General features: G+C 45.2%; 1 protein-coding gene and 1 long non-coding RNA gene across 2 annotated transcripts; both read right to left on the minus strand.

Annotated features, from left to right (window-relative positions):
* Positions 1-3,196: 3,196 nt before the first annotated feature.
* Positions 3,197-20,429, minus strand: LOC128342825 (uncharacterized). Its single transcript, XM_053290809.1, has 7 exons — positions 20,324-20,429; positions 19,911-20,174; positions 15,186-15,488; positions 9,556-9,789; positions 8,861-8,988; positions 8,672-8,739; positions 3,197-5,698 (listed from the first exon to the last, which is right to left on the minus strand). Exons 1-7 carry the CDS (start codon positions 20,415-20,417, stop codon positions 5,668-5,670), a joined length of 1,122 nt encoding a protein of 373 aa, XP_053146784.1. The 5' UTR covers positions 20,418-20,429; the 3' UTR covers positions 3,197-5,667.
* Positions 20,430-20,588: 159 nt separating this feature from the next.
* Positions 20,589-53,574, minus strand: LOC128342847 (uncharacterized). Its single transcript, XR_008315193.1, has 3 exons — positions 53,499-53,574; positions 24,900-25,003; positions 20,589-20,761 (listed from the first exon to the last, which is right to left on the minus strand). It is a non-coding gene; the product is annotated as an uncharacterized LOC128342847 (long non-coding RNA).
* Positions 53,575-72,089: the final 18,515 nt, after the last annotated feature.

Raw genomic sequence — 72,089 nt, forward strand, 5'->3', positions numbered from 1 at the left:
TGGTGGTTTGGGACTGCTTTGCTGCATCAGGAGGACCTGGACAGCTTGCCATCATGAACGGAACCATGACCTCATGTTGGGGCACATGTACCCCAACCTTAGACTCAGAGGTACCAACCCAGAAGTATATGGAATGCAGGCCTGTGTCTGATTTCATTTTATATTAAGAGTTCAATTAAATGCCTGAACTTGAGGTGAACATGATGCCCAGATCTCATGACTGCCCGGTAAATGATTTGTAAAGGCAGGGGTAATCTAGCATTGGTTATCAGTGTTTGTGGAACTCACAAGAGACACAATGGGTCAGGCTTAATTACCAGTCTCACACTGCTGAAATTAACCTGCTGTCCAGTAATCCCCTTACCTCACTGACAGGATGCTTCTGCCTTAGTCAAATGTGTTGATTAACTTACCTCACACATGTACCCCCTTTTTAATGTTACTTTGAATATTCTCTTGTTATAATTACACACTAGATAGAGGTACACAAGAAATAATGTAATTGCTGTCTCACACAAATAGAACTAACTCTTTCACTAACTCCTGACTTTTAACATTCTTGGGACAAGGCAGGAGAAGATGTAGATTTGCTTTGGGCAATGTCCCCTCCTCAAGATAGCAGCTAACAGAAGATGAGATTGGACTGGCTGAATAATTAAAAGATGATATCCAGAAGGTAACAGCAAGTTGTCACCTTTTTGGGGACCCAGGAAAAGATGAGGGATTTGAATAGACTCTATGAGAGATCAAAGGAAAATACAACTATAAAGAATGAGGCTACTGGACAGAGAGCTAGCGGTCTTGTGCCTACAGGCAGTCTTATGCCTACACGAAATCGTCTGCCTACAAGCAAGACTTGCTCATGAGTAATCCAAGAGTTTGCTACCCAAGCCGTGGGGCTAGAGGCAGGAACTCTGTCCATGGACAGGAACTGTCTGTGACTTCCACTGCGCAGTGAGAAGTCAAGACTTCCCCAGCCATGGTGCTCTGACTCTCAGCCGTGCTCTGAGCAAACTGCATGCTTGATCCAAAAGCTCCTGTCTCCAGCCAAAAGCTTCTCTCCTTCAGCTGAAAGATCCACCGTTCTCAAGCCTCTGATCCTGGTAATATGCTGCCTCTACAAGCCTTGGATCCTTTCATCCCTTCCCCTTCTTCTCCCTTTCCCTCGTCCCTCTACTAATTCCTGATCTCCCCAAACCATGCCAGCCCTCAGCCTTCCTTACCCCACCCCTTTTTCCATCTATATCTGAATTGTATTAGGCTCTAGGAAGATTTAATACACACACATATGTTAGTTAGGAACACTGGGTGAATAATGGTGCTGGCTAGGGTTGAAATACTGTTAGTAATATTGATAGAATGTTCTGCTTTCTGCTCATCTAGATTGATGTTGTTATTCTTTTATACTCAATAAAGCCCATTGAATCATTTAGGATTGGTTTGATCTCCTTTCTTCCTTGCGCCCAGATCCTACATGGTCACTGTATAAAAGAACTTGGTCACTTGGTGACACTATGAGACAGGCCTAATTTTGTATGCTAGCTAATGAGCATATTTAGTATATAAATCAGGCCTGGATCACAACACTCAGCTGCATATCAGAAAATTCTAGAGGACAATGACAAGCCATCTCTCTATGAGCTGAAGCTGAGACAAAAGTGGGTAATGCAGCAAGACAATGATGACTCTAAACACTCAAGTAAGTCTACCACAGAATGGCTGGAGAAGAAGAGATTTCATGTTTTGAAGTGGCCAAGTCAAAGTCCCAACTTAAACCCTATTGAAATGTTGTGGAAAGACCTGAAGAGAGCTGTTCATGCAAGGAAGCCCTCAAATGTCATAGAGTTGAAAGTTTTGTATGGAAGAATGGGTCAAGATTCTTCCAAGACAATGAGGCTCTTCTCACATTTAGTGAGAAGAGCCTGGGGAGGGTTTGTGGAGAGAGTGGGCTTAGCCCACTCTCTCCGCACATGAGCAGCAGTCTGCTCTGGGTGGCTGAAGCGGCCGCCCACACAACTGCTGGCTCCGTTACGGAGCCGGCGGGGGCTGGGAGGATCAGGGGGTGCGCGGCCCCCGGAAGCTCCAGCATGCCCTGTGTGAGCACCCTGTGCGAGTGCGCAGGGCATGCTGGAGAGACCTCCGAGCCGGGATGCTGCTTTTCAGCCTCCCGGTCGGGGGTCTCCCCATGAGGAGTCGCGGTGCAGAGCTTCGGCGTGACAACTCACGAACAGAAAAACCAGGTTTGCGGAGGTTAAGCCAGGTTAACCTGGTTAAAAACCAGGTTAAGCAGGTGATCCACTTAAGAACCACTGGGCTCACAGCCGAGCCCGGTGGTTCTCACAATGGGAGGAAATTGGGCTAGCCCGATTTCCTCCCATCGTGTGAATAGCCTCAGTGTGAGAGACTGATCACCAGTTACAGACAGGACACAGATAGTTGCAGTTATTGCTGCTCAGGGAGGTGCCAGCAGTCACTGAATGAAGGGTTCACAAACTGTTTCACACAAAGACGTTTGTTGTTGACTCTTTTGCCTGAGTTACTTATTCATTGGGGGTGCCTTTCTTTCTTATCAGAGTTTAGCTTAGGATGTAATCATGTTTTGAATAAAAATTGTGCTAACACACAAACCATCCTAGGGGATTCACAAACTTTCCCTCAGCACAGTCTTTCAGCTGGAGCCCCCTTTCATACAAGTATATGGTAGACTGGTGAATGTCTTTCTAGACGAAGCACCAACATGACCCTTGATTTTTCTCTCCCAGAATGTTACCTTATCTCAAGATTGGTTCTGAGAAGCATGAAGGCTTTATTAGAGTGGCGGCCCCATGTCAGAACTCCATGAAATGCAGACAGAACTAGCAATATGGCCATGTTCAGTTCAACAGTAATTCTATTCTCTCAGCTCTTATTGCTTTGCACAGACTTGAAATGTGAGCCGTCTCTGGGTCGAATTTATTTATTTATTATTGAGAGCTATTGATTGTTTTTATTTCTTAAAGACAAATCAACATAGTAACAAGGCACTCCCCCAGTACCTGTTAATTCCCTCCTCTCATTCCCATGATCCAGCAAACCTAAAACATTATATGAAACACATGCTTCTGATACACAAGGCAAGACCGTTCAAATCGATTTATACTGCTCGAGAATTGCCTTTGCCTTAGAACATCTACAAACCAAGGCACTAAATCTTAGCTACATGTAACATTTTTATTATGTGTAAACAGCAGTGCCAAGAGAAGAACTGCAGGGTGGCACAAATAAGACGGGTCTGGCTCTTCATCGTTGTGCAGCTGTAGCCAGGTCCATCTTAGTTGTGTTGCCTTGTATTTGTGGCTTGTAAGCATACATATTAAACAAAGGTAGATTTTAGTCCCAGATTTACTGCTTCTCTGTTCATGTGAACCTGGCAGTGCAGGAACCACAAGGTAGTATAGGTTACATTTCCCACAGCTGTTATCACACCGCTTGCATTTGGAAAATGAATACAGGGAAATGGTTTACAACATGGCTACAGAGATGCATCTTTGTAATATGGGGCAAGCCTGAGACAAGGATCTCCAGCATTCCTAGGGCTTTATTTGTAGTCTAGCCCTGGTGAGGACTGGCTGTCTCAAGGTTATGCCAGTCCCTGCCTGGATTCTCAACTCTGACAAGAAGAAAAAGAAGAAACACGCCACAACCTGTAGCCTTCTTTCAAAGGTATATACAGAAATGATGCTGGCAGCATTCTGTCCAATTGCTCTGTAAGACCACCCTGCTTCGCCCTTCCAGGACTTTGGCCAGTCCTGGCTACTGGAGTAACTGATTATTTGTTTATTTCATTTTTAAAACAATATTTATATCCTGTCCTTCCAGCACGATCCTAATCAGGGCGGCTCAAAAAGGCAATAAAACAATAAAACAGATAAAACAATACAAAATTAATAAAATTCAGTTAAAAACTAGACCCAGTTAAAATCAGATCTACAGATTAAAAGCTTCCTGGAAATGACAAAGAATAAAAAAACTTAAAAGCCTCTCTAAAAAGATGGATTTTCAATTGTTTCTTAAAAATGAGGAGAGGGAGGGAGCATGGCAAAACTCAGCTGGGAGGGCATGCCGAAACTGACCAGCCACAGCCAAGAAGTCCCCGTCCCTAGTCTCTGTCAACCAGATCTTGACACCTATTAGAGTTTTTATTAACTTTACATTTTATTAACATTACATCGGGGCTCAGCTGATGGGCCTGCTATCTTTACTTACACACACACACACAAGCAAACCATCCACATGGGGACTGGCATGTAGGGAGGGGTGACCCTTTCTCCTTGTGCAGCAGTCCTCAAACAGCCTCTGCAGCTGCTCTTTGCTCTGGAAGGGAAGTTGCCACTGGCACCAATAGCACCTTCCCTTCCAGGGAAAGGACCATGGCCAAGCAGACAGGGTTAACACACCATCCCACCACCACCATGGGCCAGTGCTGTGTAGCTGCTTAAAAAAAAATGCATAAAAGAGAATACAGGGAAATTTCCCAGAAGAGCCCCTGGTGGCACAGTGGTAAAACTGCCGCCCTGTAACCAGAAGGTTACAAGTTCGATCCTGACCAGGGGCTCAAGGTTGACTCAGCCTTCCATCCTTCCGAGGTCAGTACCCAGAATGTTGGAGGGCAATATGCTAAATCATTGTAAACCGCTTAGAGAGCTTCCAGCTATAGAGCGGTATATAAATGTAAGTGCTATTGCTACTGCTATTGCTAAAAGATGGAAAGGCACGCATCATGTTCAGTTTGGCCCTTCTAGATTTCTTCTACTCAGGATTTTGCCGTATTGCATTAAGTTATTTCATCTGCACCCCACTGTGTACCCTTGGGCTTCACTACCACAATATTTCTAATTAGGAGCCTCTGGACAAATCTCATATTCACAACTGACTCTTCCCCACATTAAAAAGCCACGAGTCCACGGTCATTTATTGGCCCTCACGCATTGCAATATTCCAAAATATGGCAAGATTTCAAATATGGGTAGGGAAACGATGTCAGAAGTCACTGGAAGCAGATGATTAATATAGTAGGGAAACTATGTCAACTTTCCCAATTACAGATGGATGTGCTTGTTTAAACTGAGTAAATGTAATATAAATATATACGGTTGGCATATTCATAACCGACAGGTGTGGTTGATCTGCTCTGATATCACAATAAGCCCAAGTGGACAGAGCCCTTCCAGCTGCTGTGGCCTCAGCTGCTGGCAACATTACAGAGGGGCTGGGCTGTTTAGGGTCAGGCAGCTCTGAGTATTACAAGGAAACAAGGATTCCAAGAGCCATGACTCCTGCTTATTAAAATTAAGACATTAATGACTGCCTGCACTCCGTGGAATTTTGAATCACACCATTGGTGAGGATCAGTTGAACAGATCTGGAGCGTTTGGGTGAAATCTGCTGTGCAAAATTATATGTGCAAGTGATTAATTATTTAGGAGAAACTTAGATCATGCATTTAAGCAAGAGGCTTTTGCATTCACTCTGACACTCACTATGTCTATCTTGGTCGCAGAGTACTTGTGAACATAGTGGATGTTAAGTGCATACTAATGTACAGAGTACATCTTAAGATATGGAGGAAAAGTAGAAAATAATCAAGCCCCACGAATGGCTGTCAATTGACACATTTGCCTTTCTGTCTCAGGCATGATAATAATCATTTGTCAGTGACCTGCAAGCAAAGGAAAAAAGAGTTTATGTTTCTGAGATCTCAGCGTAGAGGCAGCTGTAAACACACAGTATGCTTTTACACCGGAAACAGGGGTCATCTCAATTGTTTGGGATTTCATGTGGACTAGTGCACTTTGGCTCACAACTCAAGGCTGTTAAACATGTAAAAGTGAACTGGGCACTTTCCAGATTAACAAGCTGTTCAGCAGTAAAATGCTTCGGCTTGGCAGGATCATTTTGAAAACATAAATAGCCTGCACAACCCTCCTACAATGGGAAAATACAGCGATTTATTTGCAACACACATGCAGCGTTGTAGGACTAAAACGCAAGGATAAAATCCGTACAAAGGCATCAGAAATGTGAACAGCACCTTGCTGACAGCGCAGGGACTGTGATGTCGAAACACAGGCAGTACGCAACCACACTTAATGGACACGTAGTGACACTGTTGTAGCATGTAATCTGGAAAGTGCCCTGCTGAAGAGGGGTTGCTCATCTGGCCTCTATGAGAGATGCAGTGTTTTGTGTGCTTATCTATGCTTATTAGCTATAAGCATAACTAATCAGTGATACTTACTCTCACATTCCTATAACCTAGTCCTGCATGCTTTATTTAGTTGGTTAATGGGTAGAGGGCAAATTTTAATAGGTGAGGCTGAATTGAGAGCTAAAGGCAACGGTGTAACAAGGGGAGAGTGGGTCTGTGTTCACTACACAGTTGTCCTTCCCTCTCCCCACAGCCCTTCCCCATGGTGGTACATGTGTTCATTAGGAATGTGCATGAAATGGATTTAGCTTTCCGCTCTGAGCTCAGAACGGAACGCTAAATCCACAGAACGGTCCATCGGAACAACCAGCTGAGCTGCTCCAACTTGGAATGTTCCAAGTGCTATTTTGGATTCCAAAATGGCACTCTTCTGGCCTCTGTGCATATGTGGCAGCCATTTGCATAGTGGTGCCTACCACGCAAATGGCTGCTGTGCATGTGCAGAGGCCAGAAGAGTGCCATTTTGGAGTCCAAAATGGCGCTCGGAACTCTTGGAACGTTCCCCCTCAAAATGGCGTTCTGTTCTGAGCTCGGAACAGGCCCTTCATTTGAAGGGTGTTCTGTACCAAGCTTGGAACACTCAAAACGGCCCATTTCGAGTTGGAATGTTTTGAGCGTGGAACATTCTGCACATCTCTAGTGCTCATGTGTGCGCACCCCACTCACACAACTCCACCCATCCTCCTTCCATCAGCCAGGTTCGCGGCCAATGCGAGAAGGATGGGCAGAGTTGGGCCAGCCACTGAAAAAGGTGGCTGGCAGCAGCAATGGGCCACATGTGCACCCTCCTTCCATATGCCAGGAGCCCAGCTGATAGAGGGAGGATGAGCAGAGCCAGGTCAGTTGCTGAAGGAGGCATCTGGCAGCAGCGGGAGGCCCAGCTTGGAGGATCTCAGCGGCTCCTCCAGACTCTCCGCAGCCCCCTGACTAAAGGCATGCATTTATTGCTTTGAAGCTGTTTTGGTTCTGGTGTGTTAAGTGTATTTGGTTCTGGGATAGAATGAAAAAGAAATGATTGAATATGCACTTTTCTTCCAACAAAGCATTACCGGTACTCTTTGACCCAGCCCTGCCACTAGATAGAGAAGCGTTTGTTCACACTCTTACCCCGGGACTTCTGGGCCAAAGTCCAGGGCCTCCATAGCCCCTGGGGGCCCCCCAAATCCTCTTTAGTTTGCCCCAGGTGGTGTGGTCACCCAGACGAGCATGATGATGCTTAATATACTAGGGGCGGGGCTCCAAAGGCCTTTAGGTCCAGGCTCCAAAACGACCTAGGTGCACCTGTGTTCACACAACCATTTGGGGGTGGGTGGGCTGAAGGGCAGGGGGCTCCTACCACATTAGCCGCACACACAAGTAGAACATCTTTTTGGGTCCACAATCCCAGGAAACAGAAAGCAAGGCAGCCACAGCATCTATTGTTGAAATTGGCAGCTGTAAGCCTTGTGCCTCTGTGCAAAGCCTTCTAAAGGCCCCTCTGCAGGCAGCAGACCCAATCCTGCCAAAGGCGCTGCACTTCAGGATCATAGAGTGTGCTTTGCAGACCAGTATGTCCAAGAATAACAGCCACTAGCCACAGCGCTCTATCATTCCCGTGCAGGGGGAAGGCATGCTCCATGTGATGGTTGGACAGAAAAGCCATGTGAGTTGACATGACCACAGAAGCAAGGTATGGGGGCTGTCTTCTTTTCCATCCTCAATTAAAAACAGGGAGAAAAGCTGGGTTACCCTGCTTGGAAATACCTGGACTAGAACAATTTGCATGAGTTCTCACGATTACGCAAAACAGGGTAGCCCAGCTTCTATCCTAATCTTAACTGTTGTGTGAACCAACCTAGGAAATACCACCAGTTGGACTCAGGGGCGTAACTATAATAGGGCAAGGGGAGACAGTTGTCTGGGGGCCCACTGCCTTGCCCCCGCCCCAGAGGCAAGTCACATGACTGACTCCCCCAGCCGCATAACCACCTGGGCTTCCTTCAGTTGTATTCATCCTCTGAAACTGATGTGAGTGTTAAGACCTGGAGCTACCAGAACAGCATGTCTTTCTCTAGTACCATTAAATGGCTTGCATCGTCCACAATGTACAAAACCTTTAAAAAAAAAAAACAATTAGGATGATGTTCTGTTGTGGCACATAGGGGTGTGTGTGTGTGTGTGTGTGTGTGTATACTCTGCTTTTTGTTACCACTATTCAGCCTCATTTAAGATTTCTTTTACTTCATGAACTGAGCTTCGGGGGGGGGGCATTTTAAAATCTTGTCTCTGGGCCCACTACAACCTTGCTATGCCCCTGGTTGGACTGTTAGCTCTGCTGGGTAGCTGGCCCACTTCACCTGGAAAACTTGGGGAAATGCATGACAGAGAACCCTGGGTTGCCCTACGGAGTGTGTCGTCCATTTTGCAGGATGCTTTAATACGTACTTCTGACATTGACAAGTCCTCTTTGCAAGCAAGTGCTGTTTAGCCAGGACCATCCTCCTTGCCCGCTGCTGCCGAAAGAGAAAGAATTTATTCTATGATTCTGTGATCTTTCAAGTTCTCTTCCATGGACTGCTGAGTCTGGAAGAAAACTGCCCCATCCACTTTCCATTTACGGACATGCAAACTCACCCTTTTCTGTTTAATAATTTTGCAAAAGGCCACAAACACGCTGGTGAGAATCAGCAGTAGCAGTGGCACACCAGCTCCAAGGACCACTTGGAGTAGTGGGAATTCCTTCTCTGTAGATGGGGGCTTCTCTGTAGAAAGAAAAAGAAGAGGCAGAGTTGAGATGGGGAAAATACAGAGAGACATAGGTCAAGGAAGAAGATAAATTAGGCTGATGATCCCCAAACCTACATGCATCTGATGACGTGGGCTCTGGTCCATGACCAGAGGAGAGCTGGTCTTGTGGTAGCAAGCATGACTTGTCCCCTTAGCTAAGCAGGGTCCACCCTGGTTGTATATGAATGGGAGACTTGCTAGCACTTACATTTAGCACTTACATTGATATGTGAGCGCTGTAAGATATTCCCCTCAGGGGATGGAGCCGTTCTGGGAAGAGCAGAAGTTTCCAAGCTCCCTCCCTGGCTTCTCCAAGATAGGGCTGAGAGAGATTCCTGCCTGCACCCTTGAAGAAGCCGCTGCCAGTCTGTGTAGACAATACTCAGCTAGATGGACTTATGGTCTGACTTAGTATATGGCAGCTTCCTATGTTCCTATGTTCCATGAACCTTTATACCACACTACATTTATTAGTTTTTAAGAAGCTACAAGGCTATTGTTTCTGCTGACAGACTAACATGGCCACCATCTCTAGAACATACCCACAGTGTAGTTAAGACTAATCTTCAGTTCATTTTTCACAAGGAGTCTGCAATTCCACAGTCCTACAGTTCTGGTTTGGAAACAAAATTTGTTCTCTGCAGGGTTAGGAGCCTCTTTGGTGTCATTCATGTGCTCCCAGCGCAGGAGAGCCATGGGAGGGAAAGGAGCAGAGACCTGACAGCACAGGGTCACATCCCCTTCTTCTGTGAGAGGCCTGATTGGCTGGGCAGAGACTGTAGGCAAGACAAGGAACATTCATGAGGACATCGTTTCCACAAGGCTCAGGACAGAATGTCAAGCATCTATACTGGGGATTCTGTGAAGGAATTCCCACCATGTCACAAAACGCATGTCCACTTATTGTCCAAGGTGCTAAGTTGCCCAATTCATAGGCTGGGGAGGGACACCTCCTTATGCGCAGACACTGACAGAGACCTTATTTGCTACAGACAAAGCCTGGTCACTTTATCCAGAGCGCTGTACTGTCCTACTTTGCAATGCACATTTCCCCAAGTTTCTGGCACCAGTTCATCTGTTGGTTTGGCCTATGGGTTAGCTTTTGGATTTCATATTGCGTTCCTATACTTGAGTGTGCAGGAAACAAGCAACTAACTCAAAGAACCCAATTTCTCACGAACAATTAACATTGTCTTGAACCAGAAACTTAACCAACCCATGTTGATCAAATAAGGACACTCATTCCCCTAACATTGCTGTTCCAATCAAAATCACAGTCCCCTCCCCGATGATGTCGGGTTTTTAAAAAGGTGTTAGGAGATCCCGATCACAGATCTCTACCTCAAATCTGTTTTGCCCCTAAGCTTAATGGTTTCACAGGAAAAATCTCAGTTTCTTGATCTGTAATTGTAATGCCTCTAAACAGAATAGCGGCGATTACAACAACAGTTAGAATGCTCTTTCTTCAGTAGGCAGCATGGTCTTGTCTACTTCCTGGAATTTCTAACTTAAAGTAAATTCTGCTTAGAACAATAGAATTGCCCAGCATCTTGTCAGCCTTTCAGCAAGCAACATTAAAAAATATCTGGTTTTCAGTCAGAGTGTAGTAAAGAGGTCACTGTCTCCAGGGCTTTTAAAATTGAATGTCATATGAACATATGGCAAAGCAATATGAATCCACATCTGCACTGTTGTGCTCCTTTGATATATCCCCACCCCTACTCCCCACCCCCCACCCCACCACCATGATGAGAGGTCCAGGAGAATCAGCAGGGTTTTGCATTCCCTCCTTCCATCTCCTGGTGCAGGTCATCCACCAGGAGGAAGGTGGTTTCTGTCCCACAGTCGGGCCCGCAACCCAACTGAAATGGCTCTAGAGATCATCAGCTCCATCCAGGCCCAGGCTGCTTGGAGTTGGGAGGCCACCGGCCACTTTATTCCCTTGTTAAAAAAAAGGGGGGGGGGAATTCAACACCAGCCAACAGTTGTTAAGCTCAGCTGGATCAGTGGTGGCCTTTCTGGGTGGGGCAGAAGGGGCAGGAATGAGCAGAGGTGTGGCTCATGACCACTCGTCTTGCCCTGCCTCAGCTGCCTCACTCTCCCTCACCTTGCCCCACCACGGTATGCAGATGCTGGTCTTTCAGCCAGTTCCCCAACCTGGTGAATGACCAGCCTGAGTGCTGGGGGTTACTGCCGTGGAGCAGTGGCACCACTGCCTCCTTTAAAGCGGAGGAGAGCATCCCTTGCCTTAAGCAGGCATTGATCACCTTTGAGGCCTATGTGCCTAATTCCACTCTGGCAGCTTTAATGAGCTAGGATAGGCAAAGGTCCAGAGCAGTGGTTCCCAACCTGGGGGCCTCCAGATGTTGCTGAACTACAACTCTCATCAGTCCCAGCTACAACTTACTGTGGCTGGGGATGTTGGGAGTTGTAGTTCAACAACAGCTGGAGACCCCCCAGGTTGGGAACCACTGGTTCAGAGCATATCTGGTAGGCCACACACCTCCAAGCAGCCTGCCCCCACACCCTCAGGTTACACAGTCTGGAAAGGAACCAACAAAATAGGACCAGACAGTGCATCAGTGATATTCAGTTCAAAGTCCGCCTCAATGGTCGCATCTAGATTGGAGCAGATTGGAGAGATTTTGTCCTCAACATTGGTCAAAGCAGACTGCTGATTATTGCCCTTGATCCTTGGGGCTCATGTGCAACAAACTCTTTACTACCTCAGACTGTTCTGCTGGACAATATTATGTTGATGCAATGGTGGCAGAGAAGAATTTATTTATTTATTTATTTATTAACATATTTCTATACTGCCCCAAACTTATGTATCTGGGCGGTTTACAACAAAATAAAACAAAAATGAAAAGTTTAAAACATTACAACAATTTAAAACATTTAAAAGAATATTTTAAAACAGCATTAAAACCATTAAAACAATATTAATTTGGTTTTGCTGTAAATATTAATGGTTTTGCTGCCATGATCACCACAGAGCAGTTATGACAGGGGTTCTAGTCTCTGTTTGGTCAGATTCATTGCAAGATTTCTGTCATTTCTACTTTAGCTGTCAGCCTAATCACCATTGCTCTTAGCACTTTAGTATGCCAAGGGGCAACACGAGCTCTGTGAGTTGGCCAATGACAACTTAGAGCAGCTGTATCAATTGCCTGTTACATGCATCAATTGCCTGATACAATGGCTAGGGCACTGATAGGATCTCTGGCTCTCACTGCAGGGAAATCCTCCAAATATATCAGGTTTGCACCATGATCCAACTGAATGTGTCTCCCACCTTTCTAGGTTCTGTGTTTCACTCTCTGCTTCCCTTTGGAATACAAAAACATGGCTGGTTTTTTGCTCACAGACTATCATTTCTCTAACACTGGCGCTCTTTGGAGTGGACTTTCGGGTGGAAGTCCGGTCCTCCACCATGGGGGAGCCTCCAAAATGTACCCCCAGGGGGCCTCAGTGGTGGCCTCTGCACTGCTGGCATTGGCTCGTGCTGTGCTGCTGCCAGCAGCCAAGTGTGCAACTCATGAGACCCCAGCAGCCTGGTGGACCCACTAACAGCCTGATCTCTCATGTGCATAGTGAGGGCTGGCACTGAGTGTGGGTTGCGGCATCCCACCCGCCCGCCTGTCTCTGTGGCGCCTGGTCAAATTGCTCCTGGCTTCCTTGCCCATGCAGCGCATCTGCAAGAGAAAGAGGGAGCAGAGGCTGCTGCGAGTGTGAGCCACCTGCCTGCCTCTGCGGGTGGCTAGCCAAAGTATTCCTGGCTTCCCTGCCCATGCAGCAAACCTGCGAGCAAGGGGAAGCAGAGGTGGCAGCCAAATGCAGGTCCAAGTGTGGGCCACCTGCCTGCCTCCAGTGGTGGCTGGCTGGATCTCTCCCTGCTTCCCCGCCCATGCAGCGTGCCTGTAGGAGTTAGAGGGGGCGGAGGCTGCTGCGAGGTGATGGAAGGACAAAGAGAGGCAAACTTCCCCTCAGCAGCAGAGCAAAATGATGCTATCCACTCCTCGGTCTCCATCACAGCTTTTAGAAAGCATGGTAAACCATGGCTTTTTACCCAGGCTTTTATTTGATGGTCTCTGCTGCTGCTCTTTGTACTCTGTATTGCTTTTATGCTTTTGTTTTAAATTTTTAATCAGATTTGTTTTATATTTTTAGCTTAATATTTTAATTGTGTGTTTTTTACAATCTTGTTTTTAGATTTTGCTGTAATCCACCTTGGGATTGTTTTTAACGAAAGGCAGTATATAAATTTAACAACCAACCAACCAACCAATCAATAAAATGTTTGCATGCTGTGCCCCAAAGAAGCTTCCTCCTCTCTGGTAGAAGAGCTGAGATGGCTGCATGGTTGTTGAGTTCTGTCCTGCTCGAGCTTGGAGGAGGAGCAAGAGGGGGAGGAGGAGCCTTTCTATCTGCCTCCTGTTGCCCTGAGGCCCCACCAAGAGGTAGAAGGGGTTGGGACACACCACACGGAGGTCAAGAAAATGTAAGTCCCGTCTCCCCCAGACTCAATAAACTTCTGGGGTTTTTATTTGTTTTTTTGGCAAACTGTGGAGAGCTTGGAGACCGAAAGCACTTGTCAGAGTTTGGATTGCAATTTGCAAACTGTATCTCTCTCTTGGAGGCAAAGGGGGAAGAGGAAGAGTTTCCTGTGAGTGTGGGTGTGGAGAACGGAGCACCCTCGTGGAGATCGGGTCTGTCTGTGCAGGGGTGTAGCCAGCCCGCCAGCGGCCCGTTTGTGGCCACGGCGGGTGCCTCAATAGCCCCGCCCCTCTGCATCTGACGTCAGACGCAGGGGATAGCCCCGCCCCCCACATCTGACGTCAAATGCGGGGGACGTGGTCTGGCCTTGAGGCTCCGTTCGGGAGTTGAATCTTAACTGCTGAAGGGGCCGCGTGGCCCCTTTGGCAGTTAGAAGAAGGCTGGTGCTGCTTTCGCAGCACAGCCCAGGAGCGGCTCTTCCCTGCAGAGAAGAGCCATCCTGGGCTGCGTTGTGAACGCAGCACCAGTCTTAGCTCCTGAAGGGGCCGCGTGGCCCCTTCGGGAGCTAGTTAGGCTGGCCCTGCGTTTGCAGTGGGCAGCCAGGAGTGACTCTTCCCTGCCTTTGCAAGGAAGAGCTGCTCCTGGCTGGCATTGCAAACGCAGCACCAGCCTTAGTTTAGTTCCTGAAGGGGCCGCGCGGCCCCCACTCGGGAGCTAAACTACCGCCCCCACGTCTGACGTCAGATGCAGGAGCGGCCCCTGATTGGTCAGCAGCCCAGGTTCTTTGAACCCGTTGGCCCAGTGGTGGCTCCGCCCCTGTGTCTGTGTTTTGTTTTCTATACCAGTATCTGCTCTCCATGCTTGCAAAACTCCTGAACTCTGAAAAAGTATTGGAAAAGCAAAGGCAGGAGGGAAGATGGAGGTGTGTGTGTGTGTGTGTGTGTGTGTGATGCCTTCCTTCAGCACTCAGCTGCTGAAGGAAAGAGTGCAAGGGAGAGGGAGATAGAAAGGAGCAAGGGGGCAGTAGAGCAGCTCCAACTTCTTGCCTGATTTTTTGATTCTCTCCCCCCCGCCAGCTGCATTAAAAAACAAAAATCCCAAGGGTCCCCCCACCCCCCGAATACTTTAGAAACAGAGGGGGGGATGGGGAAAGAAAGAAATATGTGGGATGGGAATATGTTAGGTTGTGTGTTGAAATGTTTCTGCTAATGCATATTTGCATGAATATACTTGTTTTATATTATTACTTTCTTGTGAGTTCCATTGCTGTTTGTGCCCTCAAGAATGTGTGCACATGCTTGTCTGTGTTGCTTAACTTGCGGCAGGAGAGACTATCGCAGGGGACGGGGGGCCTCCAAAGGCCTTTAGGTCCAGGCTCCAAAATTAGCTAGGTGCACCATTGCTGACTAATGTAGGTATAAAGTTGTGCCATCGAGTCAGTGTCACTCCTGGCGCCCACAGAGCCCTGTGGTTGTCTTTGGTAGAATACAGGAGGTGTTTACCATTGCCATCTCCCGCGCAGTATAAGATAATGCCTTTCAGCACCTTCCTATATCGCTGCTGCCTGATATAGGTGTTTATACAATGATAATATAAGGACATGCAGAAAAAATATTTGCTTAAGACATGCTAATGCTACCATATCATGACATTCAATAAGATTGATCCTTACCCTTCATTACAACCAAGTGGATGGTCTTATTCAGATACCCATGTCTAAATTTCAGCTGACACTGATACCATCCAGCATTCTCAAAGTGGACATTGGATATATTTTTGACAACATAGGAGCTGTTGGCAATGACTGGGATCTTCGTCCCTGGAGCCATTGTATCCTCCGTTGGTTTCCAAATCAATACAGAGCTTTCTGGCAGCCTCTTTGCCTGTTGGAGGTTAGCATTCAGCTCGTATGAGAGGATCACACTGCTATTAACAGCGGCAAACATCATCTCTACATCCAGTGCTTTGAGAAAGCCTAGTTTCACAACAGAGAAGAGGGAAATAACATAATCAGCCATCTGTCAATCTCCATTTTCCTCAATATGGAGCAGAAAGAAGACTTTCCCTTTCCTCTCTAGAACTCTAGAGAGGTATCACTCATATTCTGTCCATTTCTGTGCTCCGTCCTTTAACCAGGAAAGATGAAAATTAGACTGTACAAAGAAAAGGCATGGAATGAGAAAGGGACTGCATCATCAAAGACCTCATCTCTAAAGTGTGGCAAAGCCACAGTTTGAAGGTGAGGAGGGTTAGAAGAATGCCTTTCCAGAAATACAAGAAGGCCCCTGCTGGATCCGGCCCAAGGTCTAGCATCCTGTTTCTTGCCATGGCCAATTAGAAGCCTCCAGGAAGTCCACAAGAAGCAGGGCTTAAAAGCAATAGTCCTTTTCTTCAGCTTCAGCACTGGTATGTAGCTTCTGAACAGAGGCGTAACTAGGGAAAATGGCACCCGGGGCAAGCACTGAAATGGCGCCCCCCGCGCCCCTCCGCGCCACAACATACTACATTATACTTAGGTTTTTCCTCACAAGCGGCCGCCGCCGCCGCCGCCAAGCCAGGCCACTGACTGGCCGCCAGGTGCCAGCAAAGCAATGGGGGGGGCGTGGGCGGCGCGGAAGGGACTGCTCGTGGGGGATGGGCTGCCGACGCGCTCCCTTGACTGCTGCAGCGCTGCTGCACTGAGCAGGAAACATTTGTATTAACAAAAAATTTTAAAAAATTAAAAAAAAAATTGTCATGTCGGCGCCCCCCATGTGACCAGAAAAGATGGCGCCCGGGGCACGTGCCCCCCCTGCCCCCCCTATAGTTACGCCTCTGCTTCTGAATCGAATGGCTAAAGGCCATTTGACATTCCAACAACCCTCATGGCACACCTCAGCTGAGAAGCATCAGGCTGACCACTTAACCTGCTGCAACAAGGATGTTGGGAATTGTCAGATTTCTAAGCTGACACGACCCAACCTGACAATTGCTGGAGGGGGCCGGGGGACATGTCAGCCCTCCCCACAATTTCTCTGTTGGGTTGGATCAGAACGGACATTTTTTCAGGTGTAATACAGGCCTTAAAGGTAAAGTGTGCCATCAAGTCAATTTCAACTCCTGGCGCCCAAAGAGCCCTGTGGTTTTCTCTTGGTAGAATACAGGAGGGGTTTACCATTGCCTCCTCCCGCATAATGTGAGATGATGCCTTTCAGCATCTTCCCCTATCGCTGCTGCCTGATGTAGGTGTTTCCCATAGTCTGGGGAACATACCAGCTGTGCATGCTCAGTCTTAACTTGTCCAAAGTGGCCTTCTGGCCACTTGGTGGAAGCAACATCAACCTGTTTTACAGAGGGCATTTGCATTTTGCAGGGAAGCATCAAGGGGTGAGAGAGGATGCTTAACCCTTCCCTGCCCACTAATTTTCCTTTTCAGATTTCCTCAGCCATTTTCAATCCCCCTTTTCCTTGCCCCGAGTACAACCAGACTCCAAGATGACGGGGGTGGGGGACTCCTCATGGGGGGAACAGTTTGGGATAGCTTTTGCTAGGGATAATCAGCTTGTGTAGGATGAGTTACTCATTCCATTTACCCACCCACTAATTATACCTCACAAATGTTCCCCTGGCCACCCCCCCCATTCATGTTACCTCAACAAATGTGGGTTTAAGAGCATGCATTTGCTAAAGTGACACATTGTTCCAGTGAAGAGAGGCAATTATTTGTTTGTCTTTCCCTCAAGGTATTGATAGTGGTATGATACAAGAGTTGATGCTCATTTTGTGTTTGTGTGTTTTTTTAAAATCATTTTCTAATATCCCACTCTTCCTCCAAGGAGCCCAGAGCGGTGTACTACATACTTTGGTTTCTTCTTACAACAACCCTGTGGAGTAGGCTAGGCTGAGAGAGAAGTGACTGGCCCAGAGTCACCCAGCTAGTATCATGGCTGAATGGGGATTTGAACTCGGGTCTACCCGGTCCTAGTCCAGCACTCTAACCACTACACCACGCTGGCTCATGGTATGCCCACTCATTGTACCTCTGTGTCTCTGTAAACCAGCTTTTCCAAGTGTTTGTAAACACCTTAAAACCAGCAAAACCTGACGTCAGTGAGACGAAAGAAATGAGTGAGTACACCACAGGCTGTGACTCCAGTGATGACTCTATCACAATACCTTCTGCTTTCTTAAAAAAAACTATGGTTCATCTCCAGGCTACTAGAGTGTTGGACTAGGACTGGGAAGACCTGAGTTCAAATCCCCCTTCAGCCAGGAAGCTCACTGGGTGACTCTGGGCCAGTCATGTGTCTCTCAGCCTAACCTACCTCACAAGGTTCTTGTTGTGAGGATAAACAACCATGCATGCCACTCTGGGCTTTTTGGACGAAGAGTGGGATAAAAATGTAAAAAAAAAATAAAAAATTGTAGCAACAGTTCCCACTATCAGCTTCTACAGTCCTCACCTAAAGTCTATATCCTGTCTTGATTAGCGCTCTAGCTCAGGAGTTTTTAGCCCTGCAATTGGTGCTCCCTAAAACAAGTATCAGCCTTCCTGTACAGGTGAAACTCGGAAAATTAGAATATCGTGCAAAAGTCAATAAATTTCAGTAATGCAAATTAAAAGGTGAAACTGATATATGAGACAGACACATTACATGCAAAGCGAGATAAGTCAAGCCTTAATTTGTTATAATTGTGATGATCATGGCGTACAGCTCATGAAAACCCCAAATCCACAATCCCAGAAAATTAGAATATTACATGGAACCAAGAAGACAAGGATTGTAGAATAGAACAATATCGGACCTCTGAAAAGTATAAGCATGCATATGTATTCAGTACTTGGTTTGGGCCCCTTTTGCAGCAATTACTGCCTCAATGCGGCGTGGCATGGATGCTATCAGCCTGTGGCACTGATGAGGTATTATGGAAGACCAGGATGCTTCATTAGCGGCCTTCAGCTCTTCTGCATTGTTTGGTCTCATGTCTCTCATCCTTCTCTTGGCAATGCCCCATAGATTCTCTATGGGGTCAGGTCAGGCGAGTTTGCTGGCCAATCAAGCACAGTACACTGTATACTTTTCAGAGGTCTGATATTGTTCTATTCTACAATCCTTGTCTTATTGGTTCCATGTAATATTCTAATTTTCTGAGATTGTGGATTTGGGGTTTTCACGAGCTGTACGCCATGATCATCACAATTATAACAAATTAAGGCTTGACTTATCTCGCTTTGCATGTAATGCGTCTGTCTCATATATCAGTTTCACCTTTTAATTTGCATTACTGAAATTAATGGACTTTTGCACGATATTCTAATTTTCCGAGTTTCACCTATAATGTCTCCTAATGCTATACATGGCCACAGGCATAAACATTTTTAAATGCTCTTCCTCCTGCCCATTGATTGCCCTGTCTCTTTCCCCCTATTTTTACCATTTTCCCCTTCTACCTATTTGCCAATCTTGACTAGATGTCTCCTTTCCTTTCCTTTCCTTTCCTTTCCTTGCAAAGTGCCAATGGGACCTCCTCCCTTCCTTCCCTTTTCCTTATTTCCCTGTTAAAACCATGCCCTCAGTCCCTTCCTTCCTTCCTTCAGGTCCCTCCTCATTCCTAACATAAATTAAAGGGAAGTATTTATGGGATAGTTAGCAGAGACATCGGGCCAGGGGAAGGAGGAGAGGAAGGCAGTGAGGGGCCCATTTTAAAATCTTGTCTCTGGGCCCACTCCAACTTTGATATGCCCCTGGAGGGAAGTGATGAGGAAGAGCAGCATGGGGCCTTTATTGCCTTCCTCCTGGCAGGCCATCCATGGAGAGGTGCTGGGTGGGTGCCTGTGAGAACCCGCTCACAACCTGCTGCCTGATGTGGCCCATTTCACCCTGCTTCGTGGTAGGTAGGGCTGGCCCTGATTATGTGCAACACTGGTTGCAAAACCCTCCCCGTTACCATTTCCCTGCACAGAAATCTTGGTAGTATCAAAGCAGATCATTGTTGACATTGACTGACACTGTACTCATGCAAACATTTTGCCTGTCCATATATGTTGCAGGGAATATATATATATATATATATATATATATATATATATATATATATATATTTACATTTCTATACTGCCTTTCGTTAAAAGAAAACCCCAAGGCGGTTTACAAAAATTAAATGAGATTTGAGATGAGACAAACCTACCCACCATCCTGGTTGTGCAAGTGCAACAAGACTGTAAAGGAGTGCCAGATTTGAGCATCTGCCCAGCTACAAATGTTCTTGCATGTGTGCATCTTTGTCCACTGTACTAATGCAGCCTTAGCTTGGATGTCAGCTATTGGATTGTATGGGAGGAGAAGCAGAAGACCTGGAAGGATTCTCCCATGTTCTGGGCTCCTGGGACCAAGATCAGTGACTTGAGTTCTCCTACCTATCACCTTGACATCATAGAACAGGATGGGCCCAGAGGGCAGGATGTGACATTCCCACATCCCGTTGTCCTCCTGAACGGTAAGATTCCTTATCCGCAGGATCCGATCATTGTTTTCCAGAGTCCACCGTTGCTTGCTGCCTTTTACTTTGGTCTTGCGGGGGCCAAACCATTCAATCTTCATGCTAGACACTGTGTCAGAGGAATTCATTGTAAGTTCTAGCGTCTCACCCTCCAAGAGGTATTCATTGTGAGATCCTATCACTGCAGAGGAAAAAATAAACCCATCTATTAAATTGTAATTTTTTCTACCTCAGGTTCTCTCTTGCCCTCTTCCCAAGAAGTTGCAATGAAAATGGAACAGGGAGAAGGTCTTGGCATATTTCTTTTCTTCCCCTACCCACAACACTCACCATTCACCAGCTGAAGGTCAAAAGTCCTGTGCTGAACACTAGTCTGTCTGTCAAGCTCTTCACAAGTATAAATACCTTTCTCTGCCTGTGGCATCACTAAAGAGAAATTCAGATTGTCTGGATCCTGGAATTTGACAAGTGAGAACACATCACCTTTGAAGAAAGAAGAGATGTGAGGAAGTCAATAAGACTCCTTACTTAGAGCAAGGATTCCCCTTTTCTGTGTTGGATGCATGCAGAATGATACAATTGGAGGTTTACCTTTGTAAGGTTTCCCTTTGTAAGGTGTCCCTTGTATATACTGAAGTATAATATTTCCTTCATGTTTCCAGGTTACTTTAATATTTTTGTTTGTTTTGCTACCTAGACAGAGAAGGGTAGCAGGCTTGCCAGCAACAGCATATGTTATTGACCCTGCAGTCACAGGAAACACGATTCCTGAAAGAGAGACAGGCTCAACAAAATGAAAGAGCAAAAGGAGGTTAACAAAAGAACACAAATAATATCTCTCCTAAGCACTGAATTCTGAGGATTTTCAGTTCACAACCTTAGCCACTACACTAACTCCTAATTTATGTTACTTTTATTTTCTTACAAGCCTGAATTATGTTGCATTTTTCTCAATACATCTAACGTTTACCCTGGATTTTTCAGAAGATCTGGCATGCACTAAAGCCTCCTACCACTGGGAAGTGCATTAATTATGATTTAAACTGAGAAGGGATGAACAGGAATTTGAACAGCCTCTGGAACAGCTATGTACAGAATTACATCAGCTGTTCTGACTGTTGTAGAACCCCATTTTGCCTGGTTGTCAATAAAAGGATTGACTGATGGCAGCTACACCAAATCTGGTGTCAGCGTGAAAACTGGTCAGCCCACTTGTCCAAGGCCTGGGTTCAGATGCAACAGTAAAGCATAGTTTACAGCACTATCAGAACAAGCCTTAGTGAGTCATGGGCTAGCATGCTCCGGAGATTTAAAGCTTCCACTTCCTTCTAAGAACAAATGCTGTTCTCTGTTGGAACTTGGGGAACTGAAGTTTCATCTAACTATAATTAGTTAAAACAAACCAGGATATTAAACTGCAAATTGAAGCTGCCTGCAGGGTAGAAGTGATTTTGGTTGGAACTGTGATGTGGGCAAATGGTTCAAACTCCCTCCCCTATGTCACACTCATGATCCAGATTGCTCCCCGGCAGCCATGGTTATTTACTGAGTAAAACAATATGGAGATCAGCAGCCTTAATAATTGTTGGAAGTGAAGGACTCTGCACTTTGTCTCAATGACAGTGGAGGACAGACTAGTGAGTCAGAGGGCTAGAGGGTCAAGACATTGGTCAGCCCTTCTCTACTTCTCTGACACGATCCCTTTGATATATAGATTGGTAATCTTTTTTTTTTTTTTGCAAATTCAATTTTTATTGATTTTAACAATAGCAATATTATCATTCATTAAAAATACACACATAGAAGGTGGACTTCCCTCTCACATTTCTTCGTGAGTCAACAACTATAAAATTTACCCTTGCTATGATAATAATTCAAAACATAAGTTCAAACCCTTACAAACATAATTAATCTAACCAACCTGTGATTTATACTAAATTTCAAACCCTGCTGTCAAGTCCATAGTAGGAAAGTAATTCTTTAGCTACAACAAAAATGGTTTCCAATCTTCTTTAAAACATTCCAAGTTTTGATCTCTTAATAGTGCTGTAAGTTTTGTCATCTCCGCATATTCCAAAATTTTTAACAGCCAGTCTTCTTTTGAAGGCAGTTCACTAGACTTCCATTTCTGTGCATATATAATTCTAGCCGCCATGGAGGCATACATAAAAAATGTTAAATTGGTTGTAGATATTACACCTTGTGTTATTCCCAGCAGGAAGGATTCTGGCTTCTTAGGAAATGTTGTTTTAAATATTTTCTTTAATTCATTATATATCATGTCCCAATAGGCTTTAGCCTTCCCACAGGTCCACCACATGTGAAAAAATGTGCCTTCAAAATGTCCACACTTCCAACATTTGTTTGAAACATTTTTATACATTAATGCCAATTTTTTTGTGTCAGATACCATCTATACATCATTTTATAATAATTTTATAGATTGCTAATCTTAGGGACTTACTTCCTTCCAGCCGTTTCCTTCCTCTCTCCCCTTCTCTTCCTGTTCCTTCTACCTTGCAACATGCAAGCCCCTTTCCCTGCACCATGTGTGCAGAGATGCAGAATCCATCTGCATCCAGCTAGCTAGATAGAATAGAGATCCTAACTCCTCACTTTCCTATCTAGAATGGAGTTCTTTAATAAATGCCATATATATTGATTTGAAACTATGAACTGGCTCCAAGTTACTTTACTCTCAGCATACACGCAGCCTAACCAAATCCCGCTGTGTTGTGCCTCTGTGCACTCTGCTATAATGAAAAAGGGTTTCTCTTACCAGAGAGAATTCCCAACAACAATTGGCTTAACATTTGGCCCTGGGCAACTCGTTGCTAGAGTAGCTGTACACAGATTGCCATGCTGTTTATCCCTTTCCTTCAGACTACTACCTCTTTGAACTTGGCCTTGACTATGCATGGCCCTAACTGTGTATTCGCCTCTGACCCCTCTGATCTTGGCTTGCTGCTCTGAACCTTAACACCAGCCTGATCTAGACTATGTACTTGCCTCTGGACCTTCCCTCTGGCTACTTGCATGCCTGATTCTATAGAGCCCTGATATTTTCTCCCTGAAAATCTCTGCGAAATGTACTTCTTTGGCCACCTAGTTGGCAATCAGTTGGCAGCTCCTAGAACAAATTTCCTTCAGGAACGAGGAGGTCTTAAAGCCAGCAATCCAGTGCAATGTACTGTAACTGATGGTTGGTTGCACAGGATCATTTCACAACAAAAATCTATATAATTAATTCTCTTAGCCGGTGTGTGTCCAGGATTTGGCGGCGGAACTCTCACGACATGCTGTGAGAGTTCCGGTGGAGTGAGGAGGAGAAGAGGGGGAAGAAAGTGCCGGCAGTGGCCCGCCAGCTGGCCGGCGGGCGGAGGAGGAGGGGGAGAGAGAAAAGCGGTGGCGGGCAGCGGGTGGGGGGGGGAGAAAGGCGGCAGCGGGCAGAGTGGGGGGGAGATAAAAGTGATGGTGGCAGGAGGGCGGAGGGAGGGAGAGAAAAGCTGTGGCAGGCGGACGGGAGGGAGAAAAAAACAGCGGTGGGGCCGTTCTTGGCTGCCCGCCACGGCTCTGTATGGGAGGAGGAATGGGAGGGGAGGAGGGCTGGAGAGTGCAGGGCCGGAGGGAAGGGGAAGAGAGAGGAGAGACCGGGGCAGGAGGAAGAGGGAGGGTGAAACAGCTGGCCCCAAAGCGTCGCACAGATGCTCTGTGTGGGGTCCGCTCGTATAAAGTAATTCTAAAACTGGCATAGTCCATGAGAATTGTACATACTCCATCATGGATCATGGCACAATATAATATAGTATTTTTTAGTCAACTGATGAGCTACGTAGGAAGCTGCCCTATACCAAGTCCATTGACCATTGGTCCATCTAGCTCAGTCTTGTCTACAATGACTGGCAGTGGCTCTCCAAAGTTTCAGGCAGGGGTCTCTCCCAGCCCCACATGGAGATGCTGCCAGAGACTGAGCCTGGGACCTCCTCTTCCACTGAGCTAGTACAGCCCCACCCCCTAAGGGGGAATGTCTTACAACAGTCACATGTAGCCTCCCATCCAAATGCAAACCAATGTGGACCCTCCTTAGCAAAGGGGGCAATTCATACTTGCTGCCAGACCAGCTCTGTCCTCCCCTCAGACTACATGTGACAGCAGCAGACCTGTTGAAACCAATCATGAATGACACGAGGGGTGGGAAGGTCTGATTTTGAGCTTTTCAAGATGGCAAGGGTTTTGAACCCAAAATGCTGGGTTTTGAAAACTTCCAGCCAAGTTTATTATGGCATCTTACTGTCCACATGCTCGCATAGGTGACTGTGTTCCTTCCTAGCAAAATCTTACTCTGCAATAGCTCTTGCATTCTCTGACAAACAGGCATTGACCTCTCTCTCTGTTTGGGTCGTTGTTTCTTCCCAAATACTGCCTGCTACAGGCTCTTTTTGCTAAGCTTCAGGCCACTCAGCTTGTCTTTTTCTCCTGCATTTACATGTGATCCCCACCCTATGGGATCCTTGACTTTGGTGCTTTGCCAGGGAGCCAAGGAAGACTCCAAGGTTGGGTTCTAAGGACTTGCAGATGGGTTCTTGGTTCTTTCTGGAGTTCATCTATATTGGTAATGACTGGAGCATCCAAGCATCAAGATTTTGGAAGTTCGTCTGTACTAGTCATTACTGGAGCACACAAGCACTTGTTCTGATAAACAACTAAGTACCAGCAATCCAGTCTGTCTACAGGACAAGCCTGTCATTTCTGAAGGGCTTGAAGATTATTAGCCTGAAGGCAAAAATGGGAGATTCTATGAACAGTCTTAAAAACACTTCAGCTATCATGACGCTTGTAATAAAAACCCATCTGTGCTGGCAACTCTGCCATGGTGCCACGCATGCTTCTCTCAAGGAGTACTCACCTAGGGGCAGCACAAAGGAAATAAGAACTCTGTCCAGGATCATCTCCACGGGTACACTTTCCCCCCTGTGGGAACTGAAGGCTGGAAATTCTGTCCACAAGATCCTAGCAGGGAAAGGCCAAAATCTTATATCAGTAAAGTCAGCAGTGGTTTATTCCCAGGAATATTTCATATCAGGATATATGGCTGGGGGCGGGGAATGGGCAGCCATTTACTGAGGAATAATTTGCCACGGTGTGCAGCTAACCAAGTAGTTAGCTAGTAAGTGGTAGTGGTAAGCCTCTCTACGAAGAACTTAACTAGCCATTATTACCGTAGACATGTGCCTACGATTGACATGCATTCTCCCTACCCCAGTGATGCCTAGCAGGTGAAACACATGATGTGACTTCACCACACTCAGCATTTTGCTTCTGCTAATCATGGGGAGGATCAAAGGAGCTATCCAGAAGCTCTGAAGCCTTGCCATATTGTCCCTGGAAATATTGCTCAGGAATTCTGAGGTTTGGGGTGTTTTTTTTAACCAGGCGTTGCCCACACACCTTCCACCACAACTCAACAACTCTTAAGGTTGTTGAGTTATGAAATATGAAAGCTAAGGTGCTTGGGCAGATAGATTCTGTGAAATATGTGCTTCTCTTGACTTAATTTTCATCACTGGACAAGAGACAAGGTCAAGAGCAGTGAGGAAGACTTCCAACATCAAAGGAAGGAGCCTGAATCCTCCTCTTTTGGATTTCTTTGGATTTCTAAAGGTTGCCACAGATAGTCTTATACTAATAAAATCATGATTCTATAATTTTATTCTAATTTGTTTTGTCTTTTTTTTCTAAAAAACAACAACCCACAACTTACTTGAATTTAGCACTGAGCAAGAATCACACAAAAACTCTCCACTGGAGTAAACAAAGAACAAAACTGGCCCATCAATGAGGTATGGTGAGGTGGTGGCAGTTTTACCGGGCCACCCTGCTCATACCCAACCTGGTGCTGACAGCAGTGGCAAGGTCACCCCTCCTGCTCATTGCATAGCTCACCCATTTCCTGCCACCTCCTCCAGGGGGACAGGAAGTATGGACTCCCCATTTCCTGATACTCCACTCCCCATCCGCTGCTTTTTGAAAAGGCAGAGAGATCAGCAGGAGATTAGCGAGTTCAGCGACAGCATGAATGGCGGAGGTGGTGGTTGCTGTCAACACCACCAATAAGGAGAAACGAGAGGAGGAAAACACTTGTGGCACACTCTGCGTGTTCCATGGATGAGGCTGTGGGTCAGAGTGGTGGGAGAGAGATGGGATGGGGGAGAAAAACTGCTGCTTGGTATGCTCTGTGTGCCACAGGGATGGGGATGAAATTACACTCATCTGCCTCACAGGGCTTGAGTGAGGCCCGACAAATACATTTCAAAAGGAGACTCCAGCATGAAGATGTTGAATTAGAATTTATCAATTATAAATCTGGACAGTGCTAAATAGTTTCCTCTCACATTACAGGTGCTAATTAACTTAGCAAGGTTAGGAAGATTTTGTTCTCCCCAGTTATTGCTCTTGTCACCATTCACAAGAGCAATAACTGTTGAGAACAAAATCTTCTGAGCCTTGCTAAGTTAATTAGACCCTGGAATGTGAGAGGAAATTCTCCCTCCTTCTTTCTCTCACTCATATATGTTGTTGCCTCTAGGTTGTGGAATGTGCTCCCCATGGATATAAGAGGATTGTCTTCATTGGAGGCCTTCAGGGCGCTTTCTGCATTACACACTGCAACAGTTTCGCAACGTATCCGCTACGTGTGCTTCCACACTGCCCGCGATCTGACATCTGTTTGAACGAGGTGCTGTCCATATTTCTGATGCCCTAATTCGGAAGCAGCTTGCCTACGGAGCAAGAGGCTGTTAGTTCGAATCCCTGCCGGTGTGCCTCCCAGACTGTGCCTAGTACAGTAAATATATATTTCTAGTCATCTATATCGGGCAGCAGTGATATAGGAAGGTGCTGGAGGTGGATGCTCACTTCAGTGACAAAGGCAAAGGCATCATCTCCTACTGCGTGGGGGGAAGGCAATGGTAAACCGCTCCTGTATTCTCCCAAGAAAGTGACACGGCTCTGTGGTCGCCAGGAATCGACACCGACTCAATGGCACAACCTTTCCATTTCCCTTTAATTCAGAAAAATTAAAGGAAAATTAATTTGCTGCGCAGCACTGCAGCACTACAATGTTGCATCTGCATTGCAGGAAAGCAGCAGTATTTTTCCATTGTAGGGGAATTACAACAATGTTGCCCGGTGTAAGTGGCGTGGTGCGGATGCTTCGTGTGTGTGTGTGTAGGGGGGCCCAGTCTGTCCATATCGCCCTTTCCCACCTCGATTTTGTTGGTCTCTTTTAATTTTCTCTTTCCCCCACCCCCACCCCCTTATTTTTACACTGTGTGAAGAGGGAGTCGCAGGCAGGCGGGCAGAGCCTGCCCAGGCTTGCTTTGCTCACCACTTTTCAGGGGCAAAGCAAGGGGGGCAGCTGCCTTGACTTCCCCATCATGACCCTCTTGTTCAAAATCCACCCAATCCCAAACTCCCCTGATGTCTATGTAGGGGCCCTCACCGCCCTTTTGGTGGTGGTTGTTTTTGCAGGATTGCTTGTGCAAGGGTGCAAAGCTGCAAGTAAATTCTTGCTTTGGAGCAGCACTCTCCCCGCCATTGGTTTTTGGTTTTATTTTTATTTTTATTATTATTATTTAAAAATTAGTTTTGCTGGATTGCTTGCGCAAGGGTGCAACACTGCAAGTAAATTTTTGTTTTTAAACAGCGTTTTCCCTGACAGCTTTTCACAAGGAAGACGAGAATTTTTTTTTTTAAAGACATCACATCATCCTCCACTACCCCATTGGTCTAAATGGAGCAGGTGGAGGGGGCAGATAACGTGGTTCAAGGAGAATATGGACACCCCCCACCGGGAAACCACATTGCAGTGGACAGCAATATGAATGACCACCAACCTATACACACACACACACATGAGAGAGAGAGAGTATGTATGTGTGTGTGTGTCAGATAGATAGATGGATAGATAGATAGATTGTGTGTGTGTGTTTGTGTGTGTGTGTGTATTTCAGCTTTATACAGCACTGTCACAGACTCTTGCATTTTATAGCCACCTAATTTCACTGTTTGCAATATTCCCCCCTTTATACTCATGTATATTTATGCTGCCAACTGAGGATGACAGTTCATGCATCTGATAAAATAGACTGTATTATTTATTTATTTGAGTTATATACCACCCTTCCAAAATGGCTCAGGGCAGTTTACAGCACAATAAAAACAATTAAAACTAGATAACAGTTAAAATCAAACTATAAAAACAGAATAATACCAATTAAACAATTCAAACAGCTAAAAAAAAAACAAAAAACCCTGGAAATCAGCGCAGCAAATTAAAACAATTTATTTTAAAACCCTGGAAGGCCAGGCCAAACAGATAGGTTTTAAGGGCTCTCCTGAAGGACAATAATGATCTCAAATTATGAATTTCTGCTGGGAGTGCATTCCACAGCCCAGGAGCAGCTACAGAGAAGGCCCACCTCTCCATCGCCACCAGACGAACTGGTAGCAACTGGAGACGGACCTCCTCAGATGACCTTAATGTGGTGATCATGTAGAAGAAGGCACTCTCTAAGACAGAAGAAGAAGGCGCTCTCTAGTCCACAGAAGTTTATGCTTCAAGAATGGTTTTAGTCTTCAAACCCACAGGAGTATTCGTTCTTTCTGCTGCAACAACCACTCCTTTGGAAGAGATAATAGGGCAGTACATGAAGAAAATCAGGGCAGGAGATGGTCCCTCCTACCCTACTTTGGGAGCTGAGCACGCTCCTCCTTGCCGATTACCTGTCAGTTAAAAACAAGGCTGGAGGCGCCATCCACAATCATGTGCTCAGCAGCAGCTGGGTCGGAGGGCTCTTTGTTTTAACTGGCGACTCCCTCCAGGGCTAGGGTAGGAGGAATCCCCACCCCATTCTTCATTGTGTGAACTGCCCTACTGTATTATAGTCTGCACTTAGTCTCAAGGCAGAAGTGCCAGGGAGGCAAATGACTCACAAATGGCTCCAATAAACTCTGAGGAACATTGAGGAGGGTGTAGATGTGGCCAAGGGAGTTAAGAAGTGTGAGCATGACTCAGAGGCCCTACAGGATGTTTTAATGGGAGTCCATTACCTGAAGCCAATTGCTGGTGTAAGGGAAGATGGAAATCTCTTTGCACTAGAGCAGGGAGTCCTCAACCTTTTTTAAAAATTATTTGTTAAGCAAGTATCCCTTCTGTCGCAATCCTTCATTTCAGGTACTCCACAAAGATTGTGCGTACATGTGTCTACACACACATTTAAATATTACAGTTATGAGACAGGCTACTCCAGGCACTGGCTTACATCCAGATTAAGTGATTCATGAGTAAAGGTAAAGTGTGCCTTGGAGTCGATTTTGACTCCTGGCACCCACAGAGCCCTGTGGTGGTTTTTTTTGGTAGAATACAGGAGAGGTTTACCATTGTCTCCTTCTGCACAGTATGAGATAATGCCTTTCAGCATCTTCCTGATGCTGCTGCCCGATATAGGTGTTTCCCATAGTCTGGGAAATATCCCAGTGGGGATTTAAACCAGCAACCTTCTGTAAGGTTGTGAGTGACATGGAAAGGAATAGGAAAATATGCATCCTTGTGGTCAATAGAGGCCTACGATGCTAAACCACTGATGAGCAGTCAGAACCTGCTGAGAGAAACCATCCCAAACTTTCTGAGTCTTCACATCCTAAAGATCTAGAATACATTTTAGTCCCCCATCCATTTTTGGACAATGAAATATCCAAAGGCCAAATGACTTTTTAGTTCTGTTTTTAAAATAGTACTTCCATATCAAGAATGACAAAACAGATTCCAGAAATGCCATTCTACATGATTGCTTAAGCCCATCAGCAATTAAAGGCCCTAAGATTATATGCCTATAATATTCTATGAGGAAATGTTTTTAAAAGCGCCACAGAGGCATATCCCTTACATCTAATCCATAAATCTCTTTATAACTCTAGCCCAAAAAGGAGAGTAATACATGAATATTACTCTGTCAGGTTACTTCTCATTTTGTTGTGTCACAGCAATCAACATATAATTTAAAATCCGGAGTAGAAGCGAGAATTAATATCTAGGTCATAAGCAATTTTATACATCTAGACATAAGAAAGAGTTAATATTTTGACCTCTCAAACACCACCTCTTGGCAGTTGAAAGAAAACAAACAAAAGGAAAGTGGGGGGTGGGGGTGATTTAAATACATGCAAACAATACAAGAGAATCTTGGCCTCTTAGGAACAATAACGGGGACCAAAGTAAACAGAAACCTAACTGCATAGATTAAAGACAACTATAGTACAAACAAACAATATATATGGATTTTTCATATAATAAAAAGACATTAGCAGAAAATTAAAAATCTAAATACATTGTAACAATCATACTAAAATAAAGGCTAACCTGCCAGTTTTTATAGGACCCCTGGAGAGTCCGGTTTAGCCAAGTGGCTGCCAAAGCGATGCCAAGGCCACAGTGCCCTCTGGCAGTGCCCTTTGGCAACTGCTTCTGGCTCCTGAGAAGAACGATCAGCAGTTATCTCCTCCTCTAAAAACACAGCTGAGGGTAATGGATAGGGCTTGTTCCCATTCAGAACAGAGGTCACCAGTTAAGATCAGAAGTAGAACCCCCAACAATGCTGAAATAGATGGATATATTTAACTAGTGTTTTTTAGCCCGTTACAATAATGGGTGCTAGCGTTTCCCCCCCCCCCTTACCTCTCGTTCCCTCCGTCTCTGGCCAGCGCCAGAGTTCTGCCTGGGAGTTCCCGCGGCTGCCGCCGCCCGCCCGCCCTCCCAGCTGCCTGAGTCCTCCTCAACCCCGGCCCGCATCAGTTGGGCGATCAAAGACCATATTCTGAGAAGGAGAGAGGAGCTCGCAAACAGAGCTCCTCTCTCTGCAAAGCCTCTGCCCGAACTGGCGCTTTGGGTGCAAAGGACGCCTGTTGTGTCCTTTGCGTCCATAGCGGCAGTTCAGGCAGAGGCTTTGCACAGAGAGGAGCTCTGTTTGCGAGCTCCTCTCTCCTTCTCAGAATATGGTCTTTGATCGCCCAACTGACACGGGCCTAACGGGGTGAGGAGGACTCGAGCAGCTGGGCGGGCGGGCGGCGGCGGCAATTGTTTGAGCTGATTTGGCCCTTAATCATGTGGGGGCGGGCGGGTGAGGAGGACTCGGGCAGCTGGGAGGGAGGGCGGGCGGGTGGCGGCGGCAATTGTTTGGGCCGATTTGGCCATCATGGCCGCCCGTGTCTGGGCGGCCGTATCTTTCTCGGCAGTTCTGGGCATGTGCTCTGCGCATGCCCAGAACTGCCGAGAAAGACACGGGTGGCACGGGATCACACTTAAGGGTTTTATTATAGAGGATGGTGCCCTTGAGAAGAAGGCAAAGAGTCTTGTGCACTGGAACCAGGGTAAGATGAGTACTCTAGAAGGACTGCTGAAGTGGACAAATATGAAAGTCAATGATGATGGCTTGTCCCAGCTTCATAATGGTGAGGACCCTCTGCTGTGGAGATGCCCTCCAAAGAGCCTAGCTAGCTTGGTAGCGGAGGAATCTTTCCCTGAAAGTGGAAGGTGTGGCAAAGAGGCATCTGAAGTGCAGGTCAAAGATTCTGTGCAGGGGCGTAGCTAGGGGAGAGGGGGCTCGTGTTAGCCCCTCTCCCAGGCAGCCCCTCAAAGTGAGGGAGATAATGAAGAAAATAGGGAAGGAAGGAGCTGGTGGGCCCTCAGGAGCTGGGGGGCAGGGGCAGGTGATTTGAAAGCTCAGTTATAGCTACACCTCTGATTCTATGGCAATATTTCCAAATCATTAGAGGTAGAAGAAGAAGAAGAACTGCCCGTACGTTCCTGGTACTTAATGCTCAAGAAACACAACAAACTCTTTTCTTTCTTCTTCTGAGGGAGCTGGGGACAGAGGATCAGCAAGATGCTGGCCATTACTACTGGCTGTAAATTACACAGCTAGCCCCAGTGACTGGGCTGTAGACCTGAGGGTGGTTCACACGATGATGATTACTAGGGTAGGAAGCATCTAGTTTGGGAGCTGTGCATATTCTCCATTTGTGATTGCCTGTGAATGCAAAACAAAAGTCAGAAGTGGGGAGACTGACTGTGTGCTAAGCCCCAGCTGGGGAGAAGGGTTTTTCCTCCTACCTCATTCCAAAGCTGGGGATGTGATGTAGGGCATGGTCATTCTACCCATCTGGGGGCACATGACCAAGCTCTTCGCCTTGGACCTTGCTTTACACTCACAGACAATCACTAATTGGAAGCGTGTGCAGTTCCCAAACTAGGGGGGGAGGCATCTCCTACCCTAGTAAACATTGTGTGAACTGCCTTTTGGTCTTTTAGCTTTTCCAAGGCATGATGCATTTGGGCAGTGAGCAACTCCTCCTTGGAAAAAAGGGAGATTCTTCATCCAGGTTTCTCTCTGAGGCAGCAGGGCAGTAGAACTTTAACCAGGGGCATAACCTCTGAGTCACAGTCTACGGCGAGACACAATATGTCCAAATTTGTTGTTTGGAAAGGTAGAGAACTTCAGCTCCTCCACAAAATAAGGATGTCAGAGTTGTGGACCAGAGACAAACACTAGCCAGAGGCCTTTTGGGAGCTGGACTGGATGCCTGCTGCTTGATCCTTTGAATCTCTGTGCACATATAATTCTATCTACATTCAGCCATACTGCAGGGACTGAACTGGTAAAATCAGGAGGTAAGCGTTCCAGCATTTTAAAAAAGCATGACCTATGAAGCCACAGGTATCTAGCTTTCTTTGTATTTTGTGGAGAAATACAAAGCAGGATTCATAACTGCTTCTTTGTGTGTGTGAAGGTTATATAAACAAAGTCTTTTGTTGTGTGTGTGTGTGTGCTGATGCACAGCCCTTCTTCTGTCTCAGCCAACCCCCTTGGCCTTGTGGTTTTCTTGTTCTGCTCTTGCTCTTGTTTGTGGCTGTGGTTTTGTTCAGAATCCTGCTGAGAGATTATAAAGCGGTTCTGCTTACAAGGCCCAGTTCTTTGCCCACACCTTCCTCCAGGACAAGATGAGATCAAGCTTTTTCCAAACATTTGATATTCAATCTGAAACCTGAAGCCCAGGGATTTTAGAGCCCAAACAGATGAGATATGAGATCTATGATCAGATAGCCCAGAGTTTCCATATTTACTGAAAAGAAGCTGGGGGGTGGGGTGGGGTGCCTCTGGTTTTGATTCGAGAAGTGATGCAGGGGGAAGACTCTATTTCCCTGATCTACATTCCTTACCACTACCACCACCAAAATGACTATTTGCCCCGGAGCTTTCCCAGATGGGCAGCTTTACTATGGCAGGAAATGCCTAGGTTTTGAGCACTGACTGCACCAAAGTGCTACTTTTTTAGAATGTATATAATGCACAGTAGCTGCAAAGCATCAGAAGCGAAGCTGAATAATACCATTGGCTGTATGAACAGCACTTTCTGTTGCCATCCTGACATCACTGTAAATGGTTCCCTCATATGGACCCCCACCCACCCCCGCCTCCGCCCAATTCCCAGCCTAAGTGTTGCAAAGCTGCATTCAGTCTCCGTTTGGAAAAGCTCCTGGGTGGGGTTAAAAATCCAGGGACCCGTATGGTGTCTGCATATTTTTCTCCGGCAGGGCAGGTAGCAGCTTTCCTGGGTGACTTCAATAGGGAAAATAACATGGTGGGGATGGCTAGACCCCACTTCCCCATCCCCACTGCTCTGATTAAAACCACACCCCCCCCGCTGATTTTAAGTAAAAATGATAGCACTGACAGATCTACTCAATGTTTTGGCCCATAGTTTTGTAAAGAAGAGAATTTTGACTCTACCCCTCTAACAAATTATAGAAATAGAACTCAGGCTGAGCTGTCCCAAAAGGAGAAGTTTTGCTTAAAAGCTTAGCTGAGATTTTCTAATATCCAGGAAAAAATACATTTGAAAGATTCGCCTCATGGAGGAAAAGAATCACATAGAGGCCCCAGCTCAGAAGTAATTACGCTCAGCACTGCATCCCCCAAGACAGTGGCTAACTATAATGCTTAGCCATTTATACAGCATATTTGAAGTCAAGTATGTTTCTCATGCATTTCCTCAGTACAACCACCTTGTCAATGTAGGTCAGCATGTTCATTCCCCTAAAGCAGATGTGGGGGCTGAAGCTGAGAGCAAGTGGCTGGCCTCAAGCAAGCAAGTTCATGACGGCAGAGGCATGGTTTGACCTGGGGACTTCCTAGTTCACAGCCCAAACTCTCACCCACTACGCTACGCTAGCTCACAATGCAGGACCCATGTAGACAGGAATCGGTTTCCTTTTTCATTCTGTGCACTGTGAATTTAGCTGCTGCTGCATTGTATGTCTCATACTCAAATGTACAGAGCAGTGCAGCTGCATGCCTCATATTCACATCCAGTCAGCATGCATAGCGTAGTGGTTAGAGTGTTGGACTAGGGCTGGGAAGACTCGAGTTCGAATCCCCATTCAACCATGAAACTCACTGGGTGACTTTGGGCCAGTCATGTATCTCTCAGCCTAACGTACCTCACGGGGTTGTTGTGAGGATAAAAATAAGCCTGTGCACTGCTCTGAGCTCCTCGGAGGAAGAGCGGGATATAAATTGAATGAATGAATGAGTGAACGTAAACGTTCCCATCCAGCAGTAGAAAACAGACATGTAAACTGCTTCTGTTTGTGGTCTGTTTTCCACTTGTTGGACTGTGGACAAATCAGAGGGACTTTCTAAATGACTGAAATATGCATCAGTTGTTGAGCTGTTGTGGGCATCCAAATGATGTTTCTCAGCAATTCTGAGTTGCTGTTAAAATGTGATTTCCCCTGCACTGCATCACACAAGCATGGGCTTCAGCAACAGTAGACTCTATTATACTGACAGCCAAGAAAACAAACACATGGATCATAGAACAGATCGACCCAGAATGTTCACTCAAGGCACAAATGACCAGCTCAAACTATTATACTTTGGGCACATTATGCGAAGATCCAGCTCCCTTGAGAGGTCCATAATGCTAGGGAAAAGTTGAAGGAAAGAGAAGAAGAGGACGACCAGCAGCAAGGTGGATGGACTCGATTACGACAGCAATGAATGCACCACTAAGAGACTTTAAAGGCCAAGTTGAAGACAGATATTCCTGGAGAGAATCTATCTATGTGGTCGCTAAGAGTCGACACCGACTTGACAACACTTAGTCAATCAATCAGTGCCAGTATAGCCGAGTTGAGGAGTTGTCTCAATATTCTACAACTAACATGCCCATAACATTCTATTGGGTCATAAAATAGAAACCATCTGCCCAATTTTCATAAATATCAATGAAATAATACGATTTATGACTAGACATGACAGAGCAACCAGCACAATTGCACCCCTGGCAACATTTGCAGGTGCTTACGGCAAAGAGGCACCATTTATAAGAGCCTCCCCATCTCTGGCAACTTTTTAATTTAAAAGGCACTGCAGACACATTTATTCACCCAGGCTTTTAATTAGATTTATGGTTTTAAATTTTAATGTTGGTTTTAAATGATGTTAATTGTTTAATTGATTCAGTTTTGATTTTAATTGTTTTGTTTTTATTTTGATGTAAACTGCCCTGAGCCATTTTTGGAAGGGCGGTATATAAATCAAATAAAGAAAAATAAATAATAATTTAAAAAAAGATTAGCAGGGGCACCATTTATGGAGAGAGGGGCAAGAAATGCCCCTTCGATGTTTTGGACCACATGTCTCAGGAGTACCTGTCCCTGGGGTCACTAACTGGTTCTGCATACTGACTACTGTTATAAAAGGATACTTGTAGTTGGATAAACTATGGACTACTGTTATGAAATCCTTATAAAAAGTACCTATTTGGCATATACTAAGTACTGAAGCCCAAAGGCAAAACCTCCTTTGCTTGTAAAGAGGTTTGCTTAGAATGCCGGGGCTTGTTCGGGTCAATAACACTGCTAATATTGCAAGGTATAAATAAATAAATAAATAAATAAATAAATAAATAAATAAATAAATGTATCAAAATTAGTATTCGTGGCATCTCCTATTTTTCCAGTCGTAAATATATCTGAAAGAGGGCATGGCCAGCACCAGACATCAACAAGGTTGGGCAAATGCTGGGACCAAGAAAGGCCCATAAAGGGCCCACCAAGCCATTTCACAAATGATTGACTATTTTACAAATCAGTCAGTCACTTTTCCTGGACTCCCAGGAGTTGGAAGCAGCTCCCTTCAAGGAAAGGGGAGAGGTGCCTCATTTTGTACTAGGCATCTAAGAAGGTTCTAGAGCAGCACCAGGAAGGGAGAAATGTGTCGCTCTTATTTTCTTGGAAACAGAGTACAAGGTGAGAGTACGCCACCATTTTCCCTCGTGGGGTTGGAGCTCATTGATGAGTGGAGCCAAAGAGACTCCCAGATCTTGGAGCTGGCCCTAACAGAGTGGGCCATGGCTGGTGCTGAACTCAGCACTGCCGGCTCTTCCTGTTTCCTGCTCTGGAGTCTAGCCCCCTTCTACCCACCATGGCTCTCCCAAGATCAGAGACAAAAAGGGAAATAATGTGAGCGGTGGCGGAAGAACAAGGACAGCTGGGAGAGGTGTGACCCTCAGTGAATAGCACAAAAGGCTGAAGGAGATCAAAGAGAGATGATGTCAGGTCACAACTACCGTTACTGGGGCTTTAAAAGAAGCCCAGATGAAGCTGAGGATAGGGCTGCTGAGCAGAGCATGCTACTAACTGCCAATGAGAGAACTGGACAAGAAGTCCTCATTGGGGGCAAGGAGCTAGAAGCCAAGGCCCGACTGAGAATCAGACAGGAAGCCTGAGTAGCTGAAAGCTGGGAAGTCCTTGGCTGGGAAGTCAGGAAAAGGGTCAGAGGCGTTTTCTGATTTAAATAAGGTAGATTTTGTTAGTCCGGAAAGAAATGACACTAGAGGGGAAGGAGTACAAAGCCAGTCCCGCTGCTACAAGCCCGGCCTGCACCAGGGAAGCAAGCCTTTGTGACTGGGCCTTCCTTGGCATATATGAAGCCTATGGAAGAAGTGGTCTATCTTAATGCCCAAAAGAGAGGAGCTATGCAGAAGTGAGAAGAAAGGGCATAATCCGTTCCATATGGTCCTTGCTGAATTTCTCTCTCTTCCACCATCCCCGGCTGAAATATGAAACAGCTACCATGGTGGTGGAATTGTAAAACTTGGTAGAACTCTACCACCCATAACAGAAGGAAATCTCTCTGTGAAGTTATTTATTACATACATCTCCCAGCTTTCCCCCCCATTATGGAACTCAAGGCACTGCACCTAAGGTTCCCAGGTGATCTCCCTAACCAGGTGCCGACCAGACCCAGAACTATTCAACCAGGTTGCCGCATCCTGTTACAGAAATGAATATACCTAGACAGACTTGTATCTGTTGCCATTTTTTTTTGCAGTGGTGGGTAATTAAATGGTAGCAGTGCCCATAAATGGCCATAGGTTCTGGAAACGATGGTTTAAATAAAAAAAACTTTTTAAAAAAGGAAACAGGGCATTTGCTTTGCTTACAGTTTGTGTGAGCCAAGACCAGTGCATTGCTATGAAATTGCCCCGTAGAATGTGGCAGTGGGCGTCCAACAGGCAGGCACCCATTTGGATATTGCTTGTGATGTGAGGCGTGGCACAACTTGCACATGCATACCGTGCATATGTCCACATTTTATGGAAGTCTTGTTTTTTTTTTAAGTGAAATGTTCTTTGGGACTGTACTGTCTTCAGCCCAGATGGCTGCTGTGTACAACCAACGCATGGGGTGGGGGTGGGGCTAATGGCTGTGTGCAAGTTAACCACGCCTCCTGTGCCAAGTGCCCGGTGTGTGTGGGCAGTCTTGGGGCATTCTCAATCTTACAGCGCGTACAAGGAGTGCCCCGGCCTTGCCCAGCCCACGTGAGCTCTAATACTTGGGCAGAAGATTGGCACCGAAAAGGGACTTGTATAAAATTCGAGAATTCTTATTTCGCACAAGACACATTTCCGCACAAGACTTAACATGTTTTCAGTTCAGTTGGTCTCTAAGGGAAACATAAAATCAGTGGGTTGTACCTAAGAAAGTTAGTCATCATGACTAAGCACTGTTGAAATCAATAGGCAAGTTAGTTGTGTCTGTGACATGAATTTCAATGGGACTTGGGAATCCTAACTATTCAAATATAACCCAGTATTGGCCTCGGTATTCATTCAATTTTTCTTTCACATTCTGTCTTGTATTGATATTTACAAGGTGGAGAAATAGCATAAAAGGTCCAGGAAAATGTGATAATTTTGTATGTGAGAATTTTCACTTGAGGCACAAATGACCAGGCTCAAACTATCATACTTCGGGCACATTATGTGAAGATCCAGCTCCCTTGAGAAGTCCATAATGCTGGGAAAAGTTGAAAGAAAGAGAAGAAGAGGACGACCAGCAACAAGGTGGATGGACTCGATTATTTACAACAGCAATAAATGCACCACTGAGAGACCTCAAAGGCCAAGTGGAAGACAGATCATCCTGGAGAGAATCTATCTATGTGGTTGCTAAGAGTCGACAATGACTTGTCAGCACTTAATCAATCAATCAATCAATGTGAAAATATCTCAGTGTTCTCATATTGTAAGTCCCCTCGGTAGACTAGGTAGACTATAGATATATCTCTATACTTCCCCTTTTCCTTTACCCTCTAACCACCTTTCCAAGGTGCGGAAAGTTGGTCTTGTGGTAGCAAGCATGAATTGTCCCCATTGCTAAGTAGGATCCACCCTGGTTTTCATTTCAGTGGGAGACTACATGTGAGCACTGTAAGATATTCCCTTTAGGGGATGAGGCTGCTCTGGGAAGAGCATCTGCATCATGCATGCTTGCATGTAAAAGGTTCCAAGTTTCTTCCCAGGCATCTCCAGATAGGGCTGAGAGAGATTCCTGCCTGCAACCTTGGAGAAGCCACTGCCAGTCTGTGCAGACAATACTGAGCTAGATGGACCAATTGTCTCACTCAGTATAAGGCAGCTTCCTATGTGCCTATGTAACTGAAATTATTATTGGCTGACATGAAGAAAATTACTCAAAGTAGTTCCATTTGAAAGTAGAACTGTATCACCCATAACAGGAGGAAAGCTATATGTATAGATATTATGAGAATGAGTAATTTTCCTCATCATGTCAACCATTATTATTATTATAGCACTTTTCAACAAAAGGTCATCATGGTGGTTTACATAGAAAAATAATAAAATATAAAAATTACACTCCCAAATCACAGAAAACATGCAAGAGCTATGGAAAAATCTGTTTTATACTGAGAAAAAGCCACATCATTGCATATTTCCTTTTGTAAGAAAGATTGTTAAAAAGATTAGGTGATGACCGCCAGTTAACACAGTGGATAGAAATGAAATCATATTGTAACATTTACAGTGAAAACAAAACCGGTTGCTAATGCTGTATATACATCTCGTTATGTGATAGATATCTAGAATTTTAAAATGCAACATGGAAATATATTTTGAGTGCACACGGAAGAGGGTTTTAAAATGGAAATAGAGAAAGCTTTTCACACAAAAAAAGTCTCCAAAAACTCTCCACTTTGCATAAAAATTGTATATGTTTATTGGTATTATAGATGCAAATTTTGATAAAAATTGGATAATTTTAGAATAATTGCAGCTCACCACTGTGTAGCTGAAGACCAGGTGAGCTGTATGTCTTCTTGGTCTACTGTCTAGGACAGAGTTCTCAAGACCCCTGTTTTTTCACCTTAAATTCATCTCCTCTTTCGGGTCACCACACACACAGTCCTCTGTCCTCCTCTCCACAGGGCATCCAGTCAGCAACTTCACCTCTTGCCTCAAGACAGGGTAGCCATCTAGCTACTGAGCCCAGAGACGGATTTAGCCATGGACCTCGGGGACCAGGTCCATGGCCTCCTGAGGGGTCTCTGAATGATCAGAGGGCCTCCCAGAGCCCCACTGCCCCACCCGCCGCCGCAACATCACTGCCCCACACCAATATTTGCCATCTTCATTGCTGGGGGTGGGGGGTGAGCAGCAAGTGGAGCAGGCCTCCCCCGCACGGCAGCGGCGGCCTGTCCAGTGGGCACACCTGCACAGTGTGAATATCGAACGTCACATGCCGGTGATGTCAGGCTGCTGTGGCAGGGAGGCCTGCTCCACTCGCTGCTCACCCCCCACCCTCCGGCGGTGAAGATGGCAAATATCGGCATGGGGCAGCAGTGCAGTGGCAGGGTAACAGCAGGAACGGAGCAGTGGTGGGATGGGCGCAGGGCAGCGGCAGGGCTCTGGGGAGCCCTCCCTGATCATTTGGAGCCCTCCCCTCCCCAGAGACAAGAGCAGCGATGGGACAGCAGCAGGAATTAATTTTTTTAAATTAGAAACCCCTGCTAACTGAGTAAAGAGACACTTTTAAAAGTGGCGATTCTCTTATATTTAGCAGGGGGAGAGCAACTGGCCCTATCCAACCCCAGCACAACATCCCTCCAGTGGCTATTGCCTTATGTTTCTTTTTAGATTGTGAACCCTTTGGGGACGGGGGGTGGCATTTTATTTATGTATTATTTATTTTTCTATGTAAAGCGCTTTGAGAACCTTGGTTGAAGAGCAGTATATACATACTCGTAGTAGTAGTAGTAGTAGTAAAAAAAATTAAGGTGGGCCTTGCGGCAGGGGCGGGAAGGTGGGAAGCCTCTGAGGCCCTTCAGGTCTGGGCTGCTTTTGGACCCGGGGCGCCCCTGACCGAGCCAGTTTTTTTGCATGCTGGCACAGTCTTTTTGCACGCATGGTCCCCCACTCACTTGCTGTTCTCTACAACTACAAACATTTATATGCAGTTTTTCAACAGAAGGTTTAACAGTGGTTTCCAAAGAGAAATAAATAATAAGATGCTCCAAAGGACTCACAAACTAAAAAGAAATGTAAGGTAACACCAGCATCAGCCTTTGAATGTTGCCATCATGGATAGGCCTCTTTTGAGAGCAGGAAACTCTGCGGAACCTTTACCTGAAGTGTTATTAAAGTAGCTGATGGAAAGACATGGCGGGATTACCCATCTACATCAGAAGCTGATTGGAGGGAAGCAAGGGCCAGACTAGTAAATCACACAGAGCAGCCTCCGCAAACAGCCTCCTCTTTCGGTGGGTCCTTTGGGCCCAGAGGAGGCCTTTGATTAGAGGAGGCCTTTGATTAAATAAAGACCTTTCCCCTTTTCTTCTTTTTTAATAAAAGTGCATAAAACAGAACCAAGGATAGCAATTATATATGTGAATATAACTGGAAAAGGAAAAGAAAGAAATCCCTTAAGCTTAACTTTAACATAACAAAACACCACCTACCTAGGGGAAAAGAAAAGGATATAAGTAAGAACCCCTCGTTCTAAGGATATATAGCTTTTGTTTTCAAAGCATAAACTATTAACATTCAACCAAATCGCTGAAAATTCCTTTTCTTTACCTTTGCATTGGGAAAAACCCAGTTCATTTTGTTTGTTTGTTTGTTTGTTTATTTTTAATTTAGTTAGAGAAATGTTAGAGAACAGCCAAGAAACAACAACAAAAAAAGGAAAGGGTGGGCAGGGGGAGAAACACATATGACATCTCATGGTTATCTAATACATCAGCTTGGATTCATCCTCCCCATCTTGTCTCCTCCTACCATTTTGTTCTAACCCAATGACAGCTGAATAACAGATCTATGCATCCATACAAACATCAAAATTGAAAATATAAAACTTGTGGCCTTGTATTAAAACATAATAATCCAAATCTCGGATGTGGCATTAAACCGTGAACCAAATTATAATGTATAAATGGTTCCCAAGTTGAAACAAATTTATCTTCTGATTTATTCTTTATGTATGAAGTAATCTTAGCCACTGATGCATATTCCCAAAGTTTAAGTTGCTAGAATAAAAGAAAGAAAACCTTGTTCTAAGGATATATAAATTTTGTTTTCAAAGCATCAACTATTAAAATGCAACCAAATCGCTGAAAATTTCTCTTCTTTACCTTTCCATCGGAAACCTCCTCAGTTCAAATACAAACAAAGAACACATGCCAGTTATCCAAAGTTGCAGTTCGGGAATAAATTTGTCCTTCCAGTGATGAATTATAATACTTTTGGTGACCATCCCCCACCCCCACAAGCACAAAGAATCCACAATTCTTGATGTAATGCTTGATTCCATGTGCTGGGGATATACCCCAACAAAACATGAATGTCCTTGACAGGAAATGATTGCTGCAAAGTCATGTTAACAATCTTATGGATTTCAAGCCAAAATGGCTCAATAACTGGACAGGACTGAACCACATGCGTAAGGGTACCCTCATACAGATTATACCTCTGTCATCTACAAGTCTGCAGCCATCCTTTGTTAAACATTCTCTGAGGTGTCCAATAAACACAGAATAAATGTTTTTCTTTATTGAATCTATTTGCCTCCTTTTGAGATCCAAAAAGGCATGTTTCACTGCTTTCAAAGCAACCCATCGTTGATTTAATACGATAGGGTATTCAAGATCATCCCTCCAAAGATTTCGGATATAATCAATATCAAACTTATCAGTATTTTTAAGCTTCTAATCGAGCAAGGTTACAGGCTTAGGTATATCCAATGTTCCAGGTTTAATAGAAATAGAGTTTCAGATGCTGCAATCGCATCAGGACCAAAAAGCCGTGATAGTAAATGTTTTAGCTGAATAAACTGCCAGCCAGCATTTAAAGATAAATCAAACTTGGCTCTCAAATTATCAAAAGATATAAAAACAGCTTCAGAAGAGATCAATTGATCTAGTGTAATAATGTTGTGGGAGACCCAGTAAGCCCAATAAAAAGATTTACGAGCAATCTTCAAACAGGGATTCTCCTACAATGAACGCTTTTCATGTTGGAAAGAATTGAAACCATGTCTAGAACCCAAAGTTCTCATATATGCCTTGTGGCTGTAACACTGGTAATGCCCTACATCCACAAACAAATGACAAACTCAGCAACTGCCAAGATTTCAGTGGGGTCAAATAATAACTTGCGAGCTGTGTCCAAGGCATGACTGAAACGTGGGATTCATTGTTCCATCCTAAGACTGAAGATAGAGTAAATGTCTAATTTGAAATTGAAAATGTGGAAATTTTAAACCTGCCTTCTTCAATAGGTATTTGAAGTTTATGAAGTGAAAAACTGGCAGGGGTGTGGGGGGGTGTCCTTGCCAAAAGAAGTCATTGACTAATTTATAGAATTGCTTAAAATATTATGAAGGTACAAGAATCAGAAGACCTCTTAAGATATATATGAGACTCGGCATTAGATTAATCTTAATCACATTTATTTTGCCCCAGATACTAAATGGTCCAGCAATCTAAGTCATTTTTCATTTGGGGGGAAAATGGGGAAAATTTGAATTTACTATTTGAGAAAGCTTCCTAGAAATTACAATGCCTAAATACACAAGACAAGCTGGACACCACCTAAAACCCCAAATCCTACACTCATTAGGAAAATCTGTAGAACCTATAGTCATCAAATCTGATTTACCCCAATTTATGGAGTAACCCATAAATTACCAAACTTTTGAACTAAAGAAATAAGATTAGGAACTGAGACCTCTGGTTTATCAATAAAACATAAAATATCGTCTGCTTATAAAATCAACTTGTGCTCAATCCCACCTAGTGTAATATGCTTTATATTATCAGAGTCTCTAATAGCACAACATGAGTTCCAACACCATAACACTGTTCTAGCCTAATTGAAGGGGACAATAGCCCATTGGTGATAACTCATGAATAATGAGCCATGCATAGCACAGTAATCCAAGTCAAAAACTTGGGGGAAATCCAAATTTAATCAAAACATGTTTCAAGAAGCTCAGATGGACCATGTCAAATGCCTTCTCCACATCTAAAGGAATTATAGTGTCCCAATCTTGCTTCTCAAAGGATAAGACTGATACATCAATCAACAATCTAATATTATCTAATCTTTGGCAGCCAGATATAAACCTGGTCCTAACTGGATGAATAATGGTAGGGAGCACGTTCTGCACCCTATGTGCCAACATGGCTGTCAATATCTTTGTGTCAACATTTAGTTTTGATTCTAATTGTTTTGTTTTTATTTTGATGTAAACCGCCCTGAGGCATTCTTGGAAGGGTATATAAATCAAACAAACACACAAATAAAAAAGATATAGGGCTATAGCTAGTACATAAACCGGGATATTTATCAGGCTTAAGGAGAACAATTATATATGCTTAGTTGAAAAAAGGAGGGAAGTACTTACTCAGAAAAACATCATTATACATCTCCAATAAACTTTGAGCCAGGAAACTAATATATGTCTTGTAAAACTCCACAGAAAATCCATTGGGACCCAGGGCCCTTCTGGATTTCATAGATTAGTAGAGAAAGAGGTGCAGCTAAATGATTGATCTGATGTTGTGTTAAATGTGGAAGATGCACCTTTTGCAGGAAACTATGTCTGCATCAATATTAGATGTTTTACTACTATACAGCTTAAAATAAAACTTTAAAAAATGCTGATTTATAAATTCAGGATTTGTGTGGACATTACTTTGAGTATTATAGATAGAAGGTATAGAGGCTTTTTTTCCATTTGGAGACAAGCCCAGGCTTTGGTTCGCATGAGAACCCATGGGAGCTGACCGGCTGCCGGCGGTACTGTGGCAGCAAACCTGCCTGCGGAGCCCACTTCTTAAATGGGGTTAACAGAGCAAACGCTCCCTTAGCCCAACTTTTTTTTTTTTTTTTTGCATTTTAAATTTTTATTGGCTTTTACAATAGCTTACAATTAAGTAAATATTGACTTCCCGCTTACCTATCTGTGCGGTTCACATTAACTATACATTTAAACTATTGCTATAATAATTCAAAATATATATACTCCACATTACTACTCGATTTTACCCAACCCAACCTGCTGTTATTACTATATTTCAAACCCTGCTGAAAAGTCCATATTAGAAAAATAATTCTTTAAGTAAAGTAAAAATGGTTCCCAATCTTCTTTGAAAGATTCCAAATTTTCGTTCCTTATAAGTGCTGTAAGCTTTGCCATCTCAGCATATTCCAAAATTTTTATCAACCAGTCTTCTTTTGAGGGCATTTTAGTGTCTTTTCATATCTGCACATATACTATCCTAGCCGCCATGGTTGCATCCTTAGCCCAACTTTTTAAATCGCGTGCAGCAGCACTACTTTTAACCCGCACTGTAGTCGTGATGGGCACCCACCCATCACTGTGGAGATCCCCACAATGCACTGTTCACTCGTGCAATGCATTGTGGGATTTCTGATCAATGCATCTTGGCCCCTTATCCTCTGCATTGCTGGGTGCAGCCGGTGTCCATCTGGGCAGGTGATCTTTGTGTCGGACCCAACGATAATCTCAGGGGATGTAAACTTCTCTAGGCTTCCTCCCCACACACCCTCAAACTTTCTCACTGATCATGAGAAAGGGTTTATAATGTTAAGAACATAAGAACAGCCCTGCTGGATCAAGCCCAAGGCCTATCTAGTCCAGCATCCCGTTTCACACAGTAGCCCACCAGATGCCTCTGAGAAGCCCACAGGCAAAAGGAGAGGGCATGCCCTCTCTCTCGCTGTTGCTCCCCTGCAACTGGTGTTTACAGGCATTTTGTCTCTGCGTCTGCAGGTGGCCTAAATGCAGTTTAATCTGCTTCAATCTGGAAGCCAAGAGTTTACTAGATCCACACACCCCCTTCGCCTGTATCAGCACACTAGTATTGATCTAGAAGATGCCTCACTGCAGGTTGCTTGGTTTTGCAAAACAATTTAAAGGGCTCTTTTTGTGCTTGTTCCCCCAGCACTTGTGTGCTTTGTAGATAGTATCCAGATTAACCACACTAATAGACAAATCGAGAAGGAATGTCATGTCTCTTCAGATGATGCTTGACAGAAACATTAATATTTCACATCTCTGTCATGCTGAGGGAAGGCATAGTCTGTCCTCACAGAAGAATACATTTGGGGCTGGGACATCTGTTCTCCAGGAACTGGAGTGTCCTTCATATCTGCTTCCTGGATGATGGGGCATCCTATAGTGTTGGGTGCAATGTGGTGGTAGTTGAGATGTAAAGGACTACAGGGGGTGGGAAAATGAAAAACATTCTTTCCTCACAGTCATTTCCCCAACTTCTCTTTCACAGTAGTGATGAGTAATATTATGTGAATCAGTGCTGTAGGAATTTTATTCCTGAGCCTTTTTTCAAGAAACATGACTTTCTACTTTGTTTTCCTTCAAATATTTGTTTTCCTTCAAATATTCCTTCAAATATGTGTGTGTGTTCTACAATGTTGCTGCCTACATACTAAGTACAAACAATGCTATCTTCTTTTTGCTTATCATGGTATTCATGGTTTATCTTCTCAAAGTTTACTTTTTCCCCATTGACCATCTTCAAAAACATATGCTTAAGTGCCTAAAGATGAAGCAGCTTGTAGCTCCATCCCTAATGCTGATTGCTGAATATATTTGTAAATATTTGAATGAAACCTAAGAATGAGTATTTCTGTTACTTCATAAATATATCCAAATGATACTGGTTTTTGTGGCAACAAAAAGACGTGGTGCATTTCAGAGTTTTATGAATTATAGTTTTATACATTATTTTGTATATTTCATCCCCTTCCCCGCCCCAAATCCATTAAAATGAAGGGGGTTGTTTTGATAGGGAAGAATTGGTGAACAGTGGAATTCTAAAAACTGATCTTTTATTTTAGAAAGTGCTGGAGACAGCATCAGTTGACCTTCTCCAAAGGGAACGGTATCAGGAACATAGCCTAATCTCCTTTATATTCTCATGTGTTATTTTGTTTTGCTTTTGTTCTTGGTGATTTCCACATACAGTGGCAGATAGCTTCTCCTAAAATGGCCCATTGCTTTGTGGTTGCTGAGGCAAGGAGAAGGTCCCTGGTCCTAGCCATTGGTCCCTGGCTCCAGAACGGCAGGGCTGTTGCACCACAGTTCATCCCAGCAAGAATACTTGCCCTCCAGAAAATATTATCTGACCCTCCCACATTATGTAAACGGTTGTTTAAAACTCAACTTCTGATTCTGGCTTTCTCAAAAAGGCCTTTTCTCCTTTCCCTCCTCCCCTTCCCTTGTATGTCTAGTTTCACCTATAGATTTATATTTAATTATGCTGTGTATAATTATGCTGTTCATGATCCCCACCACACATTAAGGTCATCTGAGGAGGCCTGTCTCAGTTACCACTGGTTTGTCTGGTGGCGACTCAGAGGCGGGCCTTCTCTGTAGCTGCCCCTGGGCTGTGGAAGGCACTCCCGGCAGAAATCTGCAGTTTGAATTCTTTACTGGCCTTCAGGAATGCCCTTAAAACCTATCTGTTTGGCCTGGCCTTCCAGGGTTTTTAAATAGTTGTAACTGGTTTTAATGTTGTAACCTGGTTTTCAGGGTTTTTTAATTGTTGTGATTGTTTAATTACTGTTTAATGATGTTTTAATTGTTAATTGTTTAATACTGTTTTATAATTTTTATTTTTATTTTTAACTGGTTTTGTTTTTATTGTAAACCACTCTGAGCCATTTCGGAAGCCCGGTATAAAAATAAAATAAATAAATAAATAAATAAATAAATAAGTTTATGCTTAAGTTACAATTTTGCTGTGTATTGTAGTTAGAAATAAAATAATGGTATTGACCAAATATAATAACAAAAACCAAATATACACAGCATAATTAAATGCAAACCTATAAGAAAACTATATTAAATACATTCAATAATACATGGAATTACTGAGGGTCAGGTACAGTGTTCTCTCTAATTTTTTTCATCTATGTGCGGAATGAGTTTTGTTCTGGGGGGCAGTATCAAGGTAGTGTGTGCGCACCTGCATTCAGAGTGGGACATCCTTGATTAAACCTGAGCAGGATCTAAAATTAACTGAGCGGACACTAAAAAACGTGTAAGTGCGTGCACGCCTTAAAAGAGGGAACAGCGGTCAGGTATGCTTAGTCCAATCTGTCACATAACTGTTCATAAAAAGGATCTTATCCTTTCAGCTGCCATTGCCAATGCAAGACTTTTCCAAGACCACGCTGCCAATAAAAACCAGTTTTTCTGCAGATTAAACCAGAAGTGAAAAGAAATACGGAACTAGGAAGGATGTGAGTCTACATGGAAAGCATCCAGCACCTTAGTTGCACAGACAGAATCATTCTTTCTAATAATAAATTCGGTTGGGTGACTATCAATTCGGAAGTGAAAAAGGACTGCCTGGAAATAAGGTAGTGATTTCCTCATACTTGAGGGACTCCCCTAAGTACACAGAAGTATATACATTTGTGAAAGTAAAATAAAAAATAAAAAATGTTGAGCCCACCCCCACCCCCAGTATTCCCATGAATTTCCAGAATATTGAGGACTTTTGAGCCAGAATGTCACTCGGAGTTGGTTGGTTGGTTGGTTGGTTTTTTCAAAATAAAAATGGAGGGTAGGAGGAGAGAGGGAATTGGCCTAAGAATTTATGCTAAGTTTCCAGGGAGCAGGTTAGGATTGGGGGCATTTGTACTGTGAGATTAAAAAAACTCTCGTCCCTGCACAGGGATGTTTCAAGAGAAAGGAAAGGCGGGGGAAGAATTTTTTCTTTCCAGCCCTGCTCTCCTCCCCAGCAAAACACACACACACACACACACACAGACTTGGGGTTGGCAGCCACCCATATAGCATGGTAGGGGGACAATGGAAAGAAGTGCCTTTCCCCCTCTCCACTCCTCAGTCCCCCGCCTCCTGTGAGGCCTGAACATCACGACCTGTTCTAGGCTGGCTAACGTGCTGAATAGGAGCACTCCTTTTAGAGGCTGGGCATTCACTGCCACATTTCATGGCAGATCTCACTTGTGTTTTATATTACGCTCACCACAAATGGCGAGAGCATTGACTGAAATCATAGGAAAGTGAAAGCACACCTTTTGACAAAACCCTGAAATCCGGTCTCTTCGATTGTATGCACGATGGCAGAGCCTGCATCTCAGTTTTGATGCAAGTACAGCATCTGGTTCCTATAAGTGCCCTGAAAATCAGTCAGTCAGGGCCAAACTGCAAATGACATTAGTCATACCACTGGCACGTGTGCTTACTTTTTCTCATGTCAATAGCATGAGCAGGGGTCCTGAGCTTTAACTCTACCCCTGCCATGGTCCCAATCCAGATAGTCCCCCACGCATGCTGCTTACACAAGAAAAAGCAAGCACTCCAGTGCTAATGGCATGTCTGATGTCATGGCTCATTTGACCCTTAGTTAGTTGATCTGCTTACAGCTTTTAGAAGTATGTTCCAGAAATGATTTTCTTTTGTCTTGTTTTTTGCTTCATCCTGTTTTGCAGTTTCTATTCCTGTTTTATTACGCTGCTCCTCCTGCTTCCACTTCAGTGGCTTCACTTGCAAAGATTTTTTAGGGCACTGTAAAATGTTTGAAGATCTCACAAAGAGCCAGCGTAGCATAGTGGTTAGAGTGTTGGACTAGGACCCGGAAGCACACGCGTAACAACGATCGGGCAAGGGGAGACAGTTGTCTAGGGGCCCCACTGCCTGGAGGGGCCCCCCAGAGGCACCTCACATGACTCCCCATTGCCCCCTGCCCAGCCCCAAGGCCCCTCAGCCACTTGCCCTCTTCGCCGTCTCTCCTGCTTGTTCTCCTGGCCGGCCATCCAGGCAGCAGACAAGCTGCAAAGAGCTCCTTTTCTCCCGCCTCTCAGCTGATCGGTGGGTGGGCGGGGCTTCCAGGGAGGCCTCCGTGTAGGCCTCTGTGAAGCCTGAACTCCAGTAGGGCCCAAGCCAGCCAGGAAGGAGGAGGCAGCCAGAGTGGCCACCCCTGCTCTCTGCAGCAGAAGACCCCTTGCTGCCCTGCCCAGCATTTGCCAGGTAGAGTGTGAACTCCTTTTTGTGGTTACCTTCCCCCCCCACCGATATATAGGGATCTGCTTGCCATAGGGCTTTGATATGGGGGGGAGGGACTGAGAAGTCTCTGACTATTTATTTTTAAACAGCTTGGAAAATTTGCTGGCTTAAAAAAAACCTATCTAAAAAGTCCTATAAGTGGCTTGTTTCATGGCAGAAAATTACAAAAACTATTGGAACAAACAGTATTATATTTATTTTATTTATTCATTCATTCATTCATTTATAAATGCACTTATGTTCAAGTTGTTTTGCAACCCAGAAGGACTGAGTGAGAACTGTGAAGCATGTCTTGTGCTTTTATTTTATTTTATTTTTCTTGTGTGTGAACTGCTCCCCAATAACTTGCAGGGACTTCAGGGTAAATCTGGCCATGTGAATGCAGCACCTCCATTCCAGAGGAGAGGTGTGTTAAAGGGCTTTAAAAGCCTCCTGTGAAAAACCTCCTGGAATCAAACTTGACTGAATTTGTTCAGAATTCTGAGAAAACAAACATAGGCTCACCCTGCATGGTTGAAAGTCTCCTTTGCTAATCTGCAGCAAGGGGTCCATTTTAATCATTCATCTTTCTAGTGTGTTCTAGGCATTAAAAGTAGCACAGATGTATAGTACTCAATGTATATCACTATATATTGTGGCGTGTGTGTATTCAGTGAAATGTATTTCTAGGCAGCATACTTATTTTGAAATATCAGACTTAAATCCTTGGGGACCTGGAGTGTGCGGAGGTCCTGGACTTTGAGTGGGGAGGGGGCCCATTTTAAAATCTCGTCTCTGGGCCCACTCCAACCTTGCTACGCCCCTGCCGGGAAGACTTGAGTTGGAATCCCCATTCAACCACGGAACTCACTGGGTGAGTCTGGGCCCTAAATCCACCTTTCAGCCTCTCTTGTGCCATAGTGTGCACACGCAAATGACTAATGATGTTCCAAATATGCTGGAATCCAGTTTTTAAGTCAATGAAGATTTGTTCAGAAAGGTAAATTTTGCAATCGCATTTTAACTGAGCTGCTCTTTTACTGTCACTGCCTACGGAATTGGCCCAGGTCTGGGGTAAGATGAGGCAGATTTGAAGTGCCTTTAAGGGCAATGGAGCGGGAGATCAATACAATTCCAAATGGAGCACAGTTCACCAGAAAGTTCTCATGCACAATTCCAGTTGAAATGAGTAGACACTGCCCAAGAACAACACACCCTTGCACAGTTCCCAGACACTCAATGAGACTAGCATGGGAGAATTATGCACCATTAACTGGGAGTATGCTCTGCATTATATATGCATGTGCACAATAGAATTTATTACCATTTTATAAATTCCAATTCCAAATAAGATTCAGAAGTATTTCTACCTATATATTCACAAAACAGTTTCTATGCACAGCACTGTATCATAGATTTCCCCCAGGCAATCACTTTTACTAGTTTCATAATAATATACTCCCATATCTTATTAAGCCACTCTGGGGATTTTGGGATCTCGTTTGACATCCAATATTTAGTAAAAAGAATTCTGGCTGACCAGTACATATACTAGAGGCTCCTGATCATTCTGAACAGACTTCCTTAATTTATTTAGAAGCATGTCCAGGTAACCTAGTGACATTTGTATCTGAAACAACGTATTGATAGATGTAATAATTATTCTCCAATATTGTTTAGCTTCAACACACCTCTGTCACATATAGTAGAAATCCTGCGTATCTGAACTGTACTACCAACGTTTATCTTCATCAGTATTACATTTCTTAAATATTTGCTGTGGTGTCAAGTGCCACTGGATGGCCATCTTAAAATAATTTTCTCTAAGATTCAAAGCTATTAAAAAATAACAAACCTCCATTAGACATAAAATGCCAGGTTTCTCATAATATACTTCCTTGTAGAAATCGTTCCCATTTAAACATGTTTGACTTATTCCCATGAGTTTCTCTGTTAGGTATTAGATAAAATGTGTTTGAGAGGACTTTTTGTGATGTATTTCTAACAGTTTCCCAAATTCAGCTTTTTGGACATTAGCCCAAATCAGAGATAAGAAGGATGATTTATTGATTTTGGGGAAATGGTGCCACCCCCACCCACCCCAATTATTTTAGTCAAAAGAGATAATCGTTACACCATCCATCACACTTTCATATCTAATTATACCACAGGTTGACCATAGAAGTTTTTCAAATATCAGTCTAAGCTAAAGTGTACTTCGTCAGTGGTGTGCCTAATTAGTCTGTGGTGGGGATGGGGGTGCCACTTTGGATTTTCCACTTTAGGCAGGCACCAAAATGTTCTGGGTGGCTCTATGTACTGATCCTGAAGCAGAATATTGATCCTTTAGCGACCACCAGAGTATAGAGTTTTGGGCTGTGCTCTCAAGAGAAGGGTTTGTGGGGTGAAGTGAGTAAAGGTAAAGTGAGGACGAACTTCTTTGCAAATGGAGGACAGGCAAATGAACTGGAGCATTGATGATCTCATGTTGTCATGGGGAGATGGAGTAATGGAGATAGGAATCAGCAAAAGGAATTGTATGTGAATGAGGGGAAACAGGATATTTGTTCAAGTAGTAGTTTTGGGGTTTTTTTGAAACAAAGCTAGAAAAACCTTCAATGGATACAAAGGAACAAAGGAACATTCAGAACAGAGATAAAGCGAGTAGCTCTGTTCAGATGTTTAGTGGGGGTACAGGGAAGAGAGTGAATCAAGAACATGCCTTTGGTCTCCGCTCTTGACTGTGACACATTTGCCTGAAGTTCTGAGTAGAGCTTGAGTTTATATGCTGGTATGTGGAAAGACTCTGTACACATAGTCAGGGGCCCTGCCTTTTGCAGGGTTCCTAATCATATGGCGAAAGCCTATGCATGTACAACTTTACACATGTTTGCACTATTCAGATCTTCAGAAAATGCATGCAATTTGGGAGCCAAGCACAATCCTAAAGCACAATCCCAAGAACAATCCATACATTCACTTAACATGTGGAAAGGGTTAAAGAAATGCAAACCAATGCATTTCTCTATAAAGAGAAATTGGAGGGAAAGAGATCGCATTCATCTTTTTCATTAGAAGTGTTGCGTAGTATTTCCAGTATTTTAATATTCTAACATCTCTGTGTATAACACCTTAGTATAATTCTTAATCTGCTGCTGAATGCTAATACGTTTAAACTGTGTTCAAATATATTGTGCTTTATGCTGGTAAAAGTATCTATTTATCTATCTTCATTAGAAGTGTTAAACAGAAAAGCTCACAAAAGACTGGAGACCTGACCTCATCAAGAGACCCTAATGCTAGAACAGTTTTAGTGGCTTTTCAGTCATAAGCATAAGCTATCCTTCCAGAAAGAAAGTGTTATCTAAAATAGAATGATAAGTAAAGGAAAGTATAAGCATGCTTTCGCCTCCAGATAAAATAACTCTCACTTTTGGATTATCAACAAAACTAATTAGGAGACTCATGCTATTGCTGAATTAAAGGATAGATTTCTAAGACAGTGAATTATATTCTCACCTCTTTTTTCTCTCTCTCCCCTTCTATTTCTCCTCTGTCCTTTTCCACTGCATATGTTCCTCGCCAGGTGTTAACTGATCTAAAAAGAACAACGACTGAGTGAGGGAAGACTAAAGAAAAACCCTGTTCTCATTCTCAGAACTTTTTTAAAAAAAAACCAATAATGCTTAGAAAGCAACTTAGCATCCATAGTTCCAGTCCCTCCCCCTCACACATCAAAGCATAAGTTTACTCTGGGTCAACATTCAGAGCCTTGTAATAGAAACCAACTTTGTCACTTTTGGGGATCTGGTTGTTTTTGATTTTTAAGAAACTCACAACTTCAGCCTGGATTTCTAATTAATTTTGGGACATATCTCTGTATTCTAGATTCCAGCTTCTCGTTGAAATATGGCCTGGTCCACACAATCATTTGAATCTGGGTTTAAAGTTGGTAACTAACATTAGCATGATCATGTGAACCCACATTAAGGTGGGAATCTCAGATTCATCTAGGGACACAAACGGACATTGGTAACCTTAGTGTGGGCTCACACAATCATGCTAATGTTGGTTATCAACTTTAAACCTAGATTCGAACAATTGTGTGAACCAGGCCTAGGGCATCTTTTTTGCTCTTTTCACTTGTAATTCAGTCTGGCAAGAAGTCAATATAGGGGGAATCATTAATTAATTAATTAATTCTATTTACATCAACTCAAAGCTCAAATAAAACACACCACCACTAGAGTGCATTAAAATAAAGTGTTTATTAAATTTCTTATTAGAATAGAATGGTTTGCTCCAACTACAATTGGTGGGCCTTGCTTAATTTCCTTACATCAGTGGTTTTCAAGATGTGTTCCAGGGAACCCATGTTATGAGACTTATCAGTGGTTAAGGTCAATTGTGGAGGGTAGCTTTCCTGGAAGATAACTCATCTGCCATTACCAATCTTCCAGAGCAATAGTCAAGTTAGTCTGTTGCAGCAAAATTAACAAATAGTCTTGTGGCACCATAAAGTGTAACAGTGTTATTGTGGCATACATTTTTGTGGAGTGGGGCCCATGTAATCAGATGCATGAAGTGCCCTCACCTGGCAGATGCACATACCATGAGTCCAGAGAAAACAATATAAACAGTGGGCCTGAAGGGCCATGAGATGTACAAGGTAAACATTTGGTGTAACATTTCTCTGCAAAATCCAAATATACAGAGATAAGAACCAAGTGACCCCTCTGCTGTTTTGAACGGATCCCCCCTGTTCTTCTCCTGTACGTGTTTGAGTAATGCAAAGAAATATCACAAACCTCTTATGTTTTAAGGTCCTTTGGGCCTAATGTCTACACTGTTGTTTTCTCTGTGCAAGTATGTATATAGATAGATACACCTGCCAACCAAGAATAACCATTCATTCATTTGATGAAGTGAGCTCTAGTCCATAAAATGTTTTCCCCACAATAAATCTGTTAATCTTTAAGGTGTCCCAAAACACAGTCACACAACACTGACACATTTGATTGCAAGAGAAGAAACTTCTCAAAAATGAGAGGAGTGGCGAGATGTCTAACTTGTTGCAAAGGCGTTACTTATACTATATGCTCAAATTCAGACGTAACACGAAACTGGAGGCTGGTGAACCCATGGTTTCAATTTGAAACGGTAAATCGCACTGCAGACATTCATCTAACTATGGCCCGCAAAACTCCAGTTCAAGGAGAGAGAAGCCCCTCCCTGCTGCCTGGTTGCCGAGACTGATCCCAGCAAGCTCTATGGCCAGACTGTGGGCAAGCATGTCAGCAGTGTGGCTGCAATTGGCCACAATCTTGAGGGGGGCGTGCCAAGCGCAATTGTGCATTTTCGGAGTGCCCTGCCAGCCATCGGCATGAAAAGGGCATTTAAATCCATGCCATGCCAGTGGCAGTGCCTCTTCTGACATCAATGGTACTGCCCCCCCACCTCATAGGGGCCCAGCATCTACAGGTGAAACTCGGAAAATTAGAATATTGTGCAAAAGTCCATTAATTTCAGTAATGCAAATTAAAAGGTGAAACTGATATATGAGACAGACGCATTACATGCAAAGCGAGATAAGTCAAGCCTTAATTTGTTATAACTGTGATGATCATGGCGTACAGCTCATGTAAACCCCAAATCCACAATCTCAGAAAATTAGAATATTACATGGAACCAAGAAGACAAGGATTGAAGAATAGAACAATATCGGACCTCTGAAAAGTATAAGCATGCATATGTATTCAGTACTTGGTTTGAGCCCCTTTTGCAGCAATTACTGCCTCAATGCGGCATGGCATGGATGCTATCAGCCTGTGGCACTGATGAGGTATTACGGAAGACCAGGATGCTTCATTAGCGGCCTTCAGCAATTCTGCATTGTTTGGTCTCATGTCTCTCATCCTTCTCTTGGCAATGCCCCATAGATTCTCTATGGGGTCAGATCAGGCGAGTTTGCTGGCCAATCAAGCATAGTACACTGTATACTTTTCAGAGGTCTGATATTGTTCTATTCTTCAATCCTTGTCTTCTTGGTTCCATGTAATATTCTAATTTTCTGCGATTGTGGATTTGGGGTTTTCATGAGCTGTACGCCATGATCATCACAATTATAACAAATTAAGGCTTGACTTATCTCGCTTTGCATGTAATGCGTCTGTCTCATAGATCAGTTTCACCTTTTAATTTGCATTACTGAAATTAATGGACTTTTGCACGATATTCTAATTTTCCGAGTTTCACCTGTAGACCAGGCCTGCTCAACTTCGGCCCTCCTGCAGATGTTGGCCTACAATTCCCATAATCCCTGGCTATTGGCTGCTGTGGCTGAGAATTATGGGAGTTGTAGTCCAAAAACAGCTGGGGGGCCTAAGTTAAGCAGGCTTGATCTAGACCAGTGATTCTCAAACTTGGGTCCTCAGGTGTTATTGGACTTCAACTCCCATAATCCTCAAGCAAAGGCCACTGAGGCTGGGGATTATGGGAGTTGAAGTCCAATAACACCTGAGGACCCAAGTTTGAGAATCCCTGATCTAGACAGTCCTACAAAGCATGATTTGGCGTGAGGGTCTAGCGGGACTACTACTACAAATATTTCGATACCGCTCTTCAAAAAAATTCTCAAAGCAGTTTACATAGAAAAATAAATAATACATAAATAAGATGGTACCCTGTCCCCAAATGGCTCACAATCTAAAAAGACTGTAACATGGACACTTTCCCCCTGTTCCTCAGGAAAGGAAAGGGAACCTGAAGACTTCCTAGGAGGGCAGCCACAGAGCGAGGCTGGCGGTGGCCCGTGTTTGGCTGCCGCGGCCCCTGGTCCCGCCCCCGCGTCTGGCATCAGATGCAGGGGCCCGGCTAGCCACGCCCCCGCATCTGACATCAGATGTGGGGTGAGATCTCCCTCTCAAATGGGGCCATGCAGTCCCATTTGGAAGGCAGATCGGTCCATGCTGCATTGGGCAGCGCGGGCCGGAGCAACTCTCCTCCCTGCCTTTAATGGCAGGCAGAACCGTTCTGACCAACTGCCAATGCAGCACAGACCGATCTCCCTCCCAAATGGGGCTGCACAGCTCTGGCAGGGAGAGTCGCTCCAGCCCACACTGCCAATGCAGCACGGGCCGATTTTGTTCCCAAATGGGGCTGTGCGGCCCCATTTGGGAGTGAAATAACGCTCCCCGCATCTGACGTCAGATGTGTGTGTGGGGGGGGTGTCAGGGCCGCGAGGTATGGCCCCTGATTGGTGGCAGCCCGGGTTCTTTGAACTCGTTTGCCCAATGGTGGCTCCACTCCTCTAGGAGGGGATAGGTATATGAGGGAGAGCAAAGGATCCTGGGGGAGGTCTGTCCCACCGTAACCTAGGGTGGTGTTGTGAGGGATCACCCCATCAAAGCAGTCCGTGCAGACCCAACCAAACTCCTGTTCTGCCGGCAGCTTGCTGCTGTGGGCTTGTTCTCTCATGAGAGGGCCAGTCTACTGGGAAGGACCATGTGGCTGAAACCCCTAGGCCTCATGTCAGACTGCATGCTCATGAGTTGAGCTAAGCCAACAACAGGGGCCTCGTTTGAGTGGGTCCCCCAACTCTCCATGGTAAAAGATAGAACAGAAGCACTGCAAATCACCCCCCCTTCCCTGTGAAGCCTTGCACGCACCCAAAGGAGATTTTGATGCTCCATGTATCAGAACCTCGGCACATGTGCAGATAGGGGGAACATTGAGTGCGTGGACAGATCTTTAAAACCATTCAAAATTCCCAGGTCTGGACCAGCATTGCGCCGTATGCAGATCTGCCAGCATGGGAGAGGGAAGCCCCAAGCCCCAGGGACCCCAGGAGAGCAGGGCCACCATTTGGGGGCACAAGCAAGGGCACACATGCCCACATGGGCAGACAGGCTGTCACAGGGCATGCTTTGACAGCTACTTGCCAGCAGCCACCAAGAGCAGTTGCCGGGGTACCCATTGCCATGGCTTTCGTCCATAGAGCAACCTGGCTCCAATGGCCAGGCACTCTCATGAGAGAGCAGTCTGTGAGCGAAGGGGATCTTTTGTCATCACACGTTATTAGCTATTTTGCTTGGCAATTCTTTCCCCTCCCCTCTGATGGTCCTTCTCATGAGTTGTGAGGGGGTATCCCCATGGCCTGGCACTCTCTTGAGTGAGCACAGTCCACCTTGGGTCGGCATCCCTCATTATCACAGGTCTTGAATCCTTCCTTAGAATGGAGCACTGCTGACCCTGTTGACCAGCTCTGCTCATGAGTAAGCCTAGAGACCACAGACCCCCAAAGGAGAAGGGGCTGGGTCCCCCTTCCCCAACCTTTCTGTGCAAAAAATACAACTTGGCTGTGTGAGAATGGTCGGGACTGCCTTTTCTACCAATCCTGGGGGGACCCCCCACCACCACCAAATGTTACCCTCGCAGCACCATGATGGGGTGTCCTGCTTATGTTGCCACCAGGAGTGTTTGTGTTTGTGAACATACATCATTGTGGCTTACTTCTCAGGGAGCAAAGCACTTAGGGCCTGCCCTGTCATCCCGTCCCCTTTCCCTCCTCCTGTCTGCCAGGTGGGAGGAGCAAGGGACAGAGTAGGAAGAGAGGCAAACCTGTGTGATTGTGCCACTTGAGAGGCTGACAAGTCTGGGATGGGTGTGGCCATCCCTGTTGCCGGGTAATTCCATCACTGGATAGGTGACAGGAGGGGTGGGGCTGGGGCTCCTTATGACAGGTTTTTGTAGGGCTAGATGCAGAGGATCATGGCTGATTTCATAGCAAGGGGAGGGCCAGGGTTGGCAGCCAGCAAGCAGTACTGCAGGCATGAAGCGGGCATGATCCCAGAGAGACCCATCTGTGCCACCACCTCTAGGGAAACCAGCATGAAACCCTTGGTGATGTGGCGGCATCCGGGGTCAGGCACCCAGGATCCGATATAACGCTTTGGTGGCCAAACCAGAGGTCTCGACAGCAAACCTTTGTGCAAACCAAATGTTCAGTTTGGAATTTGCCAAGGCAAGCCGCAGGTCACTGTTCAAGAATTCAGACATACTGGAGTTCAAACTTCTGCCTTGTTTAACTCCCGTTTTGTGTTATATTTGGCCTATAAGTAACTGAACAAGAACCCAACTTTAAGTGAGGAATAAGAGTTTAATATTTATTACTAATGAAAACATAGGCTAAGAAAACAACAGACTAATAATTTCTTGTGCAGAGAGATGTGAATGCATACTAGAGAACTTTTATTGCCCAATCCAGTCTGAGAATTCCTCCTCAAGCCCCAGAAATGGGCCCCTGAGTGACCTTCTTTTTGGTTCTGGATCAAGACTTCAAATGCCCCATTTAAGAGCCCTTTCCCTGGTTAACAATGTTCCATGCCCCATTCCACTGGCAGTGCTCACCTCACCCTCCAGGTACCACCCTAAGTTCCAGGTACATTGTCCCAGAATCCCCTGTTGCAGCTTGCCAGCCCAGCCCAATGAAGAATGATACATGCATGTGGATCTGTACATGCGTACGCTGCACACAGATTGTACATGTACTGAACATAATGTGTGAATAGAGCTCTCGTGATGTGAGGAAACCAAGCCAAGTCAGCTTCCCAGTTTCTCTGGCTGCTTTACTTTAAAAGAAAGCAATGCCAGGCTCAAAAGCAAATTCACTCTTCCTTTTGAAATTAAAGAAGGCTCCATTTCAACCATTTCCACTGAAAATGGAGTGTGTGTAATGTGTGGATTAGATCATCTCCACACAAACACTACCAGGATGTGACATCAGAGCTAATCACAATTAATTACTTGAGCACCAAGCTCAGCTGCACATCAGCATGACCTATAGAGGTGGATTATTACTGTATTGACCAACTTTGGTTGCTTTCCGTTTTCTATAAACATACACAATATAAACAATGGAACAGGCTTCCATGCAATCGACAAGAACCGACCGTTTTTCCGAAGAGCTAACAAGAAACGGATAGCATTGAAAGGAAACTGAAAAAGAGCAAATCAATATGAAGAGAAAGAGAAAGAAAATTGAGAGCAGAGGGGAAAAACAACAAAAGACGTGTAGGCTGTCATTAAAACCCAGTGCTGGCTGTTTTTCCATTTTAAAATGTCATATCTGAGCTTCAACCTTCTCAGTTTGAGTTCAGCTGTCTCAGGGAGGGGGTCTTCAATTGCTGCCGCCACCTACACTGCCACCATCACCATTCCCTCTCATATCAGTACCTTGAACCAATGTTTCTCAACCACCGGTCTGCGGACCGGTGCTGGTCCACAAGGCATTGGGTACAGGTCCGTGTGGCATCACTAATAAAAATCACACACACAACCCAAAAAATTTGGCCCGGCAGGGAACTCTCCGGAGCTCATTTCCAGACAGCCCTTGTTGCTGGATAACATTCATTTCACTTCCTCCAAATGAACATTATCCAGCAGTGAGGGCTGCCTGGAAATGAGATATGGAGAGCTGCCCAAAATCATTTTTTTGGTGGTGGTGGGGGGAGTGATGGGGTGACCCCCTTACTAACTGCTGGTCCAGGAAACTGCGCATGAATAATGTACCAGTCCATGACTCCAAAAACGTTGAGAAACACTGCCTTAAACTGCTTCCCTCAAGGATAGTGACTTGGAGGAGAATGGCTGCCATGTTCTTCACCTCCAGCATTTCTCCTCAGTTCAGGAAGTAGCAGCAACTCCAGGAATATCCCTTGCACTTCACGTCCAGCCTTGTTTAGAGAGTTGTATGTGTTGGAGTTTCAGTGCATCACCTTTTGCACCAACTGTCCTAATGACCATTAGGGGCAATGGGAGTAGAGAAAGTGAGTGAGGTTCTCCTTAACTGTTCTACCTGTCTCTAGTCTATGACCCCTGATATGATTCTACAGGTATTTCCTGTGCTGAGTCAGTTCCCTCCCCAGCTTCTCCAAGATAGAGCTGAGAGAGATTCCTGCCTGCAACCGTGGAGAAGCCACTGCCAGTCTGTGAAGACAATACTGAGCTAGATGGACCAGTGATCTGACTCAGTATATGGCAACTTCCTATGTTCCTGTGTTCCTATGGAGTGGATTAACTGGGGGGTAAAAATTAATCTCCTGATTAACTGGGGGATAAAAATTACAACGCCCAACAGTATGTTTCCTCTGCTCTCCGTTCCCTCCCCTTCCTTCTGCTTTCTTGCTAATAAGACAAGCCTGTGTTTCTTCTACTCCATTACAACTTCTCCTTCACATGATGAGAGGGGCGAAAATGGCCGACAATCCTGATTCCACACTCATGTGCTTTAGTGCTACTGAGGGATTGCTTTTCCACCATTAGCTGGAATTGGAATTAAAACAGAGATTCCACACAGCAGTTGGAATCAGTGTGCGTGCTGCACTGATTCTGAGTCAGCTCCAAAAGTAGATATTTTAAATCCCCACTTTTGAGGGTGACTCACCCCATAATGCACTGGGTGCACCCTTCCCAATGCATAAGGAGAATGAGTCACCTCCAAAACCAGGGAGCTTAAACTACCCGCAAGTAGCTCCAGGAGGACCCTGTCCCTCCTGCCACGTAACAGTGTGTGTGTTGGAGGCAAAAGGGTGTGTGTCTCTTCTGGTGGATCTGTGTGCCTCGATTCTTTTTTAGCCTACTTTCCAGTAGGTGATCACCTTGCATTCCATATGCGCATGTATCCGAGTGTGTGTCCCCCTCTATCAATTTCACAATGCCTGGACCAATATGACTCAAATTGGGTACAGTTGTAGGGACACATATGGATGCCTCAATGCTATAGTTTGTGTTGATGTCATCCACCCTGATTCAAGATGGCAGATATGTAAACCTTTGAGGAGCAAGTGGGCCAACTTGTGGACTACCTAACCTATTTGCACCAAATTAGGTACAGATGTAGTGCGTGACACACAGGGACATCTCAGTGGCATAGGTTGTGATGATGACATCCACCCCAATTCAAGATGGTGGGGGTATAAATGTTTGAGATGCAAGTGGGCTAAATTGTGAACCACTTACCCAATTTGAACCAAATTTGCTGCAGCTGTAGAGTCACATAGTGTTGGAGATGGAGTTCCAGTGCATCAACCTTTTGCACGAACTATCCTAATGAACACTAGGGGCATTGGGAGTAGAGGTAGCTAGTAACGATCTCCTTTACCTGTCCCTGCTTTCCTCTACTCTGTGACCCTGCTTTGACTTCTCAGGTATTTCCTGTAGTGAATCAGTCCTCTTCCTTTCCTCCTAGAGAGAAGATGGAAAGTAAACATCTATCTCTCTCCCTACCTATTCATCATGTAGCTTATAGATAGGATAGGTCTTTCTGATCTCAAATGTACTTAACCAATAAATCAATTTAGTTTAGACTCTACAGTGAATCTCCATGTGTTTTACTTAAACAGCTGCAAATAAACTCTGCACTCTGTAACTGGAGTTGAAGCTTCCTTGGTGCTTTGCTAAATAATCACAAACCCCAACACACAGTGATGCCCCAATGGCATAGTTTGAGATGATGCCATCCACCCCAATCCAAAATGGTGGATGTGTGAACTTTTGAGACACAAGTGGTTTAACTTGTGAACCGCCTAGTCAATTTGAACCAAATTTGCTACAGCTGTAGATACACATGGAGACACCTCAATGGCATAATCTGTGATGTCATCCATCCTGATTCAAGATGGTGGACATGTATATATTTGAGGAGCAACTTGTGGACCATCTAACCAATTTATTTTATTTTATTTTATCTTAACATATTTTTATATTTGAACTGAATTTGGTACAGTTGTAGTGAGGACACTTTTAATTAAAGGCACATTATTAAAACCTCAATAATGCTTTGCCTGTCCACACTGGACTGGACAGGCTGGTACTGCGATTGCATTTCATTGCAAAAAGCATCACCGTAATTTTTTTGCAGAAAGTTCACTACAATTCAGAGGTTTGTTTGAAAAAATGCAGGAGGTGAATGTAGAAAACATTGGACTGCAACTATCTTACAACATCATCATCTGGATTCTCCATAAGAAGTAAGCAAACAAAAATGCTGACACCAAAGAAAAGATTATAAGCAGCAGTCGACAAAAGGAAAAGTGACAACAAGAGAGAGAAAGATGCCTGTTCCCCTGCACTCCACCACTCTAGGGCTGCTACTCAGGCGGCGATATGCAACAGAAACTCTTCTTTGTAGAGCCAGCCACCTCTGATGGGGGCAGCAGCCATAAGAAAGAGAAAGGCCAGTAGGCCACCCTTGCTCCAGAGATCCAGCAGAGTCTCTTAATCACACTTGCTTGAGGCTTGTCTTGAGAACAGCATTCTCCGACATTTGAAGGAAGGTAAAAGGGGGTGCAAGGCCATTCCACCTGCCTTGCCGGGACTCACCAACTGGCCCCTTTGCCTCCTGTGGAAACTCCAGCCCACATGGAGAGCAGCCTGCCTGTCGGCTCGTCAGTTGCCAGGTTCCAACTGGCTGGCTGCCAGCCTCCCAGATTGAACTGCACCACCTGCCGCTTGTCCTGGGCGCTGCTTGTGGGAGGATTGGCTTTCGGGGCTTGCAGGCGTAAAACAAGGAGGCTCACCAAAGGCGTAGCCATCAGGCTGCCTGAAGGCGGCTGCTGCCAAAGGGGGCTGGGCCTTTGGGGCTGGGCCTTCGAAGGTAAGACTGAGGATTGAGGGCTGGTGGGTTGGGTTGTGCCAGGCCTCTCTGCAATGGCTCTCCTGAATGGGATGGTGCTGGGGGTGCACCCAGCAGTTCTGAATGGGATGGTGCTGGGGGTGCACCCAGCGGTTCTGGGGCAGCTATTACTGTAGTGGTGGGGAATAGAAGAATTGGCACTGGCAGAGCAGCTGGCCATTACAGGGGAAGGGAAATCAGTAATTTAGTAACTGTTTCCGCTTCCAACTGCTTTGTCAACTCTCAGGCCTCGGGGAGCAGCTCCAATGACCCACAGTCTGGCCTTGTTCCTCTACAATGCCAGGTCAGTTCAGAATAAGACTGAAATCGTCCATGATTTGATCATGGATGAGGAAGCTGACCTGGCGTGTATAACTGAGACCTGGTTGGGGGAGGCGAGTGGTCCAATGTGGGCTCAGCTTCTCCTTCCAGGTTACTCTGTTGTGGAGAAGGCTTGGGGAAGTGGGCGGGATGGGGGTGTGTGTAGAGTGGCTGTAGTCCATAAGTATACCATTTCCCTTACCAGGGCACCTGTGAGACAGTTGACTTATATTGAGTGCATATTTTTGAGGCTGGGAACTAGGGATGGATTGGGGATTCTGTTGGTGTACCATCCACCCCCAACTGACTCCCTAACTAAGCTGATGGAGCTGGTCGCGGAGTTGGTGTTGGAGTCTCCTAGATTTTTGGTGCTGGGGGACTTCAACATTCATTTTGGGGCTGGCTTGTCTGGTGCGGCTCAGGAGTTCATAGCAGCCATGACAACTATAGGCCTATCCCAATTAGTTTCTGAACCAACTCATGTTGCCGGCCACGCACTCGATTTGGTCTTTTGTTCGGATCAGGGGGGTGTTCCGTGGGTGGGGGATCCGGTGGTTTCCCCATTGTCATGGATGGACCATTACCTGGTTTAAGTTGGTTTCACAGCTGCTATCCACCCCTGCAGGGGTGGTGGACCTATTAGTATGGTCTATCCAAAAAGGCTGCTGGACCCAGTAGGATTTCAAAAGGCCTTGGAGGATTTTGATGTTGGTGCGGACGTTGATTCTGTTGTTGCCCTGGTGGGAACCTGGAACAGGGAACTCAACAGGGCAGTAGACATGATTGCTCCTAAGTGTCCCTTCCAACATGCTTCAAAAATGGCCCCTTGGTATACTGAGCAGTTGCAGGGGCTGAAGCGGTTGGGTAGGCGATTAGAGCACAAGTAGAGGAGAACTCAGTTCAAATATGACAGGATGCAGCATGTTTCCCATTTGAAGACTTATGCGATAGCGCGCATTGTGACTATGGTTCGCGCTCAGCAGATTCGCGCTCAGGTTCGCGCTCAGCAGAGCTATCCCGGGTTGTGAGGAGTTTAGTCTCTGCTCCTTCTACTTCCAGTCAGTCCCTGGGGTCGTTCTGCTGTGATGCTTTTAATGGGTTCTTTGCAAACAAGATCTCCTGTATTTGGGCCGACTTGGACTCCACTATTTCTGCAAGGTCTATGGAGGAGGTGTTCAGCAATCCTTCTTGCAATATTAGGTTGGATCAGTTTCAATCTTTGACTCCTGAGGATGTGGACAAGCTGCTTAGGGTGGTGTGGCCTACCACCTGTTCTCTGGATCCTTGCCTGACTTGGCTGCTTCTATCTAGCAGGGAGATTGTTGGAGGTGGCCTAGTTAATATCATAAATGCATCGATGAGGGAGGGTAGGGTGCCCCCTTGTCTGAAGGAGGCAATGGGTAGACCACTTCTTAAGAAGCCTTCCCTGGACCCCTTAGCAATGGATAGTTACAGGCCTATCTCCAATCTCCCTTGGTTGTGAAAGGTGATTGAGAGGGTGGTGGCCGACCAGCTCCAGGCAATTTTGGAGGAAACTTTGGAGGATTATCTAGACCCATTTCAAACTGGCTTTCGAGTTGGCTATGGAGTTGAGACAGCCTTGGTCAACCTGATGGATGACCTTTACTGGGGAACCGACAAAGGGAGTGTGACTCTGGTGGTTCGTCTGGATCTCTTGGCAGCGCTCGATACTATCAACCATGGTATCCTTCAGGATCACCTGGAGGAGTTGGGGATAGGGGGCACTGCCTTGCAGTGGTTCTGCTCCTATATCTCAGGTAGATTCCAGAAGGTGGAGCTTTGTGACAGTTGCTCCTCAAAACAGGAGCTGTTATATGGAGTCCCTCAGGGCTCCATTCTGTCACCAACGCTTTTCAATATCTACATGAAACCGCTGGGTGAGGTCATCAGGAGGTTTAGTGCTGGGTGTTATCAGTATGCTGATGACACCCAAATCTATTTCTCATTTTCATCTTCAGGAAATGGCACTCATTCTCTAAATGCCGGCCCACAGGCAGTAATGGGCTAGATGAGGGATAACAAATTGAAGCTGTATCCAAGCAAGACGGAGATGCTCATTGTGGGGGCTCAGAATCTGAGGGGTGAGTTAGATCTTCCTGTGCTGGATGGGGTTACACTCCCACAGAAAGGTGCAGCTTGGGAGTACTCCTGGACCCAGGCCTCACCCTGATATCTCAGGTGGAGGCCATGGCCAGGAGTGTTGTATCAGCTCTGGCTGATTCAACAGCTGCACCAATTCCTTGAAGAGGATGACCTCAAAACAGTGGTGCATCAGCTGGTAACCTCCCGGCTTGACTATTGCAATGCGCTGTACATGGGGCTGCCTTTGTACGTAGTCTGGAAACTTCAGTTACTTCAGAATGCGGCAGCCAGATTGGTCTCTGGGGCAACCCGGAGAGACCATATTATGGCTGTCTTGAAACAGTTATACTGGCTGCCAATGTGTTTCCAGGCAAAATACAAAGTGCTGGTTATTACCTTTAAAGCCCTGAATGGCTTAGGTCCAAATTATCTTAGAGAGTGCCTTCTTCTGCATGATCCCCACTGCACGTTAAGGTAATCTGAGGAGGTCTGTCTCCAGTTACCACTGATTTGTCTGGTGGCGACGCAGAGGCGGGCCTTCTCTGTAGCTGCTCCTGGGCTATGGAATGCACTCTCAGCAGAAATCCGTAATTTGAGTTCATTACTGTCTTTCAGGAGAGCCCTTAAAACCTATCTGTTTGGCCTGGCCTTCCACGGTTTTTAAACTGTTTTAAATTGTTTTAAATGGTTGCCCTGGTTGTCCAGGGTTTTTAGCTGTTTGAATGTTTAATTGGTTTTATTCTGTTTTTATAATTTTGATTTTAATTGTTAACTGGTTTTAATTGTTTTTATCCTGTTGTAAACCGCCCTGAGCCATTTTGGAAGGGTGGTGTATAAATTGAATAAGTAAATAAATAAAATAAATTTGCACACAAGAATACATAAGGTGTCTTACTTTGTACCAAGGCCATTTCGTCTTACATACGTATGAGAATTCTGATGCATCTGGCACCTCAGTGTAAAGCAAATGGGTCTTGCTTTCAGGACAAAGATGTAACAAAACCTAGAAATCTTCTGCATTTGCTGGTGTGTCCCACAGCCTTATCAAATTGTTCAGGATGTCAAAGTAAAGAAATGTTCCTCATTGTGTTGAATGTCAGTGATTTATCTTCTTTGGGGGAATGAGGTGGGGGCTGTTGTGGTTTCTCACCTACTTTTTGTTGGTCTCCTTCTCTGAATCTTTGCCTTGGGTGACAGAGAGGAAATCCACAGAGCCCCCAGATGCTGCTGAGATTTCATATTCTTGCCACCCACTCCTTCCTTACCACTCGCACCCCTATCTCTGGGGTGTGTGTGTGTTTGTGTGTGTGTATGTGTGGGGTACAGTGCTAGTTTACAGGTAAGGAGATAGAAATACATGTTTGCGGTATATACTGTCTTCCCTACAATACACCACAGAGCCATGTCTGTATGTACACAAATATATGCACATGACATATATTTCATGCTTGATATGGTGGCCTTACCAAGAGGCAAAATAAAGCAGTCTCAGGCACTGGATTTTGTGTGCCATTATTTAAGGGTGGCAGAGGAGGAGATCTGATCCATCAGGCACAATCATCTGGGAAGTTCTCCTACACAAGCCTCACTGAGATCAACAGGCCTTAAGAACTTTCTGGTGCATTGTGCCCCATGTTTTTTTTAACTGAAAGACCAGGTGCTGTTTGGATTCTCTGTTTCAGGCATCGCAGTATCTATCACACCAGACCTGATGACCGAGTTATGGGTGCCTGCAGGGGCCCACTTTCTGCACTGAACAGGAATGGCTGAGCCAGTCCGCACTTGACAGAAATGGCCGATATGGCCATTTGTATGCCTTCAGGAAAAGGGAAGTAGCTGCATGTGGCCAGCATTTCTTCTTAGTCCTGCTCCTGTGCCTTTAACAGCATCCTGGCAGGTAGGAATTGTGCAAGGGAAGCATTTCTTGGCAATTTACCTCCTTGCCATGAAAAGTCTCACCTATTTAATTTCTGCTTACTCTGACCTCCTTAGCAGCTGCTCATAAAGGGATACTTGACACAGGCAGTCTCAGTCTCAGCTTTGGCTGCATAATTCCCTTCAGCATGTTTTCGTCCATTTCACATCTGATGAAGACAGTTGTTGCCTATGGAAAAGCTTTCCACAATCAACTAGCCTTAAGCGGTCACCACACTTCATCTGATTATTTACATTCAAAGTGATACATAGGATTGCATAGGAAGCTGCCTTATACCAAGTCAGGCCATTGGTCCATCTGGCTCAGTATTGGCTCCTGTCGGGATTTCCTACCCTCCTCCCTGAGACAGGGTTGTTTACCCAGTCAAACGGCAGTGTGCAGACGCCAGGACAACCCCAGTAATTACCTTTCAGAAGTCAGGAAGGGCTCAGAGAGACAGGCCACAACTGCTGTCAGCTCCACAGCTGCGGACGTGTGTTGAAATACTAGTGAAGGGGGTAGAGTTGGAGAACAAGCCCCCTTTGGAGGCTAGGGGTTGGGTGGCCAACCCACTTGCCTGGCCGGGGAAGAAGGAGCAAGCTGGAAGGCGGGAGGAGTGTCCTAAATATAGGGTTTTATTTAAGGCAGGGGCTGCCGAAGATGAGACTCTCAGCAGGGATGGGGTTTGTTGGTCTAGTGGACTCCCGGAGAGGAGTTCAGACCTTTGCTCCCACTGATAGGCGAAGGAGTGGATTGCCTATACTTCCCTCCTCCTCCAACACTGAGGCAATGCCCATGCCTATAATTGGTGTGGGGGGCGTTAATTAGAGAATTCCTCCTCCCCTAAACATGAACAGTTACATTGACTGGCAGCAGCTCTCCAAGGTTTCAGACAGGAGTCTCTCCCAGCCCTACCTGGAGATGCTGCCATGGATGGCGCCTGGAACCTTCTGCATGCCAAGCAGATGCTCTGCCACTGAGCTAAGACCCCAACCCCTCACCACCTCAGTGCTTGTATCTATAGAAAACCCAGAAAGAAAAAGGGTGAGGAAGGTTGTTCACTATCTGCCATGGCAGGTCCTAAATGTTAAGCATATTCATTGTGTGTAGTCATCGTGCATTGCATAAAATATAAATATAAGTATAATCCACCGATATGGAGGGTCTTTCCAGATGGAGGTCTTTTTTGCGTGAGCTTCTGTGGGTTTGTGCAATGAACTACCTGGGGAGTCATACCTGGGTGTGTTATACCTAGCAATTCTTGTGCTGCCTCATCTATGTATTTATAAATATTCATAAATACTCATCGACTGTTTTCTGTCTGTACCAGGGATAGAATGTTGAGGAACACTGCAGGTTCCAGCCCCCCCCGACCCCCCCCCGCACTGAAGTTTATGTTGGGGGGTTGGAAATTCAATTTTGTTGTGCACTTCTGCATGCTTGACATGTATACTTGACCCTTACCCTTCATGGCTTATTAAATCTAGTAGGGAAGGAATTTTTATCTGGGTCTAGCAGGGTCTAAATGCCCCATTGAGAGAGGGAGTCATCCCAGCTCTGTTGAAGGGAGCTATTATTTGACTGCTCCTAAAAAAAAAACCGAGTCTGGACCCAGAGGATGTAAACAGCTATAGGCTTGTGGCCAATATTCCCTTCCTGGGCAAGGTGCTTGAGCATGTGGTGGCTCAATCAGACTGTTGGTCGGTGGTTCCTCTGCCTGGGAGAACGGTGTTCAGCCTGTTCTAGATGGGGTTGCACTCCTCCTGAAGGATGAGGTTTGGAGCCTGGGGGTGCTCATTGATCCAGCATGGTCATCACTCTTACCTTTGGCCCCTGGACTTTGGGGCCAAGGTCCAGGGCCTCCACAGCTCCTAAAGGTAAAGTGTGCCGTCAAGTCGATTTCGACTCCTGGCGCCCACAGAGCCCTGTGGTTTTCTTTGGTAGAATACAGGAGGGGTTTACCATGGCCTCCTCTTGCGCAGTATGAGATGATGCCTTTTAGCATCTTCCTATATCGCTGCTGCCCGGTATAGTACCAGCGGGGATTCGAACCAGCAACCTTCTGCTTATTAGTCAAGCATTTCCCCGCTGCGCCACTTAAGGTGACAAATCCTCTTTAGTCCATCCCAAGTGGTGTGGTCACCATGTGGAACATGATGATGCTTAATTTGCAGGGGAGGGGGGCCTCCAAAGACCTTTAGGTCCAGTCTCCCAAATTACCTAGGTGTACCTCTGCCGGAAATATCTAGTGACTAGGCCTGTGCATGGCCCCAAATGACATACCCTGACTTGACCTTACACTGAGACTGTTGAGAGGCTGAAATTGCCCCTCTCAGTAGTCAGGTCAGATTCAGTTCGAATCCTGATGTTTTGCTGGACCCCTCCCCTTGCCCTTCTCCTTCCTTCTCTTTTTCTCCCTCCCTTACCCTTGGAGCAGGTACAGGCTAGAAGACAGCATATGCAATGTCCTCTCCACGCCACATGGGGCACTAAACCAGCAGCCTCACCACTAGTCTTCCACTAGCTTCACCTCTAGCCTTCCAATGCAGCTTCTGTGTTAAAGGTGTAAGGTATTCATTCTTTCTTTCTTTTTCTTTGTAAACCGCTTTGGAAACTTTGTTGAAAAGTGCTTTATAAATAGTAGTAGTAGTAGTAGGTTTCTCCCCCCGCCCCACACTCTTTTAATTTCTTTTAGGTCCCCAAGCAGCACTGGAGATTGTGGGATCTATAGTGTTTTTTTTTAGGATTGTGAGAACTATGACTCTAAAAATCCTCAGCACCAGTTGTGGACCTCAAATATTTTTTAAAAAATTATACATTTTACACAGAAGCCATGCTGGAAAGCCAATGTGGAGGCAGAGGACTTGGGTATGCTGTCTCCTGGCCCCCACCCAGGGAGGAGGAGGGCAGGGCAGGGGAGGGCTTGGTCTGAGAGCCACCCATGCCAGACTTCTGACAGAGTTCCAACATGGCAGAAAGAATTCTGTTTGACAGCCAACCAAATTTTGCCTGCAAAGGGGTTGCCATTGCCAGAGTTCCGGGCAGGACTTACCAGCAGCTGTTTCAAAAACTGATTTTGTGCCATTCACATGGTCAGAATATATTCCACCTCCAAATTTCTGCTCTATACAACAATTGTGGAAGCGTTTTGCTCCAGTACAATGTTAAGAAGCCTGAAGGACTTGTCTCATCCCACATGACTCTGCTTGGCTCAGAAAGTCTTTCAGGGAGTCTCTCCTGCATGTCCCTCCAACTTTATAGGCAAGGTTGGTGAAGCCACACTCCTTCATGGTATTGGTGGGGTGAGGACGAGCAGCTAAGGAGCTCCTTACCTGCTTTTGAAGGGATCTGCTCCCGCCCCGCCACCGGTTGCCACGAGCTGTTCATGCACATCCCAACTTGGACCTTTTGGCTCTAGCTCTCTTCAGGCATTATGCAAAGTGCGGACACTATATTCATGTACAGCAATTCGGAGAGCATGCTTGGAAGACGGATGCAGTCATGCTGATGCAATCCTCACTAGGGATGAGCCCGGACCGGTCCAGAGGCCATTCTAAAGGCCTCTGGTCCGGACCGGTCCGGACCGGTCCAGACCTAGGCGGTTCGGTTCAGTTGGGGGGGGTTGCTTTAAGAGCCGGGGAGGGTTTACTTACCCCTCCCGCCGCTTTCCCGCTCTGGTGCCCATAATTTTAGTAGTAATTGGGGCAGCAGGATACCTCCCTGCCGCCCCTTCCCTGCTTTTGCTATGAAAAGTCCTCTGCGTGCGCACGTCACCCGCGGTATTTAAAAACCCGCGGTATTTAAGAGCCCGCGGTATTTAAGCGGGTTACCCACTTTGGGTAGTTCCCACAGTCCGTGGAAAGCGGGCTAAGTTCCCTTAGCCCGCTTTCCACTGATCGTGAGAATCACCTCAGTTACTAGCTGTGGGAATGACTTCAATGACTTAGTCCTTTTCCCTACCTAACGTATGAGAATGCAAGAGGATGACAAGCTGTGGTTGCCTTTAATCTCAAGTTTGCCTCAGACTTTAATCTGAGCATCTCAAAATTCTTTGCAAACAGCAGGATAGTATCAGAAACAAAACTGACTAATATTAGTC

The sequence above is a fragment of the Hemicordylus capensis genome, chromosome 2 (assembly GCF_027244095.1).
Source record: "Hemicordylus capensis ecotype Gifberg chromosome 2, rHemCap1.1.pri, whole genome shotgun sequence".
Taxonomy (NCBI): domain Eukaryota; kingdom Metazoa; phylum Chordata; class Lepidosauria; order Squamata; family Cordylidae; genus Hemicordylus; species Hemicordylus capensis.

Excerpts from the sequence above, each read along its gene's own strand:
- LOC128342825 (XM_053290809.1), bottom strand. The coding sequence starts at position 20,417 with ATGCCACAGGCAGAGAAAGGTATTTATACTTGTGAAGAGCTTGACAGA. Across the intron at positions 20,175-20,323 it reads TGACCTTCAGCTGGTGAATG|TGATAGGATCTCACAATGAA; the intron begins GTGAGTGTTGTG and ends TTTCCTCTGCAG. Across the intron at positions 9,790-15,185 it reads CCACTTGGTTGTAATGAAGG|TCTCTGCCCAGCCAATCAGG; the intron begins GTAAGGATCAAT and ends TCTTGCCTACAG.